At 39.6% G+C, this 72089-nt stretch overlaps 2 protein-coding genes across 2 annotated transcripts; both read left to right on the top strand.

Moving 5' to 3' along the window:
- The first annotated feature begins 14872 nt into the window (after positions 1–14872).
- Positions 14873–33923, top strand: LOC131224220 (uncharacterized). The gene is made up of 3 exons (XM_058219756.1): positions 14873–15016; positions 33448–33687; positions 33783–33923. The coding sequence occupies exons 1-3, from the start codon at positions 14873–14875 to the stop codon at positions 33921–33923; spliced, it is 525 nt and encodes a 174-aa protein (XP_058075739.1).
- A 7377-nt stretch (positions 33924–41300) lies between these two features.
- On the top strand, positions 41301–43194 carry LOC131223538 (agmatine coumaroyltransferase-2-like). The gene is made up of 2 exons (XM_058218981.1): positions 41301–41737; positions 41925–43194. The coding sequence occupies exons 1-2, from the start codon at positions 41520–41522 to the stop codon at positions 43033–43035; spliced, it is 1329 nt and encodes a 442-aa protein (XP_058074964.1). The 5' UTR covers positions 41301–41519; the 3' UTR covers positions 43036–43194.
- The last annotated feature ends 28895 nt before the right edge of the window (positions 43195–72089 follow it).

The raw sequence follows: 72089 nt of genomic DNA, 5'->3' as shown, positions 1-72089 counted from the left end.
CTTGGGGTCTTGGTATCGATCCCTATTGGGAGTGGCTAACATGGAGTGTGTGTACTGACATGGGCGTGTACTAACAAGCTAACCCAAAAAAAAAAAAAAAAAAAACAGGGAAGAACATAGATGGATAGATAAAATGAGCTCCGACTAGTTACTGACCAGTACCTTGCTTGGTACTAGAAGGGTTACTATAGAGTCGAGTCCGGCTAACACAATTTACAGATGGCTCTCGTCAGCTCAAAAGAATCAAACGGTGGCCTTTAAGGGTACACTGGTTCGCCCACTTCTTTCGCTATAATGATAAAACGACTTGGCCAAACTTGTGGACGGAATGGATTTCTCTGAAAGATACAGTGGGCCCCACCATCAATGTAACCATCTCCAATTTAATATGACAGTCCTAGAGATGTAAAGGCCTTAGTTGTGATGCAGCCGTTAATCTTGGTGGGTCCTGCTCTCACGAGGCTTGTGATAAATCTGAACTATTCATCATTTTTCACATCTCATTTTATGGCGTGGGTCCAAGATCAAGGGTGATCCAATGCACACATCAGTCGAATGGAAGTAAAAAGTTGAACGGTCATGACCTGCCGCGGTCCACTGTTTCTTGGAATGCGACCTGCTTGGCTCTTAATTTGGCTTACCTTTCCTTTTCCAGGCTTGTCACAAAACTCCTGGAAAGATGTTGACCCAGGACAATCACAATTATTTCCAATCTAATCTTAAATGCGCTCTGAATTTGTTAGGTTACACGTCGTGGGAGACGTGACAGGTATTGATAGCAATTAGTTGCGGCTCCGGTCGTAACAACCATGGTGCTGACGTAACTGTAGGACCCTTTGTAATATATGTATCGTATATCCACGCCGTCCATCAGTGTTGTCAGATCATTAAAGGATTTTAGCTTGGAAATAAAGCAAATCAAAATCTTAGGCGGGCCATACCATTGAAAACAATAGTGATTTGACCATTAAACGTATTTCACGGGCGGATCAATCTGATATTTTTTTTTTCCCTTTAACCAGGTTTTTGTGACCTCATCAACCTTGTTGGGTGAGGCTGACTCCGCACCTAATCCGCTGGCCCGTTATCACACAAGGATTGAATTTTGGTGAGGCCCATTTGAGGCTTGTGAAAAAATACATCACACAAGCATTGAAGTTTTAGAGGTGGGCACACCTTGTGCCGGTGGGGAGCAGATTAGGTGAGATATTGTTGGCTGCTGGGATATTGTTTGTCGGGACATTCAAGGCAACTGAGAGTCCCTTTCTGAGTGGCCATCTTCTAATAGCTTTCACAACCTCTCTAATATGTCTCACCCCAAAATCCCCTAACCCTGAGAGGCTATTGGATTATCGGCTATTAGATTACCGGCCGATTAGTTTGTGTAATTACAACTACAAAATATTTGCAAAGATCATATCTGTTAGGCTTGGATCCCTATGCCAAAGCTGATTTCTACAGAGTAAGGAGCCTTTATCAAAGGTCTTAGTATCGCTGAAAGTATTGCGTTAGCCCAGGAATATATCAGAGAGATCAGTAGGAAAGTGCGTGGCGGTAACCTAGTGATCAAGTTAGACATGGAAAAAGCGTATGACAGGGTCGAATGAAAGTTCCTGAAATTGGTTTTGGCTTCATTTGGTTTTAGTGGCGGCTAGATTAATTTAGTGGAGAAATGTCGGTGCAACAGCTGGTTTTCCGTTCTGATCAACAAAGTGACAGCTGGCTTCTTCAAATATGTTGTGCAGCATGCCAACAACGCTATTAAACCGAGATCCAATCTCCAGTCTCACTCAAAAACGACAAATAGAAAGAAATATAATATAGAAGAAGAATCAAAGCATTTCAAACAAACCACAAGATAGGATATACGTGAAAAAACCCCAACAAGGGTAAAAAACTACGGGTGCAAACTTCCACTATGAAGAAAATGAGATTACAAGCAATATATTAATCTCTTACCATTAGATATATAGAAAAAACCCCTTGCATACACCTTAGAATGTTTTTTCCATACCCTGAAATAATCCTAAGACCCCTATTTATAGTTTAAGCAACTTTCCTTCTACACTCTTGTGAAACCACCTCAAATTTACATAGTCTGCATCAAATACGCAAATGAATCTGCGTAACCTCGACTCGTCGATCAGGCTTCTCGACTAGTCGAGCGGACCCTTGACCAATTGAGCATGGGCCCCAACTGGTCGAGCACCTCGGATGCCAAAAATTGCAGCCCGCTGGACTTTGAGTCGAGCGAACCCTCGACTAGTCAAGTAGGCCACTCGACGGGTCGAGCGGCCCTGTCCAGATGTGGCTCCACATCTCAACAATCTCCTACTTGAAGACACATCGGCATAATCCTTCATCTTCTACATCCGGAGTGCATCACCTCCCCGTCTTCAAGCTTGAAGACCAATCAAAGCTGGAAGAGTTTCAGCTTGTCCCGTGTGACCGCCTTGGTCAACATATCCACAGGATTCTCACTTGTATAGATTTTTTCTAGATCAATCGATCCATCTTCCAGTAACGAACATATGAAGTGATATCTGATGTCAATATACTTGGTCCTTGAATGAAAAGTTGAATTCTTAGCCAAGTGTATTGCACTCTAACTGTCACTATACAGCTTACAATCTGCTTGCTTCTTTCCCAACTCTTCCATGAAACCTTACATCTACACATCTCCTTGCACGCTTCTGTAGCTGCAACATATTCTGCTTCCATTATATTGATAGATACTATCTTCTATAACTGAAAGACCCAACTGACTGCAGCACTACCCACAGTAAAGATATATCCTGTAGTGCTTCTTCTGCTGTCGATATCTCCTACTAAATTTAAATCTACGTAGCCTTGTAGCCTGATTTTCGATCCTCCATAACATAGCCCTACATCCACAGTACCTACCAGGTATCTAAGGATTCACTTCACAGCTTCTCAATGTTCCTTCCCGGGGTTGCTCATGAACCTACTAACAACTCCCACTGCTTTATCAATGTCTGGCCTCGTACACACCATATCGTACATGAGACTCCCAATAGCTAATGCGTATGGGACTTTAGCCATATAGTCTTGCTCCTCCTGCGTATTTACACCTTTCTTCTTAGAAAGCTTGAAGTGGTTGGCTAATGGAGTGTTAACTGGCTTAGTACCTCCCATACTGAATCGATCAAGTACCTTTGTTATGTACTCTGCTTGTGACAAAACCAGTTTCTTATTTTCCCTCATGTTTAAGATTTATTTTGCAGCTTTTAAATCCTTCATAACAAATTCTATAGACAGTTGTCTTTTGAAATCTGAGATGTCCTTCGTGCTTGATCCAGCCACAAGCATATCATCTACGTACAGAATAAGGATGATGTACGACGTATCAAACTTCTTCAAATAGCAACAGTGGTCTCCATAACATCTCCTAAAACCGTTTCTCGACATGAAACTGTCAAAATTCTTGTACCACTGCCTCGGAGCATCCTTGGGTGATCGTGGACTGGTTGACAAAATCAGCTCATTTCCTCCCTATCAGAGTTTCGAACTCTACAGACGAGTTGGCTAGGTTATACATCAAAGAGATTGTACGTCTGCATGGAGTTCCTTTTGAGATCGTGTTTGACCGAGACACGCGATTTACATCCATTTTCTGGACTCGCATCCAAGAAGCGATGGGTGTAAAGTTGAAGTTCAGTACCACGTTTCATCCACAGACAGACGGGCAGACAAAACGGGTGAATCAGATTCTGGAAGATATGTTGCAGGCCTGTGTGCTGGATTTCAAGGACAGTTGGGATGATTGTCTTCCATATGTAGAGTTCGCCTATAACAACAGCTTCCAGGCGAGTATTGGCATGGCTCCCTACGAGGCACTATATGAGCGCCCGTGTAGAGCACCGCATTGCTGGGTAGAAGTTGGCGAGAAAAGCTTGATTGGCCTAGAGTTAGTACAGGCGACCTCAAAGAAGATCGACATGATCAAGCGCCGACTACTGACAGCGCAGAGCAGACAGAAGAGCTATACCGATACGAGATAGCGACCGCCAGAGCTCGAGGTCGGAGACCATGTGGTCCTCAGAGTTTTCCCTATGAAGGGAGTCCTTCAGTTTGGCAAGAAGGGGAACTTACGCCTCGATTCATTGGCCCATTTTAGATACTTGATCAGGTGGGGGCGGTAGGGTACCACCTTGCTTTGCCCACACCACTTATGGACGTGCATAATGTATTTCATGTATCTATCCTGAAGAAATACGTTCTCAATCCTTCCCACATTATCAAATGGGAGAGGTACAGTTGAGCGAGGTCGCTACATGTGTACTGCGACCAACGCGTATCCTAGACAGGAAGGAGCAGGTATTGCGTAGCAAGGTCATTCCACTTATAAAAGTGTTGTGGACGCATCACACGGAAGAAGAGGCTACTTGGGAGACAGAAGCCGAGGTTCAAAAGAACTACCCTCAGATTCTTGAGGAGTACGAAAAGGTACTAATTTCAAGGATGAAATTTTTCTTTAAGGGGGGTAGATTGTAACGTCTCGGAAAAATCCGTACAAAGACCGAGTACCCCCTCTGGCAGAAATTACCCAGGACCAAAACCTTTAAAAATTAGGTTAATGTTAGCAAGTGTTAAACTAGAGTGCTTATGAAATTAGCATTAATCACTTTAAATATGATCTGCAAGACCAAAAATGTACAGAATTATTGACGCTATATTACCCTGAAATCTAGAATCCATCTCAAAACCCAGTTGCTCTCGGGAGCACACTGAAACTCCGCATCGGACCTAGACCGCACGTCAAAAATTCGATGACCGCGAAACTATATAGTTGTGACCGCATTACTGGACTTGACAACACCCCCTAGAAATCAAGTCTAAATTACGTCTAGAAATGCACAACTTGAGCCTGGAGCAAAGTGTGTGAGAAACGTGAAAATATTTAGAAATAAAATCTGAATTTAAGTAATCTGAGTCATGTCGCTTGCGGGCCAAATATAAGAATTCAGACCGTCAGAATTTGACCCAAATACACCCTCGGATCAAGAGAAATGTCCCACACATGCCGGTGTACTTGTGACCCTGATCGAGTGACCGTGATCGTTGAACTGAAACGGGTCCGCCATGGCGGATCTGTAAACTCGATCGAAACGAAAACCCAGCCTGACCTAGATCCAATGTCAAGGTGCTTAAGTCCGACCACATGTGAAAAAGGGGCCACCAGAAGTGCTCCTTTGGACCGGAACAGTCCATATTTGGATATAACCTAAGTATACCTTGGCCCTGGGGCCATTTCCATCAAACCTAGGCCTATATAAGACCTTAAATCCTCTCTCTCTCACCTCATACAAATTTGAGAAACCTTAGGATAGAGATAAGAGAAAAGAGAAGGGAAAAGAGAGAAAGTGAGAGTGAGAGTTGGAGATTCTTCCTAGGATTCGATCCCGCTATTCCACGCACTCAATCACCATTCCTGTATCGCTACACAGGCGATTCTGACTCCGTACTTAGGTAAGAAAACCTAACCCTAACTTGTCTTAAGGTTTCTGACTAGCGTATTAGATGAATTAGCTAACCTATTCCCTGTTATAGGTTATTGTGGTGCCGTAAACAAAGACTTAGCTTTTAAACTGAGTTCGTTACGAGTCTACCGGCGAAAGGTGCGGACTATAAATGTTTAGGTTAAGGTTTTCAAGGCTTTCAATGTTAGTTAATGATTTATAACTGACTTCAATTGCTATCACATGTTTAGATACATTGTTCCTGCACTTTACACATATATATGAACTATGTTGAATATTGTGTATTCTTGTGTTTGTTGAAATGTTTATATGTGTATAGATTCTGGATATGAATTTGCCATGATTAACTATTGTAGACATATGGTTGAGGTATATGTGACAATTCCTTAGTGAAAGGATTTGTCCTGATACGTGCTATCACTAACATACGTCATGTATGTTGGAATATATAGTCGAAGTGTTTGTAGAAATGTCTGAATGAACAAGTGTGTAATAAATTGTACCTTATATGGGCATTGAGAAGAGATTCTCAACTATCTTAACGATGTGTATGATTTCTTCCATGTAACTTACATTCTTTGTCTGTTTTACTTAGGGACTACATATGTGTGAATTCATGTTTAAGTTGAAATCCATCAAATGCTCATATGCTAGTATGATTAGAATTGTTGATCCACTACTGTTCTGATTGGCTTGTATGATTATCTGTTATAATTGAATGTGTTTGGAACTACGGAATAGTCCAGGCAATTGGTAATAGACATTGAATAGGTGGTTGAGGTTGATTTCACCACATAGGATGTGATCGATGAATCCGAGCCGTACTTGGGATGTCGGCAGTGGTTAAGCCACACGGAGTGCTTATGCACTTCATGTCGGTCAACTCAACGTATGCTCGTACCAGTCTAGCTCGTCAAGTAACCCGATTGACCCGATGTATGCTCACCATGTATGGACGCTACTGCTTGAATCTAAGATACCAAACTCACCAGTGAAAACCCCTTTAACCTTGGTACCTCGATCTGCTAAGACTCATGAGCCGGGCATGGTGGTATGGGACACCGTGGTCGAGCTGTCGGCGGGTGACGAGCCTCTCCGTAGTGTCTAGTGGGAAACACAGCCTCGTGAGCCGAATACGGTAGTATGGGACACTGTATTCGAGCTGTCGGCTTACACTAATAAGGTGACGAGCCCTTTGTAGTGACCTCGAGCGTACGCTAAGACTGCGTAGAGGCGACGAGCCCTTATGTAGCAACCAGAGTACAAACTAGGCCTGCACTGATCTGGTGATGAGCCCTTTGCAGTGACCTAGAATCGCAACATCGTATGAGATTAACTAGGACTGACGACCCTAGAATGAGTCCTTGTTTGGGAATGATACAAGGGAGGTACCTTAGATTCCCAATCATGCTATATAAAAGGGACTAATAATAACTCGGTAATCACGCTCATTCCATCACACTGCATGTGCCCCGGGTTGAAGAGTACAGAGGGAAGAAAGCATGCCGCGACCGTAAGATGGTGTCGCACGAAGAGTGTAGGCGAGGGCATGCATCATGCTTACATTTATCCTTGCATTAATAAGAGTATCTAGGAATGTCTGATATGTCTGCTTTATCATTACTACTTGACTGAATTGATAACATGTTAACCTTTGCTCTATGATCCCACTGGGTTGATCACTCACTCCCACGTTCTGGGACGGTGTTCTGAACACCCACCAGACTCTATCTTAGTTGCAGATGACGATGCGACTCAGGAGGCGGAGCCCGATTACTATGACGATTAGGATGAGTTCTCATATATGCAATTCTCCAGTGGTTTCGCTTAGGCCATCCGGACCGACGGGGCTACAGGGTTTATTATTGTAGTTGAACTATTTTGGACATTTGATTTTTTTTTCTTTTTTTCTTTTTTTTTTTGAACTATTACATGTATATGGTGACCTAGTGATGTATTCATACTCTGGAGACCAATCGTGATCCTTTTGGCTCATACACGTTTATATACATTTTTCAGTCTTCCGCTTACGTTATATGAATTGATCTGGAGCATGAATTACTGTTTTGGTATAATCTCACTCATGATTAATGCACTAACATAGACAACATTTAATCATCATTATCTATGTTGCATAAGTGATGCGTTGGAACTCGTGGGTTGCGTTTATGCTCGACCTCCAATTTTTAGGGCGTTACATTATAACCTAAACCTATTCTCAAATCCCAAAACCTATAACCTAAACCTAAACCTTAACCTAAACTTAAACCTATGAGCTAAACCTAAACCTTAACCTATAACATATAACCTATAACCTAAACCTATAACCTATAACCTAAACTCAATTCCCTAAACCTTAACCTATAACCTAACCTAAACCTAAACCTATAACCTACACTTATAACCTAAACCTAAACCTGTAACCTAAACCTATAACTTAAAACCTAAACCTAAACCTAAAACCTAAATGTATTCTCAAATCCTTAAACCTAAACATACACCTAATCCTAATCCAACTCCTTAACCTAAACCTAAACCCGATCCCGAACCCGATCCCAAACCCGAACCCGATTTTCCTAAACCTAAACCTTAACCTATTCTCAATTCCCTAAAGCTATAACTTATAACTTAAACCTAAACCTAACTTAAACCTATAACCTTAACCTAAACCTAAAACTTAAATGTATTCTCAAATCCTTAAACCTAAAACTACACCTAATCCTAATCTCAACTCCTTAACCTAAACCTAAACTTGAAAACCCAAACCTAAACCTGATCCCGAACCTAAATCCGATTTCCTAAACCTAAACCTTATCCTATTCTCAATTCCCTAAAGCTATAACCTATAACCTAAACCTAAACCTAAACCTATAACCTTAACCTAAACCTAAAACTTAAATGTATTCTCAAATCCCTAAACCTAAATCTACACCTAACCCTAATCTCAACTCCTTAACCTAAACCTAAACTTGAAAACCCAAACCTAAACCCGAACCCGATTTCCTAAACCTAAACCTTAACCTATTTTCAATTCCATAAACCTTAACCTACAACCTAACCTAAACCTAAACCTATAACCTACACTTATAACCTAAACCTAAACCTATAACCTAAACCTGTAACCTTAACCTAAACGTAAAACCTAAACCTAAACCTAAAACCTAAATGTATTCTCAAATCCCTAAACCTAAACCTATAACCTACAACATTAACATAAACTTATAACCTACAACATTAACCTAAACCTATACTTATAACCTAAACCTATTCTCATATCCCAAAACCTATAACCTAAACCTAAACCTTAACCTATAACCTAAACCTTAACCTATAACCTATAACCTAAACTCATTTCTCTAAACATTAACTTATAACCTAACCTAAACCTAAACTTATAACCAACACTTATAACTTAAACCTAAACCTGTAACCTTGACCTAAACGTAAAACCTAAATCTAAACCTAAACCTATAACCTACAACATTAACATAAACTTATAACTTACAACATTAACCTAAACCTATACTTATAACCTAAACCTATTCTCAAATCCCAAAACATATAACCTAAACCTAAAACTTAACCTAAACCTAATCCTAAACCATAACCTATGACGTATAACCTATAACTTATAACCTAAACTCAATTCCCTAAACCTTAACCTATAACCTAACCTAAACCTAAGCCTATAACCTACACTTATAACCTAAACCTAAACCTATAACCTAAACCTATAACCTAAACCTAAACCTAAAACTTAAATGTATTCTCAAATCCCTAAACCTAAACCTACACCTAATCCTAATCTCAACTCCATAACCTAAACTTAAACTTAACCTTGAAAACCCAAACCTAAACCCGATCCCGAACCCGAACCCGATTTCCAAAACCTAAACCTTAACCTATTCTTAATTCCCTAAAGTATTACCTAAACCTAAACCTATAACCTAAACCTAAACCTATAATCTTAACCTAAACCAAAACCTATAACCTAAACCTTAACCTATAACCTATAACCTATAACCTCAACTTATAACCTCTAACCTAACCTTAACCTAAACCCAAAACCTAAACATAAACTTATAACCTATAACCTAAACCTAAACCTAAAACCTAAATGTATTTTCAAATCCCTAAACCTAAACCTACACCTAATCCTAATCTCAACTCCCTAACCTAAACCTAAACCTAAACCAAAACTTGAAAACCCAAACCTAAACCCGATCCCGAACCCAAACCCGATTGATGTAATAATGTAGCCCAATCACATGGCAACAAACAAGAAAATCTTGCTTTATTGGTAAGCATACTCGAACTCAAACATCACAATGCATCTATTTCCATTTCCACCATCTCTTATAGCATAGATTATTTGAGATTTGGATTTATCTCATTTTTAGAGTCATGTCCTAACACAATATGATAATATTAATAGATAAGGTGGATTTGTCACCAACATTATTCCAAGACCCATATAAGTTCTCCTTATAGGAAGTTGGGTAGGGCACATGCAGCTTGAATCCATCAAAGGAGATAAGGATCACCTCTCATATGTTCTCTCTTTTCATTTTTTTTCCATAGGATTGTCTATTTTGTGGTGTCTGCTCAAATATACGTACAACATTTTATCATGTTAATATAATTATAAGTGGCCTAATATCATCTTTCTAAAAACAACTAATAATAATTTCTACCTGATGAGAAATCACCAAGTACCATTAGGCTCAACCCAAAAGATAAATCAGCATTTTCTTTCTTTCTTTTTCTTTTAACACACACTCATACACCAGAGTCGCTTACGGCCACAATGGGTACTTGAACTCATGACCTTGTATTGAAACTATTTTAAATCGACCAGGAAAGCATGAGTAAGGACCTAGGTGTGTGTGCACAGTCGGCGATGTGTTCACCACACTGAATTTTGTGAGCCTCACCAGGAAATAGGCTATGAATAATTTTTTATATTTCATTTATGATATTAAACTTATATGAATTTATGCATGGACGAATGTGACATGGATAAGATTGTTTGTGTTTGGATGGATGTAGTTTATGTTTGGATGAATGTAGTTTATGTTTGGATGGATTTATGTAGTTTGCGTTTAGATGGATGTGAATATGAATATGATGAAATATATTATATAACAGGTGTATATCAGGAAGAATATGATGAAATATATTGTAACAGGTGTATATCAGGAATTTTATGCTAGAATATTGAAAGAAAAAAGACTTTTACCTACGACATATTTCGTAGGTAAAATCTCATCCACATTTTTTACCTACAACAATTTTCGTAAGAAAAAGTCTCCTCCATGTTTTACCTACGAAACTTTTCATAGGGAAAAATTTTGTAAATATTTTTACCTACGAAACGTTTCATAAGTAAAAGTATCTTGAAATATTTTACCTATGAAAAAAATCATCGGTAAAAGTTTTTTACTTATTTTTTACCGACGAGACGAATAGTTTTGTCAATATTTTTACCTATGAAAAGTATCATGAAATATTTTTACCTACGAAAACAATCATAGGTAAAAGCTCCGTAAATAGTTTTACCTACGAAAATTTTCGTAGGTAAAAGTATCATGAAATATGTTTACCTACGAAAGAAATCGTTGGTAAAAGTTTTTAACTTATTTTTTACTGACGAAAATATTCATCGGTAAAAGTTTTGTAAATATTTTTACCTATGAAAAAATTCGTCTGTAAAAGTTTTTAACTTATTTTTTACCGACGAAAAAATTCGTCGGTAAAAACCTTTACCTTCAGTCTTTTACCGACGAAAAAATTCATCGGTAAAACCTTTTACCTACGAAAAATGTGGATTTAGTGACGAAAATGTTCGTCAGTAAAAGTGGGTTTTCTTGTAGTACCACCATTTGTCAAGTAGAGATGCATCTCTCGATGGCCCAACAAGGATGTGAGATGGATTGTGTAGGATTTGTAGTTTAAAAAAAATATATCTGGAAAATGCATGCACAGATAAGGGTGGGGCACCCTTCTTATCACACCCCACTCCACATAGAAAAAAAATTAAAAATTATTACATATGTGGGGTCAAATGGGCCTCAAATTTGAAAATTGGAGGGATGAATCTATCCAACAAGATTAAGGTGCTAGAATTTCGGGATAGTCTTCCCAAAGTCCCACATTTTTGTTTCTCCCCTTTGTAGAGAGGGACCCATGGCCATGAAAAGGTTGAGATCAAGTTCCATAGGCATGGGTACCAAAATCCACCAAAGAATGAAAATAATTGTACAAGAGAGAGGCAGCCACCTGGAAAAGGGGATTAAGGAAGAAGGAATTGAAGGGAGAGGAGGAAAGAAAAGGGACAGAGTAAAGCTTGTAAGAGGCCGCAATGGCGCCTCTAAGATAAGAAATGAGAGGAGGATATAGGGAAACAAAGGACCAACTTCGGACCGGCACCCATCTTGAACCCCTTTGAAGTGATGTAAGATGCAAGAAAGGAACAGGGACCGGCGGGCAAAGAGAGGAAAAGGAGGAGAAGAGATGGATTTTCATGGGATTTAAAGAATCACCTCACAAAAATGAAAATCTCATGAGAAATTGGGAATTTGTGATAAATTGAAGAGAAAATAGGAGAAGACAGAAAATGAATAGGAAAATAAAGGAAATTCAAGAAAAGAGGGAGAAATTTCAAGAAAAAAAATGTGTGAAAATATTTCCAATAAAAATTGATCTCGATCACAACCGTTGGATCACGAAACAACATATTGGGTCATCTTGAATTTTACACACACACACACACACAGACACACAGCTCCAGAAACGCCATATATTCTATAGCTAGGATCTTCGAATTTTGTAGATTTCTAGCCAGCAGGAAATCCACGATAAAGATCATGATATGGATGGTTTGGATCACTAAACCATCTAGCAAAACCAATCTTGATCGTAACTGATAGAAAGTGAAATAAAGGATTGGATCCACTTCAAAAAATCACAAAAACATATTTTTCAAAAAAATCAATCTTTTATTTCCAATAAAAACCAGATCAGTTGAAAGTCCCACGAGACCACCAGTGGATGTAACAGGACTATCTAGACTTATCTCAAAAAAAAAAAAATCTTTGCAATAAAAACCCTACGGACCATTGGTCTCCTGGTAGGGATCCTTTTAAGAAAATTCTAAAAAATCATTTCCAATAAAAATTAGGCTTTGCCATCCCCACTAGCTCTAGTGGAGGAGGGTCAGACTTATTAAAAATTCTAAAAATAAAAAATAAAAATTGAAGGCCAAAATATAAAGCGAACGACGACGCCCTCCCGCAAGATTGGACAAATCTTTTTGATGGCCTATGAAAAATGTTCAGAAAACCATTGTAATAAAATCCCCAGGGGTGTAGCTCATCATTTAGGATATTTTTTAAAACAAAATTTTCAAAAAATAGTGCTCGGTATCCCTAGGTATTAGGAGGTCTTCTATACCTCTTAGTAGCATCCAGTGTAATAGTAAAATAAGATTCAACCTCTTTCGGTTTCCCCAGGAGTTGTCGAATTCGTATGTGACATAAGCATGGTTGGCCTGGATCTTAATGTCAAGACGGTCATGTAATGATAAAGATGCAATGCAAGTGATGGTGAGCACGATCCAACCCTAGTCCAAGTAACTATTTCAAAAGAGTGGGAAAGATCAGTTGTAACAGATGTATCAAAATCGGAAGACTTGCATGGAAAAGATCACTTATATATACCTAGTCTGGGATGCTTGGGAAGTTTGATCAAGTCCAAGTCAGCGTAGTGAGTTTCCCGTAAGACCACAGAAAGCACAGGGCAGCTAACCACTTTGATGATCAAATGAAAAAAGTACTCCTAGGGTGATCACATAGCAGAGGAACATCACATATCCAGACAGTAGGGGAATCTCCGTAAAGCCGCGAAGCGCTAGGGCACTACTTTTTAGATTTACCCTCCAATGTTATTATCGATCTGATGCGAAAGGGTTGTGATTCGTAGCCCGTAATGCCGCATAAAGCACAAGGACAATCACAATGTTTTCATCAAACCTATGTGATATGTGCAAGTTATCCACTCGCTTTGGCATTCGGTTGCATGCAACCTCTACCAAAGAGGGGCATCTGTAGACACTCTACCTAGGCCAGCAACTTGATGAAGCATGGATGTTCCTTATGAACTAAACCTAAAACCTCAGCCATTTCCGAGCCTAAGGCAAACCCTAGTTAAACCCAAGCCATTACCTAAGCCAAGCCATTACCTGAGTAGGACCATATCCAAGCCATTTTCGAGCCTCCAAAACTGGGCCCTTAGCCACTATCCGAGCCCTTAGCCATTCTTCAGGCCTGAAGAAAGCCTTCCAGCTAAACTATGGAAGGAAATAGAAGGAGGCAGTAATCCAATTACCACCCCCTCTCGGAAAATGTTCCTGGAGCAACAACTGTTGCTCCCCTGGAGGAAAACTCTCCTTTGACACACTTTACCCCTAAAATTCTTACTATTTACCATATCACTAAGCCCTTTAACCTATAAAAAAAGTGCCACATGGCATCTCTCTTCCCTCAATCAATCCAAAACTATCACATCATCAGTTACCCTTCATAAACCCTTAAATTACATAAAAGTCATTCCAAAAGGCTATAAATACCTCCCTCCTCTTTTCATTTTACACTAACTACAACCAACCAACAACCAAGTAAGCCCCCACCAAGAGAAGTAGAGAGACGGAGATAGTGAGTGAGAGTGAGAGGGACTGCTTGAGTTCTCAAGCTCCCATCTTTTTCAGCCCCTCTAACCTCCTTCAGCTATCTCTTAGCCTCACAGTTCTACTTAGGTCAACCATTCCCAACCATGGTGCACCCAAGCATCCAAGTCATTTTAAGTATAAGACAAAGATCATGTCATTATCAATAGCATTCATATTTCATCGATCATATCATTACTTCCCTTCCCGACCCCCCTGCTTCTCTAGGTTACCATCGAATTTATGCTCTGTGACTTGCCGAAACTCCGAATCCTGATACATGAGAAACTTATGATATCCTAATCCTCTTGCATAACATTTTAGTGTTATCACATCACCTCTTAACCTTCTTTCTCCTCTAGACATTCTCTGGACGTATGCTCTATGGTTTGTCGGAATTGCGGACCCTACCACATTAGAAATCCAAGTCTTTCCAGTATCATTTTAACGCTTTACATCCCATCATCTTATCCCCTAAGGGCCTGTTTGGCTGGGCAGATCCCGTGGAATTAAGAGGGATGGGATCACGATATCCCACCCGTCCATCCCATGGGTTTGTTTGGGTAGGTCTCTAACCTGTGGAAGATGGCAATCCCATGGGATTCACCTCATTGTTTCAGTCTACGGGCAAGGGATGTAAGAAATCCCGATGGGATTCGCTGCCATCCCACTGCGTCCTCGAGCCAATTCTATTGAAATTTCTCCCATCCCATCGTACGGACAACGGGATGAAGGCGCGCAGGCCGTCATGAAGAAAGAGGAAGATGGCGAGAGAAATATTTCTGGCGTGAAGGTATTTTCCATCAAGTATGTGTACAAATACCAGGCCACAATGCTCGTCTTCCTCACTGTAATTTGGCGGTGGTGAAGATCAGGACGAGGTATGTATTTCCTTCAGCATTTCTTGCCTGATGCTTTCCTGAAAGGCTCGATTTCTTCATGCATGCTGGTCCGACTTTCCATTTCTGATAAAAAAATCAGGCTTTTGCCTCCTTCATGTGTTACTGGCCTTCAAAATTGAGGGCTTTCACTGTTATAGACATCCTAACATTGGTTCCACAACATGCATGTCGGTTTGACTACCATTTTCTAGTATGAATTGGGGCTTTTGCCTCCTACATGTAACTGGATTTCTATTTTGAGGGATTGCATAGTTGCTGCTATCCTAATGGAGGTTCCGCAACCTGCGTGTTGATCCGATTTTTCTATTTCTACTAGAAGTTGAGGTTTTTGCCTCCTGCATGCTATGATCCTCTATTATGGAAATTACAATGTGTTTTGGACTATTAGATTTATATTGATTTAATTGTTGTTTACTTCGGAGGCTATATTCATATACTTTTTACTTGTTATATGATTATAGACTTGTACCTTTTTTATTTATGTCCATGCAGCCTTTCGAACAAATGATTTCCCTCTTTCAATGATTTTTGTTTTTTCATTCTAATTTTCTTTTCTTTTTTTCCTTCGTGCCTTCAACAGTGAAAATGATATGGAATGGATGGTTTATGTTGGTTCTCTGTTTTATTCTTCAAGATTATGCTATGAACCGGGCTGCTAGGTTCTTTTGCACTGCATCCAATGTTCTGAAAATGCTTACTGATTTTATCAACAATAGTATATACTGGCATGTTATTGTTGATTTGGATTAAATTCATGGCAATTTACTCTAAACAATTTTACTTTCCACAGATAAGTAGAATTTGTTTCAACGGTTTAAGATTTGGTTATTTTTCCTGTTGTATAAGTACATTTAGATTGTTAACAGCCATCTAATTGTTGCCAACCATTAGTTGTCTGTTCTCAGGCTAACAATTACATGGTCCCTGAGATTTCGATTCAGTCGATTCTATCTGCCAGTCTTGATTTGTTAGTGGTACCAAAAAATTCTGTGGGGGCCCACTGTGATGTGAAATAACATCTGATTTGTTTATCAAATGCGCCCTCTCATGTGTCATTGGCTGCCAAAGTTAAGGCCAATTGAAAATTCAGGAGTGTCAGACCATTAAAATCCTTCCAGATTGCCTGTGTGGGGTCCACTCTTTTTACAAGCCATCCAATCCATTCAGATATGCATGGACACCCCTAAACAATCATGTTATTCCAAAAGTCAGGCAAAGGGCGAAAAGTGGCTTAAAATCAGGTTTGAAACGAAGTAGGATATCAATTTGTAAATAACATGATTACATTTAGAAATCTAGTCCCTCAATATGAATGAGGATTGAACTATGAATTCCAGTCCCTTGGTTTCAATTTCACTTTCATTTTTCAGATTCACTTGAACTGTGATATACATTTAATCTCATTTTCATACTCATTTTTAGTTTCAAATTTACGTTTTGAGATTCATTTAGATATGGTATAGTAGCTTTGTTTCATGTTTCAGTTTCATATTCAATTTCGTATTTGAGATCCACTCATTTATATGTTTAGTCTTAGTTTCATATTCAGTTTCAGTTAATAAATTATAAACATATGTGCATTGTTATATATTAGTGGTTTCAAGTTTCAATATCAGTTTCTGAAACTTGGTTTGAGATCCTTCTTGACATACTTCATGTGTTTAGTCTTAGTTTCAAATTCATTTTCAAACTGTGGGCAGATTTCATATACAGTTCGAACTTCTATGACTGTTTATTTTTATGTTTCAATTTCGTCTTTCAGAATCACTTGAATTATGATATACATATCGTCTCATTTTCAAATTCAGTTTCAGTTTCAAATATCAATTTTGAGATTCATGTTGATATGGTATAGCTGTTTTCCTTCATGTTTCATTTTCAGTTTCAGATTTCGGATCCACTTGTGTACATGATTAGAATCATTTTCATGTTCACCACTAAAATCCTATTACAGATATTATTTGCACTACTATATATTTTTGGTTTCAAGTTTTAGTATCAGATTCGCTTAAACTGTGATATACATTTACTCTCATTTTCAATTTCAATTTCAGTTTCATATTTACTTTTGAGATGGATTTAGATATGGTATAGTTGCTTTATTTCATGATTCAGTTTCATATTTAGTTACATATTTGAGATCCACTCGTGTATCTGTTTAGTCTTAGTTTCACATTTGTTAAGGGTTAAATATTTCATATCAGACCCCAGTTATTACCTGCTTTTACGAATATGATACTGTGTGATGGCCCAACTTAATCATGTTTATGATGCAAGATGTATTTACGAGCCTGGACCGAAAAGAATGTTAAAAGCATGGATTTAACGCTCAGGAATCACCAAGGCAATGGACGGGACTCTACGAGACCAAGATCGATGCCAGAAATCCAAGAAAACTAAGAAACTGAAGTGCAAACGGGCCTGAAAGTCAGCTAGGATGCAAGATCACAGGGTTCCCACCATCCGCTCAGCTCGAAACTTCATACATGGCCTGAGGACCAGAAATTAACCGCACCTGTCGAATTTCATCCGTTTGATCCTTGTGAAAATGGCCCAACGAATAGATCAGTCCCTAAAACTCTGATTTTGGGCCCACCTGCTATCTGGATATGCTTCAAAATTGATCTCAACCGTTGAAATGAGATGAGAAAATGGACGGACGGAGTGGATTTACCATGAACATCACTGTGGACCCTACACCAGTACGAACGTGCATATGGGTGTGCACGTTCGCAGCGCACCAGACCGCTCCTTCTTCAAAGAACAGAAACGGAACTCTGTTTCCGCAGCGTCCGCACCAACAAATTCAGTGGGCCATCTTCATCATCTGATGCGATGATCCAAGCCTTCCAATGCATCCAAGGGGGCACGTCGACCATAGAGATGGTGAGCATCTACAACAATTCACGCACACACAGGAAGAGAGCGTTTAGACGCATGTCGGACGGCTGAAGCACGGATTCAGTGGGCCACAGTATCGAAAATCCAAAACTGTCTATCTCCAAACGGTTTTTCAAGGAGAAACTGATGTACGGGGTGGATTTCTCTGAAAAATCCGACCATGGGCCCCACCAAAGTATCAGGGCAAGAAGTTGGCACAAATTGCTGCGTCCATGAAAGCCGGATGATTCAGCTCGATCGGCGGACGATCTGCACCACCCAAAATCACAAGACACAAGTCCCAATCTCGGCCAGGACGTCGGATCAAGAAGGCCTGATCAATGGGCCCCGTAACAGCCACTACATGTGAACTGTTTTCTCATTTTCACTACGCAGAACAGAGTGCGCAACTAGGTTGCGCACGCACTGGCCTCCACTGGGAACTGTTGTGGCCCATTCATACGATCTGAGTGTAGGATCCGGACCATCCAGATGATAGGGAAGGAGATTTGGTCTGTCCCCATGCTGACAGATGGGATCGAAAGTACATCAGTGGACAATAACGAGCGTCCGATCTCCCCTATGTAGGAAACAGGATACGCAGGAATGGAATCCAACTCCTAGTTGGAACGTGACTTGTGCATAAATTCTTTTTATAAATGACGCCTTTCCATTCAACCAAGAGAGAATCATCATTCAAGGAAGGAGAGGGGCTTGGCGAAGGCTGGACGTGAGCAGGAAGAGAGAAGTGGATATCTGGTTTTTTTCTTGTTCTTTTCTTTTTCTTTTTCTTTTTATTTGCTTTGTTTAAAAAGTCCAGCCCATTCATGTGTGGCTAAACCTCTTAGCTAGGGCTAAGAGGTGAAGCTTGTAGTCTGATGGGAGAGACTTTGCTTGTGCCTATTGTTTAGACTGACTGATGTTGATTTTTGTTCAAATTAAAAGGAATACTTTCAGTTATTTTTAATGGTTTGTTATGACTGAAATTACAATAGATCTGCAATAGTTTTGAGTATTTCTCCCTCCTTTTGATGTTTATGACGTCAGGAAGCCCTGTTGTTCACCATCGTCTCATGGGCATGGTCGGATGACGGTACCCTTCCTAACCTTCAGGCATTGTTGATTGGTTGGTAATTAGTTTAATTCTGTTGTTTGCCTTGTCTCCTGGGCATGGTTTGGTGATGGAATCCATTCTAATTCATATACCTTTCATCTTGTGAAAACTAGATCAAATAAGTTCAGTTTAATTTCCATGATTCTTGATGCAGGCATAAGATCTCCCTGATCTCTATAAGTGGATCCTCTGAATCCCTAGTGTCCTTCCTCTGAATTCCTTAAGTTTTAGATTAGTATTTCATCATTATTCCTCAAATCACACTCGATTTAGATTTCATCTCATTCTAGTTCTAGTTCTAGTTAGCTTCAGATTACGTACAAGTTTCAGTCCCTTGGGATTCGATCTCGGTCTCACCGAGTTTATTACTACATCACAACCCTATACTTGGGGAGTGAACAAGTTTTTGGCGCCGTTGCCGGGGACTGACGGTTGCGATTCTCTAAAATTAATTAGGTTTAGAATTAGTTTAAGATTAGGATTTGACTAACTTTAGTCTTAGATTTTTATTTGATTTCTAAAACTAACTTGTTTTCCTGTTTTGTAGGATCCTGACATAAGTTTCTAAATTGGTAATTCTTTCCTAATTTCTCTACTTTTTCTACTTTTAAAATTAGGGTTTAAATTTTAGAAATTTTCTAATTCTAAGTTTTTTCCTATTTGTAGGAAATAGTTTATTTTTAGAAACTTTCCTCTTTTTTTTTTAGAAACTAGGTTAGTTATTTTCCTTTTTAGAAATTCTTTCTAATTTTGGCTCTTTAGAATCTAACTTTGTTTCCTAATTTATTTTTAAAAATTTTCTACTTGTAGACTTTTGGTTTAAAAACTAACTTTCCTATTTTGTAGGCCTTTAAGATAGAAATTTCTAATTCAGTAAGTTCTCTCTCTACTTTTTGTTTTTCTATCCTCTTTTAGTAATTTACTTTCTAGATTAAAACTTTCCTAATTTATTTTAGAAATTTCCACTCCCTTTTAGAAATCAGTTTACTGTTATCCTTGTTTTAAGGATTTTTCTTCTCTTTTTTTAGAATCTAACTTATTTTATCTTATTTTGCAGGTTTTTTTTAACTTAGGGACTCCAAGTTGGTAACTTCTTTCCAAACCTCTCTTTCTTGCTAGATTTTATTTTCCTTTCTTAGGATTAGGTTTCGAATTTGACTGAGGGCTCGAGTGTTTCATGCCCAAGTGGGCCCGTGACAACACTCGACGTCTCTTGACTAAAGGAGGATTGGTTGATGGGTTGACTATCCATCGCAGGACTAGACACCACTCGAAATCCCCTAAGTTAATTGAAGTGATGGCTGGAAACGAACCTCTTCTACCCCAACCTAGGGTGGAGGACATTCAGGATGAAAATGAGGTGTATCAAGCACCCCCGCCACGTACTCTACGAGATTATTTACAACCAGCGGGGGTGAGTACGCCCTCATGCATGATTTTTTCTGAAAATACAGGACATATGGACATCAAGCCAGGGGTTATCCAACTCCTTCCTAAGTTCCATGGGCTTGAATCTAAAGAACCATATCTACATTTGAAAGAGTTTGATGAGATCAGAGCCACTTTATATTTTCAAAATGTATCTGAGGACACAGTCAGGCTGAGACTCTTTCCTTTTTCCTTAAAAGAGAAGGCTAAGACGTGGTTACATTCACTGCGTCCTAGATCCATTGGCACATGAAATGACATGCAGAGGGAATTCATAAAGAAATTTTTCCCACATCATAAAACGATTACCCTCAGAAAAGCAATCATGAACTTCACCCAAAAGGAGGATGAAACATTTTACCAATGTTGGTAAAGGTTCAAGGATTTGGTCAGTTCATGCCCACAATCAGCTTTGAAACGTGCGCATTACAAATTTTTTCTACGATGGACTGACATCTTCCATGCGCCAAATGGTCGAGACAATGTGTAATGGAGAATTCATTAATAAAAATGTTGACAAGGTATGGGATTACCTCGATAGTCTTACTGAAAAAACACAATCATGGGACTATTACCCAAAGTCAAACACCACGTCTAGGCCGACTCAATTAAAGGAGAAAGGTGAATTATATCTCTTGAAAGAAGAGGATGATCTTAAGTGTAAAGTGACTACGCTCATAAGGAAAGTTGAGGCCATGGAAGGAAAGAAGGATAAGGTTAATGAAATTGTTTGCGGCATCTGTGATTGCAACATTCATACAACTGAAAATTGTCATACAATACCCGCCTTTCAAGAAGTGTTGAATGAGCAATCCAATGCTGTAAATAATTATCAAAGACCTTTCAATGGACCAATCTCTAATACGTACAATCCTGGTTGGAAAAATCATCCAAACTTTAGTTGGAGAAATGGACAAACTGCTACTCTTCAAAGTTTCTTCAATCAAAATCCAAATCAGGAGAAACCTCAAGAAGAACCGGTTCAAAATTCCATGCAAGAGATGACCCATACAATGCGAGACTTTATGCAAAAGATGGATTCATGTATGACGGTTACAGAAAAGGGGATGCTTCCTGCACAACCGCTCCCCAATCCTAAACCGCAATACGAGACAAGTGATCCCAGCTCTTCATATCAAATGGGGCATGCTAAATCCATCACCACTCTTAGGAGTGGGAAGATTATTGATAAAACCCTTCCGGTTAGGCCCAAAAAGCCTCAAGAACCAGAAGAGGACAACAATAATGGATCTAGTGAGGCCCCATAAAAATTAGAACCGGAACTTCTAAAAAAGCCAGCTGCTCCATTTCCCCAACGGTTGGTCGCACCAAAACCTCTCTCTAACTCTCAGGATATCCTAAAGGTGTTGAAACAAGTGAAAGTCAACATTCCTCTACTTGATGTCGTAAAACAGATACCTTCATATGCCAAATTCTTGAAAGACTTATGCACGACCAAACAACGGCAGAGTATTCAAAAGAAGATCTTCTTGACCGAGAAAGTGAGTGCCATCCTAAAGAAAAATGTGCCACAGAAATTCAAGGATCCCGGTAGCCCAACTATATCATGTGTAATCGGGGACCATTGAATTGATCATGCACTTCTTGACTTAGGAGCGAGCGTCAATTTGATTCCCTACTCGGTATACAAACAGTTAGGTTTGGGTGAATTAAAACCCACCCTAACCACACTACAACTTGCTGATCGCTCTGTTCGTGTACCAAGAGGGATAATTGAGGATGTGTTGGTCCAAGTTGATAGATTTTACTACCCTGTAGATTTTATCATCCTGGACACTGAACCCATAAATAACATGAGCACTCAGATCCCCGTCATCCTTGGTCGCCCATTCCTTGCCACTTCAAACGCAATTATCAATTGCAGGAATGGTGTCATGACTATGTCTTTTGGGAATATGACATTAGAGTCAAATATTTTTTTCAATAACGGCAGAAACTTAGAGGATGATGACGATTTCCACGACATTAACATGATTGACTCTTTAGTGGAAGATACGACACCTCTGACCTTATCCTCTGACCCTCTAGAGACGTGCCTGGCCCACTCCCATGATTTTGATGATGACATGATTAGGGAGACATGTGCCTTGCTTGATACTGCACCGGTACTTGAAGTTAACCGGTGGAGGCCACAATTTGAAGAGTTGCCCCAAACTGATGTAGTGCCTCTACCGTCTAACCTCAAGCCACCGAAGCTTAACCTAAAACCTTTGCCCTCTGATTTAAAATATGTCTATTTAGGTCAAGATGAGACATACCCGGTGGTGATCTCTGCCCACCTGGAGAAAGAACAGGAGAGTATGCTCATTTCTACTCTCATTGAGCATAAGGGAGCCCTTGGATGGACGATAGCGGACCTCAAGGGAATCAACCCCTTGATCTGTACTCACCGCATTTATCTTGAGGATAATGCTAAGACCACTCGGCAATCACAACGTAGACTAAATCCAAACATGAGGGAAGTGGTTAAGGCCGAGGTTCTTAAACTATTAGATGTGGGTATCATATACCCCATATCCGATAGTCAATGGGTGAGTCCAACTCAGGTGGTTCCTAAGAAGTCCGGGATCACCATCGTAGCCAATGCCAATAATGAACTCGTGCCAACTAGAGTTACTACTGGTTGAAGAATGTACATTGACTACAAGAAGCTGAATACCGTCACGAGGAAGGACCACTTTCCTTTACCCTTCATTAATCAAATCTTGGAAAGGCTAGCTGGTCATTCCTATTACTGTTTCCTTGACGGGTATTCGGGCTACAATCAAATTGAAATCGCCCCTGAGGACCAGGAAAAGACTACATTTACATGTCCCTACGGCACCTTTGCATACAGAAGGATGTCATTCGGATTGTGTAATGCCCCCGCCACCTTTCAGTGATGTATGATGAGTATCTTTTCTGATATAGTGGGGAAATATCTAGAGATCTTCATGGATGATTTCTCTGTTTTTGGTTCATCTTTCAGCGAGTGCTTAGAGAGTCTTAAATGTGTGCTGAAAAGATGTGAAGAGAAGAACTTGGTACTTAATTGGGAGAAGTGTCATTTCATGGTTCATAAGGGAATTGTCCTTGGACATATTATCTCGTCCAAAGGAATCAAGGTGGATAAGGCAAAAATCGATCTTATCTCTAACCTACCTCCACCCAAGAACATCAGAGATGTGCGATCCTTCTTAGGACAAGCAGGGTTTTATAGACGATTCATAAAGGACTTTTGTCTCCTCTCTCGTCCCTTATGTAATCTTCTGCAAAATGATGCACCATACGAGTGGACTGAGCAATGCCAGGAAGCTTTCACCAAGCTTAAGGGCATGTTAACCATTGCACCCATCATGCAGCCACCCGATTGGAACCTTCCTTTTGAGCTTATGTGCGACGCTTCTGATTATGCTCTTGGGGCGGTTTTAGGCTAGAGAAAAGATAAGAGGCCCTACATCATTCATTACGCAAGTAGAACTTTAAATTCTGCCCAAGTGAACTATTCGACTACGGAAAAGGAACTCCTAGCCGTAGTGTTCACTTTGGATAAATTTAGTTCCTACTTGATCGGATCCAAGATCATTATCTACACAGATCATACGGCACTTAAGTATCTTCTTTCTAAGAATGATTTTAAGCCCCGCTTGATACGATGGATCCTTCTACTCCAAGAATTTAATTTAAAAATTAAAGATAAAAAGGAAGTAGAGAACGTAGTGGCCGATCATCTGTCTCGCCTTAATACCTCCGATTCCCTTGAGGCGACCCATATCAATGATATGTTCCCTGATGAACAACTGTTCAGAGTCTCCCATTCACCTTGGTTCGCTGATATTGCTAATTATCTTGCCATAGGTTCCATACCGACACATTGGACTGTGCAAGATAAGAAGAAATTTTTCACCAAGCTACGCAACTTTTTCTGAGACAATCCATATTTGTTTAAATATTGCCCAGACCAGATCCTAAGGAGATGTATACCAGACGATGAGCATCAGAGTGTCATCTCCTTCTGTCACTCACAGGCCTGTGATGGTCACTTTTCTGCTAAAAAAATCACGGCCAAGATTTTACAGTGTGGCTTTTATTGGCCCACTATGTTCAGGGACACTCATGAGTTTTGCAAGGCTTGTGAGCGTTGTCAAAAATTGGGAGCATTATCCCGTTGAAATATGATGCCTTTGAATCACATCCTTATCATATAAGTATTTGACTGTTGGGACATCGATTTCATGGGACCATTCCCCTAATCATTTGAAAATTTGTATATTTTGTTCGCCGTAGATTATATCACTAAATGGGTCGAAGCAATTCCGTGCCGAAATAATGACCATCGCACGGTCATTAAATTCTTAAAAGAGAACATCCTTTCGTGGTTCGGGACGCCTCGAGCCATCATTAGTCATGGGGGCTCACACTTTTGTAATAGACCATTCGAGAGCTTAATGAAGAAATACGGTATCTCTCATAAGGTGAGCACCCCATACCATCCACAGACAAGTGGACAAGCTGAGATTTTCAATAGGGAGATCAAACATATCCTAGAAAAAACGGTTAACCCTGATCGTAAGGATTGGTCAATCCGATTGACCGATGCCTTATGGGCATACCGTACTGCTTTCAAAACCCCTATTGGAACATCTCCCTTTAGACTGGTCTATGGAAAAGCTTGTCACTTGCCTGTAGAGTTAGAACATAAAGCGTACTGGGCGATCAAAAATCTGAATTTCAATCTGGACAACGCTGGCTTGCTACGTAAACTTCAATTAAATGAACTTGAAGAAATCCAAAACGATGCGTACGAAAACTCGAGAATTTACAAAGACAGAATGAAGGTGTTTCATGACCAACGTATTCTACGGAAATCATTCACACCTGGTCAAAAAGTCCTTTTGTATAATTCTCGATTACATCTCTTTCCAGGTAAGCTTCGATCTCGTTGGACTGGCCCTTACATTGTGGTCACTGCGTATCCTCATGGGGCTGTTGAGATAAGAGATCTTGACAATGGCAAAGAGTTTAAAGTAAATGGACATCGCTTAAAGCCATTTGTCGAGAAATTTGATTCAGAGGACATGTTCATACCTCTGACTGATCCTGTTTACCAGGATTGATCTCCTAGTCTGATGGAGGTATAGGTAGGTTTCCTGTTTCCATAGGACTAGGGTAGTTTCCTTTATTCTGTTTTAGGATAGACGATAAACTTAGCGCTCCTGGGAGCCAACCCAGCTTTTCATTTTCCTAGTTAGTTAGTTCAATGTTTGTGGGTAACATTGCTGCAAACCCTCACGAGACTACAACTCGTCCACTAGGGGCAACCTAGGGGTTTAAAGGCTTGTTGCATACGCTAAATGCAATCGAGAGCACCTGCGAAAGTGGTGTAGGTAGGATTTTATTTTTGTTATTTTTATTTTTTTTTGGTTTCTCTCTTGTGCTGACCCGCTCTTACGTAGATATCTTTGGAAAGCCTCTTGATTCTTTCATCCAGGTACTATCTTTCCATCACTCCTCTTATATTTTCGTAGTCCCATGTGCATTGCATGCTTATTTCTTTTACATTGAAGACAATGTAGATTTTTGGTCGGGGGTTGGGGAGATTAGGTTTCCTAATCAGTGTTTTCTTGGTTTTGAGCAAAAATTGTGAAAATTTTAAAATTTTTCTAGAATTTCGTATGAATTCGAAGTGACTTTGACGGCCATCTTAGATTTAGAATTATAAGATAAGTGATGTTGAAATTTATGACTCTTGGATTCAACTATTTGTTAGATTTCATAGTTAAGTTAGAACTATTAATCCATGATTAGAAGTTTTAAACATTGATTGAATCATAATTTTACATATCACATCTCGCTTACACATTAAGGTTCCACTAGATATTGAAGGATTAATTTGGTGATCACTAAGCTTGAAAGGAACCAACTTGAGAAATTGAAAGGAGTGGGCGGATGCTCTTCACCAGAGGTTTGCTCCCTATAGGTGAGGATTTGATTCCCCAAGGTTGATATTTCAAAAAGGTTGGGTGTACGGTCTTCACCATAGGTTTGCTCCCTATAGGTGCGGATTCAATTCCCCTCCTTGGTGTTACTAGTAAAAAGTTGATATAGTGTATAAATCATTAAAAGCTGGAAGAATGGGGCAAGTTTAATTTAGGTTTTGGTGGTCCTAAATGCTTTTGTTGAGTACCAATGACATCATGAAATAGAGAAGTGAACCTTGATGATAAGCCGAGATTTCATTATACACTCATGGTACTTAATGTTTAGAATTGTTCTAATTAATACATAAATACTTTAAACTTAATTATGAAATTTATTGTGTGCTTGATTCCAGGAGGAAGTAATGCCCAACATTCATGCATCTTAGAATTCGCGTATCTAGATTGCTTTTCAAAAATCACTCGAGTTCATAGAAATTGTCCTGTAATTCTCAACTTATTCTTTTTGCATACTTTGCTCGGGACTAGCAAAATGCTGGTTGGGGGTTGTGTTAAGGGTCAAATATTGCATATCAGACCCCAGTTATTACCTGCTTTTACGAATATGATACTGTGTGATGGCCTAATTTAATCATGTTTGTGATGCAAGGTGTATTTACGAGCCTGGACCGAAAAGGATGTTAAAAGCATGGATTTAACACTCAGGAATCACCAAGGCAATGGACGGGACTCTAGGAGACCAAGATCGATGCCAGAAATCTAAGAAAACCAAGAAACTGAAGTGCAAACGGGCCTGAAAGTCAGCTAGGATGCAAGATCACAGGGTTCCCACCATCCGCTCAGCTCGAAACTTCATACATGGCCTGAGGACCAGAAATTAACCGTACCTGTCGAATTTCATCCATTCGATCCTTGTGAAAATGGCCCAACGAATAGATCAGCCCCTAAAACTCTGATTTTGGGCCCACCTGCTATCTGGATATGCTTCAAATTTGGTCTCAACCGTTGAAATGAGATGAGAAAATGGACGGACGGAGTGGATTTACCATGAACATCACTGTGGACCCTACACCAGTACGAACGTGTATATGGGTGTGCACGTTCGCAGCGCACCAGACCGCTCCTTCTTCAAAGAACAGAAACGGAACTCTGTTTCCTCAGCGTCCGCACCAACAAATTCAGTGGGCCATCTTCATCATCTGATGCGATGATCCAAGCCTTCCAATGCATCCAAGGGGGGCGTCGACCATAGAGATGGTGACCATCTGCAACAATTCACGCACACACGGGAAGAGAGCGTTTAGACGCAGGTCGGACGGCTGAAGCACGGATTCAGTGGGCCACAGTATCGAAAATCCAAAACTGTCTATCTCCAAACGGTTTTTCAAGGAGAAACTGATGTACGGGGTGGATTTCTCTGAAAAATCCGACCATGGGCCCCACCAAAGTATCAGCGCAAGAAGTTAGCGCAAATTGCTGCGTCCATGAAAGCCGGACGATTCAGCTCGATCGGCGGACGATCCGCACCACCCAAAATCACAGGACGCAAGTCCCAATCTCGGCCAGGACGTCGGATCAGGAAGGCCTGATCAATGGGCCCCGTAACAGCCACTACATGCGAACTGTTTTCTCATTTTCACTGCGCAGAACAGAGTGCGCGACTAGGTTGCGCACACACTGTCCTCCACTGGGAACTGTTGTGGCCCATTCATACGATCTGAGTGTAGGATCCGGACCATCCAGATGATAGGGAAGGAGATTTGGTCTGTCCCCATGCTGACAGATGGGATCGAAAGTACATCAGTGGACAATAACGAGCGTCCGATCACCCCTATGTAGGAAACAGGATACACAGGAATGGAATCCAACTCCTAGTTGGAACGTGACTTGTGCATAAATTCTTTCTATAAATGACGCCTTTCCATTCAACCAGAGGATGATCATTCAAGGAAGGAGAGGGGCTTGGCGAAGGCTGGACGTGAGCAGGAAGAGAGAAGTGGATATCTAGTTTTTTCTTGTTCTTTTCTTTTTCTTTTTCTTTTTATTTGCTTTATTTAAAAAGTCCAGCCCATTCGTGTGTGGCTAAACCTCTTAGCTAGGGCTAAGGGGTGAAGCTTGTAGTCTGATGGGAGAGACTTTGCTTGTGCTTATTGTTTAGACTGACTGATGTTGATTTTTGTTCAAATTAAAAGGAATAATTTCAGTTATTTTTAATGGTTTGTTGTGACTGAAATTACAATAGATCTGCGATAGTTTTGAGTATTTCTTCCTCCTTTTGATGTTTATGACGTCAGGACGCCCTGTTGTTCACCATCGTCTCATGGGCATGGTCGGATGACGGTACCCTTCCTAACCTTCAGGCATTGTTGATTGGTTGGTAATTAGTTTAATTCTGTTATTTGCCCTGTCTCCTGGGCATGGTTTGGTGATGGAATCCATTCTAATTCATATACCTTTCATCTCGTGAAAACTAGATCAAATAAGTTCAATTTAATTTCCATGATTCTTGATGCAGGCATAAGATCTCCCTGATCTCTATAAGTGGATCCTCTGAATCCCTAGTGTCCTTCCTCTGAATTCCTTAAGTTTTAGATTAGTATTTCATCATTATTCCTCAAATCACACTCGATTTAGATTTCATCTCATTCTAGTTCTAGTTCTAGTTAGCTTCAGATTACGTACAGGTTTCAGTCCCTTGGGATTCGATCTCGGTCTCACCGAGTTTATTACTACATCACAATCCTATACTTGGGGAGTGAACAACATTCAATTTCATTATTGAATTGTAAACATGTGTGCACTGTTATATGGGACTGGTTTCAAGTTTCAGTTTCAGATTCTGAAACCTGGTTTGAGATCCTGGTTGACATACTTCATGTGTTTAGCCTTAGTTTCAAATTCAGTTGCAAACTGTTTCAGATTTCATATACAGTTCGAACTTCTATGGCTGTTTATTTTCATGTTTCGGTTTCAATTTCAGTTTCATCTTTCAAAATCACTTGAACTATGATATACATATCGTCTCATTTTCAATTTCAGTTTCAGTTTCAAATCTCAGTTTTTAGATTCATGTTGATATGAAATAGCTGCTTTGCTTCATGTTTCATTTTCAGGTTCAGATTTCAGATCCACTCCTGTACATGATTAGAATCATTTTCATGTTCACCATTAAAATCAGATTACAGATATTATTTGCACTGCCATATATTTTTGGTTTAAAGTTTCAGTATCAGATTCACTTGCACTGTGATATACATTTATTCTCATTTTTGTTTTAAGTTTCAGTTTCATATTTACTTTTGAGATTCATTTACATATGGTATAGGTACTTTGTTTCATGTTTCAGTTTCATATTCAATTACATAGTTGAGATCCACTCGTGTATATGTTTAGTCTTAGTTTCACATTCAATTTCATTATTGAATTGTAAGTGTGTGTGCACTATTATACGAGACTGGTTTCGAGTTTCAGTTTCAGATTCTGAAACCTGGTTTGAGATCCTACTTAACATACTTCATGTGTTTAGTCTTAGTTTCAAATTCGGTTTCAAATTGTTTCAATTTCATATACAGTTCAAACTTCTATGGCTGTTTATTTTCATGTCTCGGTTTCATGTTTAGTTTCGTCTTTCAGAATCACTTCAACTATGATATACATATCGTCTCATTTTCAATTTCAGTTTCAACTTCAAATCTCAGTTTTGAGATTCATGTTGATATGATATAGTTGTTTTTCATGTTTCATTTGCCATCGACCCTATATATATAAAATAGGTCCGATCAACATATTTGATCCATCTATTTGTTAAGGCCAATCATGGGTTGTATATGATTCTAAAGAATAACTTTTGTTAGGCAATCGTAACCATCCCATGGCTTGGAAAAAATGAATGGCTATGGAAAATACAGATAAATCAAGGATTGATAAGATAATCTGATCAGTGCAATTTTTGCATGTTAGTTATTCAGGCTCACATGGATGGACCATGCCCCCAAATCCCCTCCACAAGACAATCTTAACCACTCAAATGTAGGTCTAAAGAAAACATCTATCCATCCAATATCACGTCCTTCTTTCCATTTACCCAGCTGCTGCCCTTTTTTTCACCTTCCAGCCACTACTGACCACTGATGGAAAAAGTTTGGGATGGAATGTCCAAGCCATGAGATTTTTGGGGCATTGCTCATCCATGGTGGGCCTTTCCATCAGATAATTGATTTGAACCACTAAATCATGAGATCCACTTGGAGAAACTCAGGGCATGATATATCATAGATAAAAGAATTATCAATCTCAAATTCATAATATGTAAATTGACATGCAACAACCTTGCGCAACAACAAGGCACGCAAAGCCCATTGAACTAGCATATTACGTTTGTATGCACTAGCTCTGACGTGCTCGAGTCCTGCCTGTAATTACTCACTGTTCGAGTGAAGAACAATACACACCCAAGATATTTCTGTTTAGTTTCAGTGATGTAGGATGTGTTATATATTTTGGCCCAACTTCCTCACAGTATGAAGATTAAATATTTTGGGCCAGCTTAAACCATATACTCCTAATTTTCTATTATATTTCCATACGTTCAGGTTACGGGATCTACTACTTTGAGTAACAAACGAAATTCATTGCACATGACCTACTTTTAGTTGATATCCAGGTATGTACCACATCTTGTTAACGCAGGTATTCTTTTCGGTTGTAGACGTAACAAGTGTCAGGCATGGCATGATTGCACTGTTTCCTAAATTGTTCTTCAGTTGAACTTTAGATCTTCTTAAATTTAGAAAACACTGCCCATAAATTTATGTTTCCTGTTTGAACACGTAAATTTTCCTATGTAATTCATCCGATAGTGGTGTCATTTAAGGATAATTTTGGGTTTCATGACAACTTATAAAGTAAATAGAGGACATTGTGGTTGGTGTTTAAATGACATCCAACTTGTAGCATTTGTTGGGGGTCGAATGGAGCAATGGATCTAATATACCTTATAGGATATTATGGATCGCTTTGAAAATATAATAAAGATTTAATCAGTATAATTGTTGTTATTTCATTGACATTGAAATCCGTCCAGGCAGCACTGGTTGGGCCCGATGTGATGTAAGTGTTTTAAAACTTACAAAATCCATCAGGAGAGGTGCACACCGTTGGATCTGGAATGGACAGTGATGAGGAAGAAGAGAGGGAAAGGGCTATTGTCATGCAAGCGATGGCAGCTTGTGTAGCAGTTGTAGGGGAATACTGTCGCGTATACTTGTTCAAACAACCGGCGTGACACGGTGACAATGAGCGGGCGAGGTTCATCAACTCTATCATTCAGGCGATAGACGTGGATTATCTAACTCAACTCAGGATGAGTCAAGATGCTTTCTTTGAGTTATGTACTACACTTCGCGAGAAGACACATTTGCATGACACTCATCATGTGAGTCTAGAAGAACAGGTGGTTATGTTCCTTCTTATCGTTGGCCATAATGTTCGCAATAGGGTCATAGGGCACAAATTTATTTGATCCGGTGAAACCGTTAGCTGTCACTTTAACCGCGTTTTGGATGCGATTGTATCATTATACCCAAAGTTTGTTAAACAGCCAAGTACAAAAACACCACCCGAGATTCAAATGAATATCAGTTGGGCTCCATACTTTCAGGTATCAATTTCATTAACAATCAATGTATATGTATGTTGCTATACTCATACCCCTAATAACAAATCTGACCCTAAAAGAAATTTGATGAAATGCATATAGGACTGTGTTGGTGCAATTGACGGGACACACATACCTGCTCAGGTCCAGTCTGCAGATCATGCGAGCTTCCGCAATCAAAAAAGATTCCTCTCATAAAATGTACTCATGGCATATTCATTTGACATAAATTTCCTTTACATATTAGCTGGTTGGGAGGGTTCAGCCTCGAATGCGAGGGTGCTGCACAACGCTCTGACCTGATCAGATGATCCATTACATGTACCGCATGGTAATGGTTACATCCCTTCTAGATTACTCCTCCATTTAATACTTGTGAAATATTCGAGTATCCATTTAATGGAACATTTATTTAAATGTGTAGGGAAATATTATGTTGTCGACGCTGGATATGCGCATTCAACCGGTTTTATGGCTCCATACCAAGGCGTGCGATACCACTTACAAGAGTATGGAACCGGGAGAGCGCCTGCGAATATGAATGAGCTGTTTAATTACCGACATACGCAATTACGTAATGCAATCGAGCATTGTTTTGGTGTAATGAAAAACAAATTTCCCATATTGAAGACGGCTAGTCAGTTTGAGTTTCACACACAAGTGAAAATTGTTGTAGCGTGCTACATGCTACACAATTTCATACGATCCATACTTCAGTCTCATGAAGATGGATCTTTTCCTTCAGAGGAGAGTAACCCAACACCACATGAGGTGTCAACAATTGACGAAAGGCAATAGTTGCTACGCGTCACTCAACAAGAAAAGGATACTTGGAATCTAGTGCGGGATGATATTGCTACTCAAATGTAAGCAGATGCACAACAGAATAGTAGGAGTAGATAGCTAATTTATTTTCACTTCTCCCTTTTGCAATTTTACCTGCTGACCGAATAATACTTAAGTCCTCATAATATTTATTACTTAACTATAGAAATTTAGCTATGTGCATATGGATGCACCATATTGTTGATCAACAATGTTCCATTTCTCACACTAAGAAGGTTGACATTGAATGTAATTAATATGTACTTTACATGTCCTGCATGCATAAGTGACATGGCAGACCTAAGGTCTAATCATAGTTCAACACCGACTGTATCACCGATTAGGACAACTGTGATGCCGACTCGAAGTTCACCACGTGGAAAGACGGTCAAATCCCTTGCAGAGCCTCTGTCTCGAGCGGCTAAAATAAAATGGAGTGCAGAAATAGATCAAGTGCTTTTTGATGTCCTGCTAGAACAGGTTGCTTTGGGACGTAAGGTAGATAATGGTTTCAAGAGGGAAGCCTACCAAGCAATGACAGAAGAGGTCATGAAGCATACGGGCATACCCGTCAACCGGCAGAATGTGCAGAACCGTCTGAGGTATTACAAGCACGAATATATTACCGTCAAGGACATGCTGGCGGCTAGTGGGTTCGAATGGGATAATGAGCGCATGGTCGTTACGGCCCCTGATGAGGTCTGGGAGGATTACCTTAAGGTATGATTTATATAAGTGCATTTTCCATAACACATTCACAAACCCATCTATCGAATGTATTTTTCCTAACTTACAACTATATTTTACGGTTGCAGTCTCACCCGCGTGCTAAACATCTACGCGGGAAAAGAATTGAGAGAATGCATGACCTTGCGGTCATCGTCGGATCCGATCAGGCAACTAGACGATATGTGCAAGGAAGTACAATTATGGCCATGTCATCCTCTCGGATTTAGTGAAATCTCAATGAGTCCTAGAGAGATGCTGAAGATGATCTGGATGATACCATTGACCTCTCTTAGGACCACGTATCGTACTCATCAAGCAGAAATTTTTCATCAGATACTCCATCGATGGAAAGACGCGAAACCCGTGGCACTCCTAGTCGGACTCCAGATTCTGAATGTAATCGAGATGGAGGTGCATCAAAGAAACGTATGCGGCCTCCTCATCCCTGCGACGTACTCGGCATCTCCCTTAATACGGTTGCAGAGGCTATGCGCGATTTTGGCCTAGGCAAGGAGGTAAATCGTACTAGTAAGGTACTTGATGTTCTTGAAGAGGTGCAAGGGTTGACCAACTCAGAATTTATCAAAGTTGGTCAGCTGTTGAGCAAGGACGAGAAGCTGGCATCGTTCTTTGTCAGTCTCTGACCCGAGAGGCGCGTTGAGTGGCTGAGGAGAACACTCTGTGAGAACGATGTCAATGCAGGAGTTGGTTCGGTCTAACATGCTCTTACCCGTCGTTGTGTTGATCTGTTATTTTATGGGACTGTAATAACTTTTTTATATGCTGGGGATTGTTTGTTTGTTTTTTTCTGGATTTTTTGGATTTATACAATTGGTATACCGTGTATACCAATTTGACTGGTGTAGTAATACTCTAATTTTATAGTTTAATATAGTTTACATATGTTCTGCCACATGCTTGTTGCTCAGCACATTAAGACAGATAGAGCTACACACATCGTATGGACGAAGGGTACGTATTATCAATTATTTGAAATTCAAATCCTCTGATAATATTTTTGATTTATTTGTAACGGGTCAATTTTTTGTATTTAGTATATGCACATTCAGACTTGCTGCACCTTGAACATGCCAATAATACACATGTCAATGCGGATGGCAAAAGAGAAGTACTATGTCGTTCTTGTGGGCCGTCGACCCAGCATTTATCTGACATGGGACGATGCTAGGCTGGAGGTTGAGGGATTCAATGGAGGGAGACACTGGGCATTCAAGAATTGGAGGGAGGCGGTTTCCTGCTGGGAGAGTTACTTCGGTGGGACTGGTGCACAATTGCAGCCTGCCACAAAAACTCATGCGGTTCATGTCACCGCACAGATAGATGAGGTCGACATCCATCATTCGTCGACTTTGTCTATCCATCGGTCGACCCGGGCCAGGGTCGACATGTCCACGACGACTAATGATCTTGCCCCATCTTGTGAAGAGAGTTTTTATGGACTTTTGATCTGCATTCTCGTTATTTTCTTCGCCCTACTTACAATTATTAAATTTTAGCTGTAGAGGTTCTGTAACCTAATGAATATTATTTTTTACCTTTTTTTTTTGGGGGGGGGGGGGGATTTTGATTGTGTGTTATGGCTATCTTTAGCTATATCTACAGATTGTATGGTTTTTTATCTATCTTTGATTGCAGATCTGTGTTAGATTTTGATCCATTTTTTAAATTTTATTAATCATCCGATTGTATTCCATATCTTTGTTGCTATGGAATAGACAATCACTGTCGAAATGGTCAAAAGGGCCCACAGTACCGTGGAGTACGTGTATGTGAGGATTAAATCCGCGTCCTACTCCCGCCCAAACGGTAATCCATCCGCGCAGGGCGCTTTGGGGGCCACCGTGATGTAAGTGATTTATCCACACCATTGATCATTTTTGTATGATTATTTTAAGGTATGATCCAAAAAATGATTCAGTTTCAGGGCTTACATCAACTAGAAAGTGGGCATTGAACGTCCACCATTCACTGTTGATGCCCCACAGAGCCTAGCCCTGACGCCTTACACGTCCGTGCATGTGCCACCATTGGAGGGAGAAAACCTTACGACCGTAGGTGGGGCCCAAAACAAACCATTGCAATAGTCTTCCAATCCACGCCAACCACATACTTTAAATCCTGGGATGGGATCTGCCCGACCAAACAGATGGAGCTGTCAAATTGGGAGGGATTGCTGCAATCCCGCGGCTAACCAAATAGGCCTGATGTGTATGATCCCAGGATATGGCCCACATCCCACGGACAACCCAAACAGACCCTCCATTTCCGTCCCGGGATTGGTCCATCCCATTGGATTCCCAACAGTCCACTAACACCACCATCATTACCTTAAATTTGATCCCATCCCTCCTAATACCATGGGATCTGCCTGGCCAAACAGGCCCTAAGATCATCTTATCACACTAAGTAAAGACTGTACACCCGTTCTTAGAGAAAGGGTGCCTAACACATTCCCTCTCTGTAAATGAGGTCCCTTATTCAGAATCCTAGGTCGCGGATCAAGAGTCAACTTAAAATAAGAAAGTTTCCAGATTCTCTGACTTTTACAGATTCTGTAAGTTCTAGCCGACTATGGAATTTTAAGCTAATTGGCTAGTGGCGATTCCAATTCTATTATATTAATCAAAATCAGCCCATACAACCTAAAAAAACAAAGATAAATCAGGTTCGGCGCCGATTTTCAACATTCACAGTGTTTCATATGTATTTATATAATTAAGATGAATTGAGGGTTGTGATTGTTGGATTGATATGGTTGTCATGTTATATTGCTTATGCTATTATAATTCTTGTTGGACGATTTATTATTTCAACATGCAAATATGAAAATCATTGATATTATGTAGAGAGAGAGAGATGCATTTATTGACCTACACATGATATATTTATCGGAACAATGTAAAATTTCCTAAAACCTCTAAACTCAGGCATTGTGCCCCGGGCGTTTTAGATCAGTCTGAGATATGTATCTTGACTTCTTCGTAACATGTTTCATCTAATTAATGAGTTTGATGAAATATACGGATCAGAGTGCTGTGGATCAGTCTGAGCGCGATTTTTTATTATTATTATTATTATTTATTATTTTTCCTTATCATATCCTGGAGTTGTGCATGCGATCTGATCGGCGGAGTAGCTTTTACATACAGAACCCAGTCGACCCCCGGAGCTTGGATGTTTTGGCTTCGAGTTAAACGGGTGTTGTAGAGGACTCCGGTCCGTTAGTTGCAAATCTACAGTACACATGGCTGTACTGTCAGTTGATCCTGACCATCCAAGAACTGGGCCGTCCACAGATAGTTGAATGAACCTGACCATCCACGAACTGGGCCCCCTATATATGGGTGGTGGTAGAAAAGCCGCCCCTATTGAATAGGACGCGGATTAGATACTGACAAGGTCAGCAGCCAAATCTACTGAAGTGACGTCACCTAGCTCTGTGGACCCCACCATGATGCATGTGTTGTATCCATGCCGGCCAACCATTTTTAGAGATCGTTTCATGGCATGAGAAAAAGAAGGAGATAGATCTAAAGTTCAAGTGGACCCGTAGAAAACCGTGAGAGCTGTAACACTCACCGTTGAAACATTTATAAGGCCCATCTTGATGTATTTTTGAAATCCAACCTATTCATAAGTTAACATAGAAATAGATAAAGTGAATATATATATATATATATATCAGAAACTTCGATGGCCTCTAAGAAGTTTTGAACGAACGGTGGATGTCACTGTCCCCACTGTTTTTTATGGTGGGGTTCACTTAAACTTTAGATTCATCTAATTCTTTTTCACATGCCATATAACAATCTCTCTAGATGGATGGGCGGTATGGATACAACACATGCGTCATGCTAAGGTTCACTGAACTTGGTGACGTCACATCAGTAGCCGACTGACCTCGTCAGTATCTATTCCGCCTCCTATTGAATAACTCGGACGCGGATTGCGTCCTACCCCCGCCCGGACAGTAATCCGTCCGGGCAGGACTCTGTGGGGTACTCCGTAATGTAAGTGTTTTATCCATGCCGTTGATCACTTTTTTCAGATCATTTTAAGGTATCATCCAAACACTGAGAAATTTACAGGGCTTAAGTGGACCACAAAGTAGGAATTTAGTATCCACCATTAAAAAATTCTTGAGATCTGGAGAAGTTTAGGATCAAGATAATATTTGCTTTTTCACTTCATCCACGTCTACATGACCTTATTAATTGGTTGGATGATAAAAAAAACATCACGGTGGCTCTTAGAAAGGTTTCAACGGTGAGTGTCATTATCACTGCAGCTTCCTCTGGTGTGGTCCACTGGAGCTGTCTACCTTCTTCAATTTTAAACATGGACCTTAAAAAGATCTGAAAAAATCGTTTAACGGCGTGGATAAAACATTTACATCACGGAGGGCCCCACAGAGCCCTGCCCGGACGGATTACTGTCCGGGCGGGTGTAGGACGCAATCCGCGTCCTGAATAACTTTAGCATATTAAATCAATGAACGTGTCGCTGTTGAATGTGGACCTTTGACCTTTTTTTGAAAGCTGCTGCAGGAATCGCGTATACGGTGTGTTTTATCTACCACGGGCCATTCGAATTAAGACCCTTAAATGCAGTCCAGATTCACCACGGCGACGGCTCATAGTCGACCTGTTTTCGAAACGACAGTCGTGTACATGGGAGCGGATTAGGTGAGAACCCGGCCTAACCCAAGACGGCACGGCATGTATGTACTCTGTATCCACGCCGTCCATCCGTTTTTACGGATCATGTTAGGATATTACTCAAAAACTGAAGTCGATCCATTTGTGAGGTGGACCATACCATAGGAAACAGTAGTATTGATCATGAACAACCTACCATTTAAAACTTCTTAGGGCACACCTTAATGTTTTTAGTGTTTATTTTCCATCCAATCTGTTGATAAGATCACATACGCCTGGATGAGGGGAGAAAAATAAATATCATCTTGATCCAAAACTTGTGGCCCATTAATTGTCAATCACCACTATTTTCGATGGTATAATCGATCTGCTAATTGGATGTGTTTCATTTTTACGTAATACCCTAAAATAATCTTTAAATACGTATGGACGGTGTGGATGCAGATAAATATATCAAGTTAGGCACCACAGTAAGGGCCACACCGTCTTAGGTAAGACCAGGGTCTTACCTAATCCGCTCTGTCAATACTCAACCCACTTCCAAGTACAGGATCGCCACGTCTTTTTTTGACTAGGTTTTCTACTCCCACATCAACTTGGACGTACGCATCTACATGCGGACCGAGCGCGTGTATGTATTCAATCTTTCTATCAGGTGGGGCACACCGTTTAGATTATCCAGCAATATTCAGCCTTTCTATCAGGTGGGGCACACCGTTTAGATCATCCAGCGAAAAACCTTAGTTCACTAAGGGCGTGTTTGGGGAGTGGGATTAGAACGGATTAGGTGGGATGGAATTGCATGTATCCAATTCCACTCCATGTTTGGGAAGAATAGAAAAGCTGTAGATGAAATTGTATAGGTCCGCGCCAATTTCACTCAATGTTAGCAAGTTGTGTAAGTCCCACCATGATGTGTGGCCTATATCCACACCGTCCACCCATTTTTCAAGATTATTTTAGACCATGGGCCAAAAAACTTCTTTGGAGCCACATAAGTTTTGAATCTGCCTCATTTTTAGGCCTATGCCATAAAATGAGGTTACAAAACAAATGAATGATTTAGGTATAACACGTGTGTTATTCTCAGTAATTTCAAATGACGGTGGGTATATCCATCCAATGTGCCACTGTATTACTAACAAAACATGAAATTAATCTTATCTCATGTTAAGAGGGGACAATCCCTGCCATGGGTAATAATTATATTTTTTGAATCCCATCCCACCTCATCCCTTCTAATCCCACCGCCCAAACACGCCCTAAGGGCCTGTTTGGCCGGCTGGATTAGATGGGCTTGGGTGGGATGGAATTGCATCTGGTCCTGTGCCAATTCCACTCCATGTTTGGGAAGAGTAGAAAAGCGTGGAAGTTGGCTAGATGGAATCTATATCGGGTCACGTGCTAATACCACACAATGTTAGCAAGTTGTGTAGGTCCCACCATGATGTGTGGGCTATATCCACACCGTCCACCCATTTTTTGAGATCATTTTAGAGCATGGGCCAAAAAATCAAGTAGATCTAAATCTCAAGTGGACCCCACCATAGAAAGCAATGGGGATTGAATACCTACCGTTGAAAACTTCTTTGGGGCCACATAACTTTTGGATCTGCTTCATTTTTAGGACCAAGCCATAAAATGAGGTTACAAAACAAATAAACTGTTTAGATATAACACATGCATGTTATTGTCAATAGTTTAAAATGATGGTAGGTATCTCCATTCATTGTACCACCGTATTACAAACTAAAAAGGGAATTAAGGTTATCCCATGGTACCAGGGAACAGTCACTGCCATGGGTAATAATGATGTTTTTTGGAATCCCATCCCACCTAATACCGTGGGATCGGTCCGGCCAAACAGGCCCTAAACTTTCAGGTAGGTCACGCATGTAAGGAAATAAGGAACGGTCCCAAATAAAATAAAATAAAAAATGCAAGTTCTGTTGGACGGTCATTGTTTGCCTGCCCGATAGTTGATGCTTTGTCAAGATAATCTGCATGGTGATCCCACCTGATGGACGGTTGTGATGTCTTGAAAACATTCCAAGTTGGCAAGTGAATCCGCGCGTAGAGGTGTGTGCGGAGCCCTCGCTTTTGACTTGATAATAACTACGGTCGATAAAGAAACAAAAATGATGACGAAGGTGCTGATGGTGATTATGACAATAGTTCCCATTTTAGGAAAAAACGATGACATAAAAACTTTAATACTCAGGTACGCCATGATGGTTGATGCGCGAGCCCCAGAAATTGGTACGAGTGGCAGCATCCAACTCAAGCTAAACCGTCCAAATCGTAGCCCCAATCTAGATGTATCATAAATGAACGGTTACGTGGATTTGATTGCCTAAACGGATGAATGTTAGACATTAGTTGGATGGATAAAATGAAAAATAATCGATGTCCCATTTCATGAAGAAAATGTCAACAAATCAAAGTTTGGTATGTCTGAATCAAGTTTTTCTTTTTCTTTTTCAAAAAGGACGGCTAAGCCCTGAATCTACGGCTCCACGAAAAACACCAAGCCTCGCCTATCACATCTACGACACGATTAGAAAATAGAAAAAAAATCAAATCATCCGATTCCCCTTTTGGATTTACTTGATTGACGAAGAGACCTAAATCCTGCTCTATACTGTTCATGATAAGTACAATGCTCTATCCTGTTCATGATAAGTACCACAATTTGTACGGTGTAATATGAGCTAACATATACAGTGTACAATTACTATAATTACTTCATGCATGTGTTGCAACCACCGCCCTCCGCTAGAGTAACAAATAATCACCCTAATAACAACACCAATACCATAATAATAATAATAATAATATAAAATAGTAGCCTTAGTTTTACCATTATAAATAAATAAAATAATGTGCAGATGTTTTGAGACTTTTTGCGAGTAAGAGCGGGGTCTACGCAATACTGGTAGGCGGAGAGAGACTTTCAAAACCCTAATTGTCTATTTGCGTAAACACTTTTTTTTTTTTTTCTACGTGAGACTTCCAACAGAAACCCCATTTCTCCTTTATTGGCGCCTCAGCATTCAGTATATAATACTCCATACTTAGCTTTCTGATCACTTGAAACCGTTGGCAAGTGTCCAATCTCTTCTAAGACCAAAGAAATCCATAGCCATGAAGGTGCGTAGGCAAAGCTCGAGGATTGTAAAGCCATGTTACGAAGGAAATCCTCCACCGACTACTAGGCACATTCGTCTCAGTGTCTTCGATACTGTAACATTTAACACCCATATCGCTGTTATCTATGTGTTCAAGCCTCCGATGACACCCAATGCAGCGGTTGAGCAAGGTCTTCGTACGGTGCTGGCGGAGTATAGAGAATGGGCGGGGAGGTTGTTGAAATATTTTCTGATTTTTTTTTTTTAAGAATTATTTTTATTACTTGATTCATGATCAGCCCATGATTTGGAAATTATGTTCCATAAGTCCACCTACAATATAAGAGAAACAATAGTAGGAAAATCACTATCTTCATTTTTTTTCCTTCTACTATCCGTCACTGATTTGTTTCCAACACAGGTTGGGTAGAGATGACGAAGGCCACCGTGTCATTTTACTCAACGATGAAGGTGTAAGGTTCATTGAGGCAACGGTTGATTGCACTCTTGAAGAGGTCATGCCGTTTAAGCCATCTTCGACATTGTTGAGCCTTCATCCAAGCCTAAATGGAGTGGAAGAATTGGTGCAAGTTCAGCTCACAAGGTTCACTTGTGGGTCTATGGTGTTGGGGTTCACGGCCCACCACCTTGTGGCTGATGGACAGTCAACTAGCAATTTCTTGATCGCATGGGGCCGCGCAGCTCGAGGCCTGAATATAGACCCACTTCCACTGCATGATCGTGCTATCTTCACACCTCGAGATCCACCCGTGTTTGAATTTGAGCATAGAGGGGTGGAATTCATGACCAAAAGACCCAATGACAAGCTTCAGCTTCCCATCTTTGAACCTTTGTTAGAAGGTGGCAAGGACGAGAATGTTATCGTGCATAAGGCTCACTTTACGCGGGAGTTTCTGTCCAATCTCAAGGTGAAGGCTTCTTCAGCACACGACAAGCCATACACATACAGCACCTTCGAGAGCCTGCTTGCTCACCTGTGGAGAACGATAACAAAGGCCCGTGGGTTGAATGATTATGAAATGACTGAGGTGAGGATTTCAGTGAATGGGCGGTCGAGATTGATCCCCCGTGTGTCCAACGAGTACTTTGGGAATCTGGTGCTATGGGCGTTCCCACGAGCTGGGGTGAGAGAGCTCTTGCAAGAGCCATTGCACCATGCTGCCAAGCTCATACATGATTCGGTAACAAAGGTTAATGACAGCTATTTCAAGTCGTTCATCGACTTTGCAAGCTCGAAAGAGGAGGAGATGAAAGATCTTGTGCCCACAGCCAACATGAGCAAGTCAGTTCTGAGTCCCAACATGGAGGTTGATAGTTGGCTGAGGTTTCCATTCTATGAACTTGATTTTGGAGGGGGAAGTCCTTTCCTTTTCATGCCTTCTTACTTCCCTGTGGAGGGAATGCTGTTTCTCCTCCCTTCCTTTATAGGAGATGGGAGCATAGATGCCATTGTGCCCTTGTTCGAGCACAACTTGGACAGCTTCAAGAAGTCTTGCTACTCTCTGGACTAGAAGATGATGGCCATGCATGCTCTCTCTCTCTCTCTCTCTCTCTCTCTCTCTCTCTCTCTCTCTCTCTCTCTCATATTACTATTTATTTATTTTGCTTAATTACTGGGGATGTGTCATACCTGTAACAGCTATGTTGGTATGGATAATGCTTGCTACTTATATACTAGAAATGAATTCTCTCTCTCTCTCTCTCTCTCTCTCTCTCTCTCTCTCTCTCTCTCATATATTGGCAATACTCCTGTGTTAATCTTACACGCGCCAAATTGCGGACTCAACCATGGATAGAGCATAACTAAAAATTTGCACCGGCAAGACTAATTATCAAACAATATCTCCTTTTTTCCCCTTTGGATTTGGACTACAAACTTTTTCTTTCGAGATTTTTTCCATACGCAACCTCTGTTTTGGTCTGTGGACTAAGAAACTGTTGATCTAAAACTGCCCCTTGTTTTTCATGGGCTATTAGGTGTTACCCTTTGCATGGCGCCCAGCATAATGATGTGTTGTATATCCATATTGTCAATTAGTTTTCCAGCCCATTCTACATGGTCCTAAAAAGTAAGGAGATCCAAATCTCAGGTGAACCTTATCAATGGGTTGGATGGAAAGGAAACAGTGGTGATTGAACACCTACAGTTTAAAATTTACTGTTTCCTTTCCATCCAACCCATTGATAAGGTCAACCAGAGCTGGACGAAGGGAAAATATAAATATCAGCTTGATCCAAGACTTTTATGGCCCACAAAAATATTTTAATAGTGATTTACCACTGTTTCCAATGGTATGATCCACCGGAGATTTGAATCTGCTTAATTTCTTTTATCATATCATAAAATGATATAGAAAAATGGATCAATAGCAGGGACATATATAAAAAAAATTATCAAGGTGTGCCCTACATGGTAAGGGTAACACCCCAAAGGTGTTAGCCGGAAGCCTTCCGAATTATTCTTCTACCGACAAAGATTACCCATCATTCAAAAACCTTTTCTCAACCGCTTCAAAGACATTTGGGGCACGTGAGCGAGGCTTTTGACGAATCCACCTGTCAGTCCATTTTTTCCGTAAAGCGTGGCCCCGAAATGAAGCTAATCGAACTCAGTTTCGGTAGTGACCCCTCCACCACCGAGCCTGTTACTGGTCAGTTTTCTATGACCCCACAGTGAAGTGTGTTTTATCTACGCTGTCCATTCATGTTGTGAGCTCATTTTAGGCTATGAGCTTAAAAATGAGCAGATAAAAAACTCAAAGTGGACCACACTACTGGAAGTAGTGGGGATAGTGATGGCCACTGTTGAAACCTTAGAAAGCCACTGTTGAAACCTTCAGAAATTCAGATAGTGATGGTCCAAGTACCCATTGACAGCCCTAACTAATAGGATGGGAATTGTGGCGATAGTGATGGCTTGAAACCTTCAGAAATTCAGATAGTGATGGTCCAAGTACCCATTGACAGCCCTAACTAATAGGATGGGAATTGTGGGGATAGTGATGGCCACTGTTGAAACCTTCGGAAATTCAGATAGTGATGGTCCAAGTACCCATTGACAGCCCTAACTAATAGGATGGGAATTGATCAAGCTAAAGCTAGGGTTGTTTACTAAGCATGCTAAGAATTTCAGTCCAACTCCATCTGTAACACACTACGCAGGGTCCTGACTCATTGAATTGTAATCTGCAACCGGCCTTGACTCAACTTAGGCTCGGGTCTAGCTCAATGATAGGCCACTTGACTCAGCGGCAAATTTTGTTGTGGAAATTTCAGGGCATTTGTATTGGGCTCCGTAAAAATGACAACCTAGACTTCTTCTTTTTTTTTTGTTAAAATTTTAAAAAAAAAAGAAATACTTCGATTTTAAAATATTTGCAATATTGCTGCAATAATATCATTTAATTAATTTACAGGAAAAAAAATTGAGATTTTAAAAATACCAGACATATTTAGCCACAAGGACTATCATCAGGCCTACTTAGTGAATGGTCCAGTTGTTCACGGAAAATTACATGGTGGGAAAGACTTTTCGCAACGACTGGTGAAACTCGTTGCAAAAACACTAAATTAGATTTTTTTTATGACGAATGTAGTTCCATCAAATAATGGAAACGATTGCCTAGTCAACATCCCAATCACATGGAATCGACTATTAATTTTATTTTATTTTTTGTAAAGAAGGCACACTACAAGAAATTAGTGTGATTTTCAAACGAATTTTCTGATGGCTAAAAAAATTCGTCAGATATGATTATTTTTTTAATATGCATTAATCTAAAATGAGCCATAAAAACCTATAGACAGTGTGGATATGCAATAGATCATCAAAGTAAACCCTATGTTAGGGATGACACCAACTAAGCAATTACTCAGGTAACAGCTTATCTGCTCCCATCTCCATCATCCATCTCTCTCTCTCTCTCTCTCTCTCTCTCTCTCTCTCTCTCTAAGTAGTTTGTTGCTTAGGTAACACCAACTAATACCCACTAAGCTAAGCTCACTAAGTAAACTCTGTGGGGCCTACACGTGATGTATGTGTCTAATCTGCGTCATCCATCCATGTTAGCAGCACATTTTATGAAATGAGACCAAAATTTAAGCATATCCAAAGCCCAAGTTGATCATCTCAAAGAACTAGTGGGAATTAAACTTGTACTACCCAAAACTTCTTGGGAGCCAAAAAAGTTTTAGATAAAGGTGATATTTGAGATTTCTCTTCATATGTCTGTGTGCTATTACGAATAATTTTCTTTCATCTATCTGTGTGCTTATCGATTAAATGGTGGAAACTAATATAAATTGCCTCATTAAGTTCCCAATTGATGATTGAACAGCTCACATTACCAGTGATCGCCCGATTGACCTCCTAACCAACAATCGAACGACACAAAGTGTTGTTAACCATCCAATCAACCTCCAATCAATGATCGAACGGTACAAACCACCATAGAATGTGTCTTCAAGTTTCCTATCGACGATCGAATGGTGCACATCGCTAACAATAGCATGATTGACCTCCAATCAATAATTGAACGACACAAGTGTTGTTGACCATCCGATCAACCTTCAATCCCCTATCGAATGGTGGAAACCACCATACATTGATTCATCAAGTCCCCAATCGACAATCGAACGATGCACATCACTGACGATCGCCCGATCGTCCTCCAAATCAGCAATCGTATAGCACAAAGTGTTGTTGACCATCTGATCAACCTTCAATGAAAGATCAAATGATGGAAACCACCGTAGATCACTTCAAAGTCCTCAATCGAGTATCGAACAGTGCACAGCACTTACGATCGTTTGATCGACCTCCCAATCAATGATCGGACGATACGAAGTGGGGCCCAATGTGATGTATGTATTCCGACCATAAGAACTTCATGTGAACCCCGATCACTAGAAATCCATGTCCATTCATTTTCTGGATGCGGATTGTGTACTACCTCGCCTGTCCCAAGCTCAATACAGGCAAAGCTATGTGGGGCCCACCGTGATGCGTGGACTTTATCCACACTGTTCATCCATTGTCCCATGCCATTTTAGGGTAGTAGTAAAAAAATGAGGCAGATTCAACCATTAAGTGGGCCACACCAGAGTTAGACAAAATCTGACATGGGATGCTTTATCAGAGAGTACTTCCGTGGTGTGGTCCACTTGAGGGTTGGATCTACCTCTTGTTCGGCCTCATGTTTACACTGTCAGTAGCCAAGTAGTTACTGACAGGTGCTCTATGGTCCAAATTGGATATCCCTCATTTTCAATCCAACCTGCTAATAAGGTCACGTAGCCCTGGATGTTGGGAGAAAACAAATTTCAGCTTTGGTCTAAAACTTGCGTGGCCCCCCGAAAAGTTTTCAATGGTAGGTGTTAATACCCACTGCGTAGATGACTTGATCTTGGAATTGATTCATTATTTTCTTTACATCTTAAAATGATTTGGAAAAATGGATGGACGGAGTGGATAAAACTCATGCTACTATGGAAATTTTGAGATTTTAAAAAAGAAATTGAGATTTTGTATTTTGAAAAAAAAAAAAAAAGATGAGATTTTTAAAAAGAAATTGAGATTTTGTGTTTAAAAAAAAAAAAAATTTGAGAAGTTTGATTTTTTTTAAAATGAGATTTTGGAAATTTTGAAATTTAAAAGAAAAAAAAAAAATTAAATGATTAAAGTGTAAATGATTTCAGATTTTTATATTAAATTTCAGTCAAATCTGACCATTGGATAGCAAGATATGGCCCAATAAATGGGTGATCAATCTTGTCTGCCCAATAGCTTTCTCATCCGAACCGATGGAGACAAGTGACTAGTCAAATAAAGAAAAAATCTTGACGGTTAGAATAGAGTGACTAAATCAGATTTCAAAATTAAGCCACCCATTTAAATCAAAATTGAGCAGCAACTTGCTGATCTCATGAAAACCCAAGAAATGTGCGGTACTAATTGAGTGCATCACTAAATGATCCAGTTAGCAGGTGGAGAATACTCCAGGAAACCGTGGTGATTAAGCACCTTACTATTCAAAACTTCTTTGGGATCACCTTAATATGTCCGTATTTTTTTTTCTTCGTAAAATCTATTGATAAGTTCACATAAGCCTGGATGAAGAGAAAAAACAAATATCAGCCTGACCCAAAACTATCGTGGCCCATTAATGCTCAATCACCATTGTTGACTATCATATATATGGTCCACCTGATAATTGGATCTTGTTCATTTTTTGAATAATGCCTCAAAATGATTTTTTTTAAAAAAAAAACGGATGAACAAGGTGGATACAGAATACACACGTCAAGGTGGGCACCACCGTAAGGTCCGCACATCTAGAGTGAAACGGGGATCTCACTACACAGCAAACAACCTAATTTCTTTAAGTGTGAAATTTTTATAAGCCCCACGATAATGTATTTCTTAGATCCATAACGTCTATTCAATTTTTTAGATCATTTTAAGATATCAACCAAAAAATAATATAAATCCAAAGCTAAAGTGGACCGCACATTGAAGACAGTAGGAATTCATGCTACCATTGAAAACTTCTTGGGGGTATAGATGTTCTGATCAGGTTGATATTTATATTTTAAATTCACCCGGTATTTTCGATCTTATGTATTTTCAATCTTATGAACATATCAGATGGAAAATAAGCTTCAAAGTTGGCCCTATGAAAGCTTTAACAGTAGTTTATTCAATCCCCACTGCTTTTGTGGTGTGATCCACTTGAGCTTTGGATGTAAATCATTTTTGGGCTCATGCTCTAGAATTATTTGAAAATTTTAATGGACAGTGTAGATTTAAATCAAAAATCATGATAGGACCCAAAAAAGTTCCTCACATTAAAAGTTGTGTTGGATAGTTAGCAATCTATTTGTAGAAAAATCCGGCGCATATTGACGTGGCACAGCACTTGAATTTCGTACGAGGATTTTCCTACTAAAGGAATTACTGCGCTGAGATGGGTGGGGCCACCATGTTGTTTGTGAGAAATCCACTCTGCTCATCCTTTTTGAGAGATCATTTTAGAACATGAGACTAAAGGTGGATCAAACACTCAAGGCGGTCATACAAGAGGGAAAGCAGGAGAAGGGTTTCCTACCATTAAAACCTTCCTAGGATCTACTTTGATATTTACATGCCATCCAAACCCTTTATAAGCTAACTCCCACTGGGATGAAGTGAAAACACAAAAATCTTAGCCTGAAATGAAACTTTGGGTTCATAATGAATGTTTCAAATGGTGGTCATTGAATCCCCATTATTTATTTTCGTGTGACCCACTTGAGTTTTGGATCCACTTCATTTTTTGTCATGTGTCCTAAGATAATCTCTCAAAACGGATGAACCGTGTGGATTTCTCACAAACAGTATAGTGGGCTCCACCTAGCATCAGAACGGATGAACTTCTCCTGCCTTCAACACGGAAGCGGATTGCGTTCTGCCCCTGCCCCGACGTTGATCCGTTCTGGGGGGCCCACTGTAATGTATGGGTTTTATCCATGCCATTTATTCTTCTTTTTTTTTTTCATGTCATTTTTATTTTAATATATGATAATAAAAATGAAGCAGATCCAATGCTCAAGTGGACCACACCACAATAAGCAGCCGCGATAATGATCATATAAACTTTACGAAGAGAGAACACAATTTGGATTGATACAAAACTTCTGACACTCACAAGGAGTTTTTAAAGGTGGGAATTCAATCCCTAACGTGTAGTCCACTTGACCCTTACAACTGCCTCATTTTTTGTTTTATTTCCTAAAATGATCTGAAAAAAATAAATAGACGGCATAGATAAAACACATACATCACGTTGGCCCCACAAAGCCTTGCCTTCTTGGAATCTCGGCTGTTGGATTTTGGTGTTTTTTTTGTTTTTTTTTTTTTTTTGGAGTTCTAGGTCAACTCTCATTGGCAGTGGATTTTTCAGATTTTCGATCTTTCTTATCCATTTTTGTTTGCCTATCTGTTTGGATTTTTCATTTTATTTCTTGCATGTATGTGCCGATGGTATAATCTTGCGGTAAAATTTTCGCAGATCGTGTTCTTTATGGCAAAATATCTGCCTTTTCCATCTTTGCTGTTTTAAATCCAGATTAGATTGAGTCGATGGTAGTTGATAGCTGGTAGAGGAATTATGTGGCCCTCAACCTTGGGCCTTGAGTATATGGAAGTGGGCAATGTGGTTTGGTGGGTGTGATGGTTGACTTGATGGGCCCCACCTTGGATTGGCTATGCCTTATGGACTCCCTTGTTTAGTGATTCTATAGCCCTTGGATTGGTGGCCTAGTAGTAGATGGTGAAGGAAATTATTCCCTAATGGGAATGCTTGGGAGTTTCTAATCGGAAAATTTTTGGAGCATGGGTTCTCCATGGTGAAGTTCATTTGATCAATGGTCTGGAATCATGAACCTTATCCTTATTCTTATTTTTATTTTTGTTAATTCCTTAATAACATTATTTTCTTTATTGGTGTTGATTCCTTTCTTAGTTGGTATGGCATTACTTTTGTATTAGTCTTTTTGGAATGTTATTTTGTAGTGTTATTTTTGTTTTTAAAATTTACAAAAAAAAAAAAAAAAAATATATCATATTTGGCATATTCTTTATTTAACAGAAAAAAAAAAAATTGACCCCTATTTGAACTTGAACTTGACTTGTTTCAACTCAGCTCAGCTCGGATGGGATATTTGGACCAAGCTCAAGCTATATTTTTTAGACCAAACCAAGCCCAAACAATAAGAATATGCTTGGAGCTCGGGTCGTATAAGCTTGAACTAGGATGTCACATAAACAAGAGCGCGGCTCGTGTGTAACTCTATTCTCAAATCACATTTCCATCTTATTTGACTTGATAGGGACACAAACATGGATAAGGACAAACATGGATAGGGACACAAACAGGAATAGGTACTAAAGTGTCTATTCAACTTGTGACAGAGACACTTACAGGAATAGGAATTAAAGTGTCTGTTCAACTTGTGACAGGGACACAAACAGGAATAGGAATTAAAGTGTCTGTTCAACTTGTGACTGGGACACAAACACGGATAAGAGTTGGATACAAATTAAAAATAAGGCTTTAAAAGAGTATATAGAAGGAACCGAGGAGTTCATGAAGGTGGTAAGACGTCATACAAGTGGACTTATAGCACCCGATGTCCATATAGTAAGTGTAGTAACTTGTACTATAAAGCTATAAATGAAGTGCATGTGCATTTGTATGATAATAGGATGGATAGGACGTATACCCGGTGGTATCATCATGGTGAAATTGATGAAGCTCTAATGATTAAGGATGATAATGACGGTATGGTGAGATGAAAATACATGTTATAATGCCATGCAGGACAATACATTCTCGGTGAGATCCAATTTTTATCAATGTTTAGTTTTTAATAACTTTATTATAAGTATTGCATTAACGTATTTGTACTTTTAATGTAAGCAAAAAAGCAAGACGATAACAAAAAATCGCTCCAAGCTTATGGTGAACCACAAGGCTAGATCGAAGCCATCTATACAGCTTCATAATGAGATTGTATAATTTACTTTGTTTGTCTTACATTTATTAATTTATTTTATTAACGCATTACTTATCATAACATTGTATATATGATATTTCTCGTTTAAATATGATAGTGTTACCAGGAAACCCAGCAAGCGCCCGATCTCATTAATTTCTATCAAACCATAGACATGAAGATGATTGACACTTATGTGACTCCGCGTTGTGGAAAACTATATGTAAGAATCATTTTAACTTATTTTAAAGTTGTTTTATTAATTATTCATTTAATACTCGTAATGCTTTGTTAATATTGCAGAACGATATGTTACAACTCCATACTCAATCTAAGTCGGATGACGTTGCATCATTAACAACAGACGAGACATACTTTAGGGCCCTTGGCTCTAGATCTAGTTATGTCTGTGGTCTAGGGCATGGGGATACGTCTACATCAACCCATTGTAGCTATGTCAATGCGAATGAGGCTATAAGGAGGGTTGACCAAGTAGAGGCAATAGTGGCTGAGCTTAGGACTAAGATGCAGGTCATGCAAGCGACGATAAATGATATGCAGATACGGCTGACTCAGTTGGAAGAAATGGTGTGTGCCCTCATATCGTAGTAACTACAATCACATCCTCAGTAATAAGTTGAATGTCACATTTAAAATTATGCAAGTAGCATAAATTAGTCACTAATCATAATTTATTTTAATTAATTTGCAGATTTTCCTATAGACTGATGCATTCTTCTTGAGCCCCACCACATTATCGAGGACGCGTCTTTCTTTTTGTTATTGTTGTTTTTTTTTAAAACAATTGAGACGTGTACATATTTTTGTGTTCATGATAATTATAAATTTAGTTTTAATTAAATTAAATTAAATTATTTTTGTATTTCAATGGATGATGATAAATATTGATTGATACACATTATTTCATTAGATTAATTGATTCAAACAGAAAAAAAGAAAAAAAAATCTAATAGCGATGACTTTTACTTGTTGCTAATAAATAAATATATATAACTTGCGACAACCAACACTTATTGTAAAAAATCTTTATTATTGACGGTTTTGAAATTTTTAGGGACGAGTGGATTCATATTACAAAGTCTTTACTAGCATCAAGTTTCAAGTTTAGCTTTGAATTGTTTTAGTGTGGATTATTTTAGCCCTTTGATATTTTTACTTTTTCGTTTCGAACATGAGCAACACGTAATCTTTTGCATAATCAAATGGCTGAAATGTCTAATCCAAGGGGTTTTATTTTTGCTTATCCCGCATCCATGGGTAGCCCTATCATGCACATAAACGATTTGGGTCATTGGAAAAAAAAAACACTGAAATCGATATATCTTTTTTTTTTTTTTCCATTAAGATGTATTCTAGCAAGCCTCTTATATAGTTTATTAGCTAAATAAAAAAGTTTTGCCTAAAAAAGAAATAGAAAATGGACTGAGTAATTGCAACACTTGCTGTGGTAGAAGCACAGAGGAAGTGTTAGAACCTTTGAGGGGTGTTTGGTTATCGGTAGGCTGGCTTAGTAATTCATTAATTTTTGTAAATGAAAGAAATTTACTCCACAATTTTTCGTTGGTTTTATATTTTTCAAAAATTTCATTTCCCAACTTTTTCATGAAAAACTCAGAAAATTAAATCAGAATTTTAGATTTTTTCCAATAATAATAATAATAAACCACGCCAACTTTAACATTCTCCAAAAACAAATTAAGAAAAAACGTAGAATAAATTCCTGACAACCAAACAAGCCCTTGGGCAGTTTAACTGTCCATAGATCAGGACCACATACTGATGCTTTGTTACTGACCCATGGAATCTAGCCCAGCCCATCCATAATCTACATGGGCTAGACGAGTTTGGTACGGTTTACACCCATACCCAAGTGGGCTTGGCTTCCGTGAATCCCTGGATCCACCTAGGTCGGTAGATCCCTGTGTGCCCACCTTGATGTGTGTTCCTTACATCCACTACATCCATCAGTTTTGACAACTCATTTTAGGGCATGATACCAAAACTGAATCAGATCCAAGTCTCAGTTGGACCACACCACAGTAAACAATGGCGATCGAATACCCACCATTAAAAACTTCTTCTGGGCAACAGAAGTTTTGGATCAAGATGATATTTCTGTGGTCCCTTCATTCAGTTTTTTGTGACCTCACCAACAGGTTGGATGGTAAATAAATATTCCGGTACCCCCAAAGAAGTTTTTAATGGCAGGTATTCAATCTCCATTGTTTCCTGTGGTGTGGTCGACCTAAGACTTGTATCTACTTCATTTTTGGGATAATTCCATCAAATAACCCTCCAAAATGGATGCACGGCGTGGATGTATGGTACACGCAGCATGGTAAGCCCCACAGTCTAAGGACAGGCAGCCCAACCCAACCCATTGCGCCACTCTTCGCAGTCTTATACGTGCAGGCCAATGACCATCCAAATCATGGGTCCCACGTTGAATATATCATGGACTGGAAGTCGCTTTGCTAGTTTGATCCTTGCCATCTGGTTTCGCCAAATTAATTTGGGCGGTCGATCATTTTCATCATAACCGTCCATTTGATGTCCACCAATCGGACTCCAGGCTCTCTGATCATTTTGATTTTCAGACCACCATGGGTCCCAGATAATCCCAATATTGAGACGATCTGGACCGACTTTCACGCATGCAACTTGAACCATGGATGATTAAGCGAACCCTGATAAACGTGCACTATGGTCTGCGCTTATTGACGGCAGTGCATCACTCACTGTAGTTTCAGATTACTTGTATAGCAATCTGCAACGTTCAAATTGTGGGCCCTGAACTTTACACGTAAAAAAAATAATCTGAAACTCCCACAGATAAAGAATCTTCAGCCATCTGATTTCCCTTATTGAATTTTGGGCCATTCACTTTTTCACAATTGTGGGCAATCTGTAGCCATCAGTGGACCGTTTTGATGGTTGTATTCCTTTTTTAGGTATGGTCCACCGAAAATGGGCCCTGATATTTTAATTGCTTGAATTGGCTTGATTTTTACTTCAAATGTATGGCATACAATGTTGTATGGGCCAGGCCCATGTATTCCAAATGTGGCCTGAAGATTGGGCTTGGGCCTGAAAATTCAAGCTTAATTATTAATTGGTCAGGTTCGGGTCTGGTGATTAGGACCGTCCATTTAGTGGCCCTACACAGGGTCCATGTAGGATTGGGGTCATACTACGGTCTATTTTGTTTAATTGGATTTGGGCTTTGGCCCAAGTCCACAAAGCCTACATGATAATATCAGATCATGTAAATATCAAGATATTGTACTCCAAATTAGATTTTGATTAATCATGATATTTGGTGCAACCAAACGCACCTGTAATTAAAATCCAAAAACTATGTTGTCAAAATTTTTGCACGTGGGACACTCACACGTGTGAGAGATCAGACCCCTTGCCAACCGATCCCCTAAGTTTAGATGGTATTCATTTTTAAAACGAATATAGCCGATCAGTGATGTACATGTCCCTATATCAGCTAGCATGCAATCCCATTTTCTGCGGAACATCCATTTCATTAAAAATACTGACCCCACCATGAAGAGTCCCTGGCGCGAAAATCAGATCGGTATTTCCATCAGTCCGACTACACGGTTAAAATCAAATGAACGGCTGATGATACTAACCAAAGTATAAATGGGGCCCACCATGATGTATGTGTTTTATCCACACCGTCTGTCCATTTTGCCAGCTCATTTTAGGGATGAAACTAAAAATGAAACGGTTCTGAAGCTCAAGTAGACCACATCACATGAAACTGTGGTGGTAAACACCTACCATAAAAAACTTCCAGCCTACATTAATGTTTATATGCAACTTCATAGGACCCACTGTGATATTTATTTGCTATTCAAACTTTTGATTAGGTCACGTGTAATTAAATGAAGGGAAAGGACAAATATCAACCTGATTCAAAACTTTTAATGGCGCCCATTTGATCTATTTCTTGTAGTGTGGTCCACTTGAGCCTCTGATCTGCTTTATTTTTGGGGCCATGCCCTCAACAAGGGGGAAAACAGATCAGAGGCATGGATATAAAACACATACATCACGATGAGCCTCACAGCACCAACAGCATCCACGTTGTTGGATGGTGGTGGGTCAATCCGCGACTTGAGAATCAGATTATGTAGTGAGGCCTCACCACCATTAGCTGTGGTCGGGTGAGTTAGTGAACTTTAGTTGGTGTGATTGCACGCTGTTATAGATGGGTTTGGAACCTTCTTTCTTGTTAGAGATTTTCAGCTGTAGTAGTCAGGCCCATTCTTAAAATGCAAGGTCCTACCAATCAAATCTCGCCACGTCTGACAGTGTGGCCTCACTACCTAATCTATGTCCTTAAATTAGTTAGCGTGTATTGCTGAACCTACCCTTACAAACATGATATGACCAGATTTAATTGGACGGCATGACTGGATTTAATTGAATGATTGGCTGCCATCAAAAGATGGGGTCATGCTTTATATGCTCGAAATGAAAAACGCTAATTAGGTGTGACCCCAAATCAAGAGGTAAGTGCGGCCCAAATTCAATGTATTTGTTGTATACCCATTTGTCAACTCATTTAGGGTATAGTCACAAAAATGAAGCAGATAATAATATCACATGATCCACATTATAGAAAATGATGATGATTGAATTCCCACTTAAGATTTGTGTCTTATTTATTTTTGGGACCATGTTTTAAAATGATCCAGCAAAACTAATGTATAACATGAATACACGATGCATACATGGAGGTGGGCCCCATGGTTAAGTTGCACCGAACTGGAATCTAAATCCTATTTGAAAGAAGGCCGAGGTGGGTAAACACTTTGCAGAGGCTGTGACCATGGGGCCCACACCTTTATGTATGTGTTGTATATCCATGCAGTTCATTCATTTTTCTAAATTATTTTAAGGTATGTGCTCTAAAATAAAGCAGAACCAAATTTGAGATGGACCACACCACAGGAAACAATGGTGATTGAATGCTTGTAGGTCACAAAAGTTTTGGATCAAGCTGATATATGTGTTTTCCCTTCATTTAGGTTTGTGTGACATAATCAATAGGTTAGTTGGTAATTAAACATTACAATGGGTCTTTGGAAGTTTTAATTGTGGGTGTTTAATTATTATTATTTCTTGTGGTGTGGCCTATGATGTGGTCTACTTGAGATTTGAATGTGCTTCATTTTTAGACTCATGCCTAAAATGAGTTGAAAAACATGATGGATGGTGTGGATATAAAATAAATACATCAAGGTGAGCTCCACACTCAAAACCTAACTTGACTTGAACTCCATGTTACTTGTGCTTGACTGAAATCTGCTCCTTTCGCAATATTGTGCACCAGGCAGGAATGTGCAGTGACCCAACTCTATGGAGCCCAGTGGGATGTATATGATTTATTCACTCCCCATATACTTTGTCAAACCACTTTTGAAAAGAATAAAACAAACAGAAGAAGAAAAACAAACAAGCTAAGGAAAAAATAAAAAGATGTGAAACAAAAGGTCAGGTGGACCACACCAAAGGAAACAGTAGAGATGATGACACACCCATTATAAAAATCTTCTTTGGGGCCATTGTGTGGTTTATTTGCCATTTGACGTGGGTTATATAAACCCAAATGAAGGAAAATATAAACATTAGCTTAATTAAAAATGTCTATAGCTTTGAAGAAGCTTTCACTGGTAAACATTTAATCTCCATTGTATCCTTACAAAGTGGTCCAGTTGAACTTTGAATTTGCTTCATTGTTAAGCTAATGCCACCCTTACAAATGAGATGGATCCGGTATGTTGCCAATATAATCATACAATATAATAATCTTTGATTGGATAGTAGACCGTTGTTAGAGATGAAGCTTATTTAACATGAGATTACATTAGGTGTGAACAGCCTTATCCAAGATGGCACTACCATTATCACAACGTATCTACATTTTGAGATATTATTTTAGGGCATGAATTAAAAAAGGAATGAGATCCAAGTCTCAATGGACCATATTATAGGAAATCAATGGTGATTGAATGCCTCACCATTAAAAACTTCCTACAACCCACCATAATGTTTGGGTAATTTTTATTTGCCATCCAACTGTAGTTAAATAAACATAAATGAAAGTAAAGATAAACAAATATAAGCTTGATCACCACATTTTCCTATAGTCCACAAGACATTAGGATATAATCTATCTTTACGCTCATCCCCTACAATGATTAGAGAAGAAAGAAAGAATTAAAAAAAAAAAAAAAATTAAGTGGAAAGGAAACAAAACACTGTGATGGATAGTGTGGACATAGCATACAAATCTTAAGGTGGACCTCACAATCAGGGTTGTACTATCTTACGTAAGGGCCGGTGCACCTAATCTCTCTCAGTTAGTTGACCAAACCTCCGAACATGCTTTCCCTTGCTCCAAATCTGACCAGCGGTTCAATCTAATCTCTGCATCTTATAATAATTTTATGAGATTAGTAGTTGAGCCACACAAAACATATTTGAAAACAATTTAATTCTTGATTAGCCCATTTAACCGATTTCCCCGTATAGGTTGGACCACTCCAATCTGGTTGCGTCAGCCGAATAGGGCCGGAAGTCACCTAAGTCAAAGCTCCAGATCATCCACCGAGTACCTGTTGCCCCCAAGAAGGCAAAACTGAGCCAAACCTATGATTTGATAAAGACAGACTATAGTAGCCCACAAACAAACCTAGGGTTCGTATCCCCTTTTATTGTTTTACGTGGTCGGCCTCCACGTGATCGTTGTTACCGTTGATTTTTTATTTCATTGCCTAATACAAGATAAGTGTGCGATAGACAGAATGAATGTTGCTTATAAGCATGGTGGCCCTAGAGGTGTTGTAGACCAGTACGAGTTTTGAGGTTCATCGCGGATGTTGACAGCCACGATGACTTACAGGCAGCCGTCGCTGCAGCATTAATGGATGTCAGAAGGGTTGTCTCCATCATCCCGCTTTCCACATTCCTAAGCTCCGTCTGTCTCCTTTCGGTTGATAAGACGATATGAAATGCAATACCGAATCAAGGGAAGCGTATTGGCTAGTCTACCTAGCACCAGCTGTATAGCTGCCGTGGGCATGTGTCGTGGGAAGAAGAGCACCGACGGTCCTCCAGGTCCGAGTTGTACGAACAGTTTAAATGAGATTAATGAGCCATACAGTGATATACTTATTATATCTCCACCCTTCATATGTGTCTAACATATCAATTTAAAGTATTGTTAAAAAAAAAAGAAAAAATCATATCCAAGGTTCACATGGACAACACTACAGATAGCAGTGGCAGCAGAGAAAATGATTTTCACCGTTAAAAATCCTTAGGGCCCACCATAATATGTATTTTTCATCCAATCTGTACATAGGGTGACAAAGACCTAAATAAAGAGGAAAAACAAATTTCATATTAATCCAAAATTTCTGTGACCCCCAATAAGGGTTTCAGTGGTAGACGTTCAATCTCCTACTACTTTTTATAGTGTGGTCCACTTGATAGTAATATCTATCTTAGTCTCAAGCCTTAAGACTATCTTACCAAATGGATGGACGGTTTGGATATAACATATACCTTATGATTAGACTCACAGAACTCGCTGACATCAATACAATAGCTATATAGCAGGTGTGAGGTACACCAGCCAATCTGCTTCCATCAAGCTAGGGGTGTACATGAACCAAGCTAGCTTGGTTGGCTCGCTCGACTTGACTTGAAAAAGCTCGACTCGACTCGGATCGAAGCTGAGTTCGAACCGAGTCGAGCTGTTTTTTAGAGCTCGAAAATGAGTTCAAGTCGAGTTCGAGCTTGCCCTAGCTCTACTCAACTCAAATCGAACTCGGCTCGACTCGGTGTAGGGTATATATATACCCCCTTAAAAAGAAAACCCTAGTTTACTTTACCCCCTTCAAAAAAATACCCTACCCGCACCTTACCCGGCCACACCATTTCCTCATTTCCATTCCCCTTTCAAAAAATACCCTACACACACACACACACACACACACACACACACACACACACACACACACTCTCTCTCTCTCTCTCTCTCTCTCTCTCTCTCTCTCTCTCTCTCTCTCTCTCTCTCCAGCAGAAATCTAGGGTTTGAAGAAGTGAACGAGAGCTTCTCTCCTTTATCAGATCTGTCTCTCCATTTCACGGCAAATGCTCCTGAATCAACACACTTTCTAGCTCTCTGAGATCTCCTCTTCTCGAACGCAAACGATGACGATCTCCAGACCTCTTACGCCTGGCCAAGTACTTCCGATCTGAAGGAAACTTGAATTCCTCCTATTCATCTGTTTTTCCGTATGTTTATCTTTAGATTTCTGTATGTTGTGATTTGGATCTTGATTTTAGATGGGATTATAGAAGGAGAGAGTGAGTTGTTTGTGTTAGTGTCGTTTTGTGGAAGTGGAATGCTGTAACGGCCCATGTTTTCAGGACCCGATTATACAACCCATTTTCCAAAAATCCGAGTGTTAACCTATAAAGAGTCAAAGTCTACAAATATTTTTTTCTTTCATCAGAGTAAGCAGATTAGCGTAGTATGGACAAATTAAACATAAATGAAAGTTTGCATTTTCATTTAAATATACAAGAGCTGCCTATAATGACTTATACAAACCAATGTCCTCATTTTTACAGTTACGAAATAAAATAATATTACGTGTGAAACAAACTAAATTTACAACAATCTTGAGTTGTGAAATCCTGTAGCAACCCTTAACAAATACAGTCATGCACCCTCATCAACCATAGCCTGCTCCTCATCAATATGAACATGAATATCGTCTAGGTCACCTGTGCTACCTGTATGGTTGTATATTTGATGGATGAGTGGCCAACTCAGTGTGAATTCTCCTCAAGATTACACACCGCCGCATTAGGTAAGCATAGTTATGAAAACATACAAGGCATACAAAACAATACATGATGCAGTCTTATTAAATGCATGGATGTATGAGTGCACATCAACTGCGGATGCTCATCCAGTTGGCTTTTGGGCAAAACCCATGCAATGTGGCCGGTCACTAGTGAAAGTATATAGTACATGCGTAGTGTCAAACTCACCAAAAGTAGGTGGATAGTCGATGGTCTGGGAGCTAGTGAAACGATACCCCAACTAAATCCTATTAGGCACGTGCTACAGCATCCAGAATTAGTCATCCGTCATCGCCCGAATGCTATGAATGCATGATTAGCCCAACCGTTATTAATCCGTTTGCAACCAGCAGGTTTAATAAGCTCAAAGGTCACTACGGGGAGCTCAGAGCCCAGCGTAGGCCGACAGCTCGAGCATAGTGTCTCATGACTACTATCCCCGGCTCATGAGACTACCACATTAGAATGTTTAATGGAAACCCGTCGACTAATGGCTAATCATATTACAGTATATAGGGTTAACCATCGCATGGTTGCTCAGTATAAAACATCGACTCTATATAGGGAAAATATTAAAACGAAGCAACGCAAGGCCAATATCAAAGCAAGACACATAGGGTAATATCAAAATAAGCTACATAGGGTGAGTATCAAAACCATGCGATAAAAGACCATCCTTGAAAACCACTTAGACAACAACCCCTAGATGGTAGGCCCACATCAATGGTCAATTTAAACCATCACTCAATAACCACTAGATCGAAGGTCCGTTGCGATCACCGTCAATCGAGTTACATCCCAGGTATGGGTGTACATTTATAAGTGGGAGTTTCCCACTAATGTACCAGTTTAAATCCCAGAAGCAATCCACAAGTAATAATCCAATAGCATGAATTAAATATACAAGATAAATATTAGGCATGTGATGTAGCAATTCAATTCCGACAATTAACACATGTGGTTATAGAATGGAGATATCAATTATAAATTAAAATGGAACTATAACTTAAGCTAATGGGAAAATGGAAAGCTCAAGAGGAAGAAATCATCACCTGATGTTTTGAACCGTCTATGTCATCGCTAGGAAGTATGTGCGCCTTAGGGTCGATCCTACCACGAGTTATAAAATTTTACGATTAGATTCGAGTTCCATGCACCAATTAGGGTTGAGATCATGGCCTAAGGTTTGAATTAGTTATTCTTAGGATTTGATGTATAATTAAAGTTTCATCTTTGAGTTTAGTCCTAAACTTAGATTTTAGAATTTGAATCCTCAATTATCACTACTATTATTGTTATTATTATTGTTATTGTTATTGTTATTGTTATTGTCAAATAACATTCATAATAGGAGTATTAATCCATCACTATTAACAATGATGGTTCATAATTTCATATTTAAGTGCACCGACATTCTCTAACATTCTTATAATGACTAATACCCTCTCAAATAATGTAAGTAATAATAATAGAATCTCTGCTAACAATAATAGAGTAAGGAATAATATTATGAAATTCTACAATTAGATCCAAACCTGTGATACTGTTTAGGTTTAGGGTACTGACTTAGAGTTTAGATTACTCAGGTGTAGGCTAGGTTTCTAGGGTTTGAACCCTACTTGGTGTGCAATTAATTTTAATGTTAATTATAAAAAATTTATTAGCATTAATGTTATAATTAGTATTAGCTAATGTAGCGAAAATAATTATCATGATGGTAATGAATTGCGCGATCTATTTTCAATGATAATATATAGGAATGATAATTAAACACTAAAGTCTAATATCTAAGAGTTATAGTTTTATTTATAATAACTAACACTAGCGTACTTATCCTCCTAACGGCTAGTCACATTTATAAGTGCAATGACCATAATGATGATAAGAAATCAGAAAATTTGCTATGGGAGAGAAGAGTAACTCACCATAGGCGTCTTGACAATGAGTTGGGCTTCCAAGCCCAATTCAACCCTTCCTTTCATGTGAGTGTGATGAGGCCCGCCTCCATGCTTCTTGGTTTCCACCATTAGGTGGGCTTATTGGGATTTACTCCACCCATGAAATTGGGCTCAAACCGATGCAAATCGGGCCCAAACTGAGGCTGGGCCAAGTCCAGGGCTGGCAAAATGGACGGACGGTGTAGATCTATACATCATCAAGGTGGGGGTTTGAAAGGCCCACGAATGAAACTATTTGGGCTTGCTTTCGAGCGGCTGGGCCCGCCAGAATTTACCCTAGCAAGTGGTCCATTTTTGCGCCCAAAACCATTTCCAACCAAGGGCTGAGGTGGGCCTGAAATGCCGCTTCATAACTCCTGGCCCACGTCAGTCCTTGAGTGAGGCCCACTGAGCTCGAACCTCAGGTGCGGCCCATCTGGCGTTTGAAATGGGGACCACTGAGCTATATGTGGTGCGGCCCCACTATTTGTACGGTGTGGTCCACTGTACACATGGTGAGGCCCACTGAGGCTTTCTTCAAGTGCGGCCCACCAGAATCTGGACGTGGCTTCATCTTGGGAGTTGAGGCCAGTGTGCAGGCCACCATCGTGGCCCATCTAAGGTGGCCTTTTGGGTGAGACTGAAACCGGGCCTGACCTTAGCCCAGAAATCTGCTTTCAGCCTGGTTAGGGCCCAGTAGCGGCTCAGGCAAGGGCCTGATCCTTGTTCAAAACTCCAGCCGATTCTAGCTGGATAACAGGTCCTGCTCTGGCCTATTTCTTGGCCCAGACGGGGGCCTGCTACGGCCTGGATCATGGCTCGTCCAGAGGCCTTGTTTCGGCCCACAGCTCGGCCATTGCCTGGCCCGTTTAGGCCTGGTTTTTGGGCCCGCTCGCACAGCGAGAAGAGCTGTGTTTCAGCCCACATTACGTACCAGCAAGAGGCTGATAACCCGGCCTGATTGCAGCTTGCAGTGCTGGTGCAGCTCGATTCGGGTCAGACTGATGTGCTGCAGCACGGCAACAGCTGCCACCTTTTGCTTCTCCATTCTTCCACTTTCTTCCTTCTTCTTCTCCTTCATTCAACGACCGGGCTGAACTGGTGAGCTCCTTGCCGAGGAAGATGATCTGCCGTTAATGGCAGATTAGGATTCGATGGATATCTCTCCAAAACGGAGTCTCAGGAGGATCATGACCTGTCCTAGGAAGCTTGAAGAATGAGAAAAAAGAAGCTAGATGGGTATTTGGGTGGTGGGTTCGAGAGGGGAAGCTCTCGGCCGATTTCTGGAAAACAGGGAGTGGTGCGGCTACTGTTTCTCTCCCTCTTTCTTTGCTTGAGATCCCAGCTTTGTAGGGCTAGGATTCGGCCACGTGGATGGCTAAGATTTAGAGAGGAGGGCTCACGCAGATCGCCCCGTTGGCAGCAGTTTCCATTTTTGGAAACAAGTGTGTTTGTAGGCTCTCCTGGCGTCGAGGATTATGTGTCCATATGTACAGGAAAACCTGACATAGAAATTGGGTTTTGGTTGAGCACAACGCCTGAGTCAGATGGACGGTTTGGATCGTCAATGTGGGGCCCATATGGTGGGCCACAGATCAAAACATCGGACGCTCGTCCGCTTTCTGGCGCCAGCAAAGAGAGAGAGAGAGAGATCCTTCCTTTTTAAAGAAACTGCGAGTCAATGCAATTTGACGGAGTCCCTTAGGCTGGTGCACCAGCAACATCTATGTGGGCTCCTCAATAGAGTTTATATAAAATCCACTCCGTCCATTAGGTTCTAGGGGTCCAAATTGGTGCCCTTTGACCAAAGATGGGGCAGGTCCATGGCTTAGGTGGACCGTATTAATTGAACAAAGATTTTTAAGTGTCTCTTGTGATGATTCGATGGTCGGATCTTCTCGAGATCGAACATCAACGGTTAAATGGTACTTTAGAATTTATTTAGGTGACTGGGACCACCTGTTCTATGATTTTAGAACATTAAATGTTTTTATTAGGGTTAATTCAACATTTATTATTAATATCATTATTATTATTATTATTATTATTTATTTCTTTTATATATTTTGTTATATATAATTTATATTATCACAAATTGTTAACATATATAAATTATATGAATATCAGTAAGCAAAGATATATATATATATATCCATGTGTTAGGTTTTACATTTTATATAAGTCATTAAATTGTTTGAAATATGTTATCCATTATAAATTTTTCCAGTATATTTTATTTTTATGTATTACAAATTCTTTAGTTTGTAATTTATTTTAATGATGTTGTAAGTATATGCATATAATATTGATCATAGTTACATATCATTTTAATATGAAACTTTAAATATTTATAAAATATATAAATAACATTTCATAGTATATATATTTAGGTTGTATTTTTTTTTATTTTTTTTGTATTTATACTAAATTAGATTACATGGTAGCACTCGAGTACTAGAAAGTACGGGGTGTTACAAATGCTGCTGGATCCGTGTAGTGATTGGGAGCTTTGATTCAGTGGGGATGTCGTGTAGATGAGAGGTAGACATAAAGATCTTTGAGATCAGATGATGGCGTCTGATTGAAAGCTCGAGCTCGAACTCCGCTTGAACTCAGCTCGAAACTGGCTCGAACTGGTCCGGTTGCTGACCGAGCCAAGCCGAGCTGGAGATGCTGGCTCGGTCACCGAGCCGAGCCGAGTTCGAGTCAAGCTTGCCTGGTGACCGAGCCGAGCCAAGCTGAGGCCAGCTTGACTCGATTCGGCTCGATGTACACCCCTACATCAAGTAGAGAAGCGACGAAGAAGGGGAATTGCGTGCATCACCCGCCACTAGGATACGGCCTAAGCTCTTTCAGGCCCACATCACAGCACGATCGGATCTACCCAGGTGGGTGGGACCGCTTAACTGTGGTGTCCACTGTGATGTATGTGACTATATCCATGCCATCCATCCGTATTGAAAGCTCATTGTAGGTCACAATCCAAAAATTGAAGTAGTTCCAAATCGTAGATAGACCGATAGTATAGAAATAGTAGTGATTGACCATTGAAAACTTCTTGTGAGCTACAAAAGCTTTCGATCAGGGCGATGTTTACATGGTCTCTTCATCTAGGTGTTTATGAGCTTATTAATAGGTTGGATGGCAAATAAACATTTAGGTGGAATCCATGAAGTTTTTAATGGTGGGGTTTCAATCCTTATTGTTTCATGTTGTGTGATCCACCTAAGATTTGGGCGAGTTTCATTTATGGGATAATACCCTATATGGTAATTGGTACTATGAGGTGGACCTCGTGGGAACTTTCGACGAGGTCAAGCTGTGTGGGCCCCACCATGATGTGTGTCTAACATCAATACTGTGCATTTGATGGGTCCCTTTAGGTCACGGGCTATCTAAAAAATCAGCCGGAACTAAAGTGGGACATGCCATCTAAAACCACATGAATATATGCCTAAAACATATAAAAGCACTTGAGGGGCCCACCTGAGTTTTGGATGCGGCTGAAAGTTGGTTCGACCCCTTATCCAATTGGGACACATACAATGGATGGGTTGGATTTGTGAACCACGTTCACGTGAACCCAATAAATGATTATGAATGTTTTAATGGGAAGTAACCCCCTTGTCAACTGTTGTATATGGTATGGCCCACCCAAGTCATGGATTGACTTGATTTTTAAACCCTAGGCCCACCTTCGAATGGTGCATTTGACTGATGGGGTAGATTTTCGACACACATCACGGTGGGGCCCATACAGCACTTAGGAAGTTCCCAGGAGGTCAACCTCATAGTACCATAATACCATTTATATATATATATATATATATATATATATATATATATATTTCATTACTGAGTTTGCCCATAATTAGGTGACCATAGTCACCTGAGTCACCTGATTAATGTGATTTGTCGATGAGTTGGTCACCAAATCAAGGTATCTTTTGTCAATTTACTATCTTTGTTGTTAATCTTCACCATGCGATCTCAAAGGTTTTAACGGGAGCTATCCCCTCTCAAATGTTATATGTCGTGTGGCCCACCTAAGTTATGAATTTGACCTGATTATTAAGCTCATGGCCAGCATGGAATGATGCATCTGACTGATGGGGTCGATGTTCTACACACATCACATTGCAGCCCACCTAACTGAATCTCATGGGAAATTCCCATGAGGTCGACCTCATGGTACAATTTTATATATTTTCAGACGATGAGGTCAACCTTTTTATATATTTTCAGCCATCTGAGTTGTCTCTCGTGATTTGTACGATTCAATTAGAATTACTTTTTTGATGCGTGTAGAGTTTCTTTGCCCATGCATATCACCTCGTCAACGTTTTCAAGAGACGGAAAGAAAGAAAGAAAAAATAAACAAAACCGAAAGAAAGAAAAACCTCCACCTCATTAGTCGAATTGGCAGAGACAGCAGTGTCAGTCTAAAAGAAAGAAATCAGATAAGAAGAAAAAGACATTCCTTTACCATTTGCACAACGTGGTTTTGACAGGGCATATGTCACCTCCTTTTTTTCCAAAACATGGCAGGTTTAAAATTCAGCACACCACTACCTATTCAAGAGGTAGGGCCCACCATGGATAATGAATTTTTATAAGTAATATTACATAATTGTGAAGGATTCACGTAATCAATCTGTTGATATATAATATCATGTAATCATCTCTCAAATTGTTGGTATATGATATTATAACATGACCATCAATCTTTACATTTAAGTCTACTTTTTAAAAATTTTATATTTAAGTCTAATTGCATTTGAATTAGTGAAGAGTCTCGTCAGTAATAGCCTCGCCTACCATTGAAGTAAAGTATATACATACCATGTCTATTATTAGAGTATATGCAAGCTGCACAAACATGCAAAGAAAGTATTAGTTGAAGAGATTGATATAAAAATTAATATTTGAACATAATAACAATCAAAGTGCATTACACTTGGATAAGAAATTAGTATTTCATACTCAAATCAAGTACATTGATGTTCAATATAAATTTATTCTTGATATAGTGATAGATGTACAGATCTCATTATAGAATATTTACAATGATGGCAATGTAGTTAATATAACAACAAAGCCTATTGCAAGGGGAATTTTTTGTTTAGTATAGGATCTCTCTTAAACTTGTTGTTCTCTAGCGAATGGTGACATTTAGAAAGCTTTATCGATATTGTTTTTTGTACTATTTAAAAATAAATAAATAAATAAATAAAAACTAATTTTCAAGTTAGAAAATATTAAGGAGGTAAATGTTTCTCACTAGGAACCATGTTTCCTGATAAGAGTCATCTCTCTCTCTCTCTCTCTCTCTCTCTCTCTTCGGACCCACACCTCTCATCTCCTCCAAATGCCCACCATTACAGCAGCGAAGGTCGACCTTTATAGCTTGGCCATTATAGCAGATAAATGACAAGTATGTCCCTACAAGCTCTATTTCATTATTTAAAAAAAATAAATAAATAAGAAAATAAGAAGAAAAAAGGGAGAAAAAAAGGTTTTCTCTCAATAATCTAGCATTCTCTAATGGCACTACGATTTCCGTCCTCCCTTCCTTCGAACCCTCCTTTTAAGACAAGCCCTAGGAAAATACCAAAACCTTCTCTCCCTTTCTTTTTAAAAGACTTTCTTCTACCTTGGGCTCGAGGTCAATCTGGGGCAAGCCCTATGCACATTCGGAGCTAGGCTCAGGCTGGACTATTCTAGCTCGTCACTGGTGTAGGCCAAGTTTAGGCTTAGGTTGCAAAATGTGGGCTCCAGTTGGACAAAGTGCTGTTTTTTTTTTTTTAAATAAAAAATAAATTTCAAAAATAAAAGTTTATTTTAATAAGTAAATATATATATTAATAATTAAAACTTTCCATAAATAGAGTGTGCAATCAGATAGTAAGAGAAGGGGTTTTTGCTTCTGCGACCAGGATTCAAATCTTCACAAGGACAGTATGAAGCATTGCTCCCGCGCACGCGACGTGGGCTGCTTAGGCGCTTTTTGGTACTTTATTAGGTGCACTTTGCACTTCGGCGCATTGTCACATGGAGTTAAAAGAGCCTTAGTCTTTTTTGGCACTAGTTCAAATCATTTTTGAGTCATGGTACAACTTGAATTGAAATAGGCTCTACCATGAAGTATTTTAACCTTAGCGTTATTTGAGAGTGATTGTGACATGGTTGTACATGTGACACCTATGTCACGTGTCGCTTGTATGGTAACAGTTAAGATGATTAGAACATGTGGCTACAATTTTAACTGTTGGATAATTGTTTATCTAAATAGGTATAGAAATAACCGTCATGGGACAAAGAGTCACGTCCTTTCGTAAAAGACAATTATTTATTGTAAATGGGTATGGATTTCTTGAAGAGGCACATTAACATCTCTTCATAAAGAAATCCATGACCCTTCAATTGATATAAATCCTAGATATTATAATCCAGAAGTCTATATTCTTAATTTTTAAGATTATATCATCTTCTATGTAAGTACTCTCAATCTGATCTCTTGCTAAGTTTTTTCTGAACGTCTTAAAGACATATTAGTGTCAAATCTAGAGATCTGTTCAACACTTAAATGTACAGATTGCCTACGTTAAAATTCGGATTAAGAATTCATTGTATCCTGAAGACAATTTACAGATTGCCTACGTTTGCACTTGTTGGAACTACCAGAAAAAAGACAACAAATCTGTCTTGAGATATTGACTATTTAAGTCAAGCCTTGATCTCGATAGATCTGATCATCTCATTATCTTTTTCTTCTATCCTCCGTTGTGTACAAGATACACTTCTTTTCTAAAACAAAGCTTGCCCCAGCCTTAGCCCACCCCCTTGACACCCCATGTTTGATACACTAGCCGCATGGTGCTAGTAATACAGCAATGTTAGGTCATTATAATATTTGTGTTATATCTATTCCATCCGTCCCTTTTCACCAACTCATTTTAAGACATGAGTCCAAATGAGTGTGGATGGCATGGTGTGGCAACACTAACCTTTGCATGGAGTGGAACACACCATTGACCTCAACGGTGGGTTCACATGGCAAAGTTCAATGGGCCCCACCATGATGTATGCATTATATCCACACAGTCCATCCATTTTGCGAGATTATTTTAGGGCATGAGCTAAAAAATGAGGTAGATCCAAAGCTCAAGTGGACCAAACCACAAAAAGCAATGGGGACAATGATGCCCACCATTGAAACTTACTTAGGGCCCATTATGAAGTTTATTTTCCATCCAACATGTTCATTAGGTCAAATAGACCCTGATGAAAAGAAAACAAATATCATCTTGATCCACAATTTGTATTGCCCCCAAGAAGTTCTCACGCCTAGGCATTCAATCCCCACTACTTTTGTGGTGTGGTCCACTTGAGCTTTGGATGTGCCTCAATATTTTGGCTCATGCCTAAAAAAAGATCTCGCGAAATAAATGGAGGGTGTGAATATAACACATATATCGTGATGAGGCCCACAGAACTTTGCCACGTCAACACGCCACCCAAGTCCATCCACACAACCCGTGCCAGCCCAAACAGGAAGATCCAAAACTAACGTGGGCCACATGATAGGAAAAAGTGGGGATGGTAATGCCCACCGTTGCCTCGGTGATGTTTGTATGTCATCCAACTCATCTCAAGGGGATCTAAAAAATTTTGGCTCCCAAGAAGGTTCGAGGGGATTTCAAATCCCCTTATATATGTGACACCGTAAAGTAACTGAGGGTTTGAAATCTAGGGGGTTTGAAGTCCACGCTGAAAGCTTGGATTACATCTAAAATCCTTCTAAGAGTTGCATGTGTAACATGTGTGTCACTAGACTATCAATCTATTGGTCACATGGTCCACTAATGATATCCCAAAATAATTAGATTATCAATTGCATCACCATAATAATTTTAAAATGATTATATGCTCCATCCAAACACATTATCCATGTAAATCAACCGTTCGAAATCGTGGGCTAGGCACTCAGATGTGATCTTGTGCTTGTGGCCCATCCGAGACTTGGAATTTCATCATTTTTTGGCAAAGTATATATTTCAACCGACTCGTTACAACCATTGTGTCAATCATTACATATATACACTAATTAGAGATATTAAAGTTGATTTAATAATTAAATTTAAACCCCCATAAATTGTATACGTAGCTACTTTCGGATTAGAGGGGATTATAAATTCCAAGTGTCAAACCCAACGGGAGGATTCCAAACACAGGGGGTTTCAAATCCAGGGGTTATGAATCCACGCTCCCAAATAGGCCCTCACTGTTCTTTTTGTGTGGCCTACTTAAGTTTGGGTTCTCCTACCTGTTTTTGGGGGTGGATCAGGTGAGACCCCTGACTGTGGGGCTCACAATGATGTATGTGCCTTAAATCCACACTGTCCAATCGTTTTGAAAGCTTATTTTAGAGTATGATCCCAAAAATGAAGCAGATCCAAATCATATGTAGACTAATACCATAGTAAACAGTAGTGATTGAATCCCCACCGTTAAAAACTTCATGGGGCCAAATGAATGTTTATTTTCCATCTAACCTGTTGATAAGGTCACAAAGATATGGATGAAGAGACCACACAAATATTACCTTGATATAAAACTTTAGTGGCCCACATGAAGTTTTTTAATGATAAATTGCTACTGTTTCCCGTATCACGGTCCACCTGAGATTTGGAACTGCATTATTTTTTGGATCATGACCTAAATTGAGCATTCAATACAGATGGATGGCGTGGATGTAGTCACAAACATCACAGTGGGCTCCACAGCCAGGGGTCTCACCTAATCCGCTCCCCTGTATTTGGCCATTCCTTAAAATGAGCAGAGTATAAATGAATGGACAGATGGGATATAACATGAAAACCACTCTACCGAATAGACATGCATTGGTCCATAAAAGTTCAGATTAGACCGTAGAAATTGCGGTAACCAAAGCCGATAGATTAATGACCTTTGATTTGTGGAAGCTTCTTTTCTGAAGATTTTCCCTTTTATCTGTCCATCAAATGTCCACTTATGGCAGGAGTCAGATCAGTGCCATTTATAATTTTTCAGCCATCTCAGTAGTTTCTGGCAATTTGCATGGTTCTAATAGAATTACTTTTGATTCATTCAGGATTTCTGACGCCTCCAGGATTTCTTTGTGCGGGCGTATCTCCCCTATGCTTTGCCAAACAAAGAAAGAAAGATTGGAAGAAAGAAAAATAGAAAAGAGGAAAAGAAGAAAAAAGACATTCTTTTACCATGTGTACAGAGTGGTATCCCTGACTGTGGGGCTCACAGTGATATACATGCCTTAAATCCATACCATCCAACTGTTTTGAAAGTTTATTTTAGTGCATGATCCAAAAATGAAGCAGATCCAAATAATATGTAGACAAATACCATGGTAAAGTAAATAGTAGTGATTGAATCCCCACCATTAAAAACTTCCTGGGGCCACATGAATGTTTATTTTCCATCCAACCTGTTGATAAGGTCACAAAGATTTGGATGAAGAGACCACACAAATATTGCCTTGATATAAAACTTTAGTGGCCCGAATGAAGTTTTTAATGATAAATTGCTACTGTTTCCTGTATCACAGTCCACCTGAGATTTGGAACTGCATTATTTTTTGTATCATGTCCTAAGTTGAGCATTCAATACAGATGGATGGCGTGGATGTAGTCACAAGCATCACAGTGGGCTCCACAACCAGGAGTCTCACCTAATCCTCTCCCCTGTATTTGCCCATACCTTAAAATGAGCAGAGTATATATGAATGGACAGATGGGATATAACATAAAAACCACCCAACCGAATAGACATTCATTCGTCCATAAAAGTTCAGATTAGACCGTAGAAATTGCGGTAGCCAAAGCCGATGGATTAATGACCTTTGATTTGTGGAAGCTTCTTTTCTGAATATTTTCCCTTTTATCTGTCCATCAAATGTCCACTTATGGCAGGAGTCAGATCAGTGCCATTTATAATTTTTCAGCCATCTCAGTAGTTTCTGGCAATTTGCATGGTTCTAATAGAATTACTTTTGATTCATGCAGGATTTCTGATGCCTCTAGGATTTCTTTGTGCAGGTGTATCTCCCCTATGCGTTGCCGAAACAAAGAAAGAAAGATTGGAAGAAAGAAAAATAAAAAATTTCAACTCATCAG

This window comes from Magnolia sinica, chromosome 13, assembly GCF_029962835.1.
Source record: "Magnolia sinica isolate HGM2019 chromosome 13, MsV1, whole genome shotgun sequence".
NCBI lineage: Eukaryota > Viridiplantae > Streptophyta > Magnoliopsida > Magnoliales > Magnoliaceae > Magnolia > Magnolia sinica.
The sequence above is the reverse complement of the archived record's forward strand: the minus strand, read 5'-3'. Positions and strand labels throughout refer to the sequence as shown.

Coding starts and splice junctions, on each gene's coding strand:
- LOC131224220 (XM_058219756.1), top strand. CDS start 14,873: ATGGGATTCGCTGCCATCCCACTGCGTCCTCGAGCCAATTCTATTGAA. Junction 15,017..33,447: donor GAAATATTTCTGGCGTGAAG/GTATTTTCCATC, acceptor CTGCTAGAACAG/GTTGCTTTGGGACGTAAGGT. Junction 33,688..33,782: donor TCTGGGAGGATTACCTTAAG/GTATGATTTATA, acceptor TTACGGTTGCAG/TCTCACCCGCGTGCTAAACA.
- LOC131223538 (XM_058218981.1), top strand. CDS start 41,520: ATGAAGGTGCGTAGGCAAAGCTCGAGGATTGTAAAGCCATGTTACGAA. Junction 41,738..41,924: donor TATAGAGAATGGGCGGGGAG/GTTGTTGAAATA, acceptor TTTCCAACACAG/GTTGGGTAGAGATGACGAAG.